The following is a 52,663-nucleotide window of genomic DNA, read 5'->3' as shown; positions in this document are numbered from 1 at the left end:
CATGCATATCGGTATGGTCAAGCTTTTCGAAAGTATTACATGTTTGTCACCTACGACGATAACAGGAACAGACGAACTTAGGTGAAAAAGTAATTAAACAGACAAGACTTGTGTTGAAAAAAGTGAAAAGAAACATCTTTGTAAAGGTAAAGATTAGCCAAATTTATAAATAAAGTATCACTATAGTTACAAAGTGCTTACTACAAAATAATAGTAATAGCAGAAAATATTTTAAATCATACACCGGTTCATTTTACATTATACTGCACACCCGAAAGCCTTTTTTAATGACATAAATGTTTTACACTTGTAAAAAAAAATGAATTAGAACCTTAACTTCATACTCTTTTGAAAGGAAAAACGATAGCTTTTTAAGGAAATAAATTAAATGCATGAATGAATTAGTTCATGACAATAATCCAGTAAATTAAAAAAATATCCAATGTATTGTTTAGTCATCATCATTTTCAGTTTCCTTTCCCCAGAAATCAAAACAAAATTAAAAGAAATATACAAATTTAAATTAAAACTTTATGAATTTATTGTCAGTTACCATCACAATATTGAGAAATGTTTGCAATGATGTTTTTATTCTATATTGATTTAGCTTATTCTATATAGATTAAAAAAACATTTTATACATTATATGCGAATCTACATCAATAATTGATTCATAAAATATATTTGGCCAAACCCTAGGCCTTCTGAATCGCATAAAATGTATTTTCACTTCTTTTCCACAAGGCAAATTCCATATTAGAGTATTTAGTCATCCTTTTTTAAAGACAAACCGTGCATCAAGTGTGTGTAAAATTCTGTGTTACCAAATGATAAAACAGCAGTATAACTTTCTGATAAACTTCTTATAACTTCTCAGTTCTCATTCAAAACTGTAACCTAGAGGAAGTAATCTTACATGAAAACAAACCAAGCTAAAATGATGGTGTCCATATTAAATATTTACAATTATTCCATTGGTGTCAATCTTCAAGAAACACATTGCTCTTCTAACAAATTCAGAAAAGGCTGAAGGGTATTAATATTGCCATATCTAAATACATTGCGTTGTCCTTGTAATTAAGATTTGTTCAGTACCTCTGGCAACACCGAGCCACCGAAGTCCATTCGGATGGAAAAGCCAATTGATTTGTTTCATAGTGATATTAGTCATTGGTGCAACACAAAAGGTATCCTTGAAAGGAATGTATAATTTTGTGGCAATTTTTAATCACCGGAACATCACTAAACCACTACAAGATGATGCTGCAGATGGGTCATGTCGAGCTTGAAATTGAATAAATATGTTTTTGTGCCTGTAAAAGCTTTTTGTTACGTCTACCCGAACTTGACTTTTCATGACCAACTCGTAAGGTGTTTTCTAGAAAAACGTACGAACGAAGCTTGTACCTTAAAGGTGCATGCTCTCAGATTTCAGTTGGATCCAAATTTCTCATTATTTGTGTTTCTTGACACTTGTCATTTTAATTATTTTATGTTCTTTCTTTTGCGTGTCTGTTTTCAATGTCTAGTCGTCATTAACCCAAACAAAACTAATTAATGATTTCTGCTAGATTATTGGTTCCCTTGATTACATTTTACAACTTATTATATACTTGTACATGTATATGAAATGCTTTGTACAACTCTTCAGGGCAAATGTAGTTTGGACATTTTACAGGTTTGGATTTTGTACATCTCATTATCATTATCCCAAACATACTTCTGTCGATTTTGCAGTCTATAAGTTCGAGGACGTTCTGGGTCCTAGTAGATTTTTGGGACTTGAGAGCCATGTTGTTTCCGTACAATAGAATATTTAACGGAGTCGTTAATGTGGTATAGAAGTTGCCTATATGACTAAAATCATGAACTTCAACAAGTCTGTGTTACAGTTGCTTTTTTTTCCTTTCGGCTACACTAAGCACAAAAAACGAAAAAAATGTGGCACAGGATGTAACTCCCTTTAATACTGAAAACAGGCTCTCAGTACTCGTAATAACAAAGGTATAATTCCTACTGTTAACCAGTATAAACATTCATCCCTTATCTACTTATCTACAATTTAATGGATGCCGGTTTTTATTATTAAAGGTCTCTATAGCCTCCTTGTTACCAACCAAACTCACGAACATTTATAAAAATGCATTTATGGAAAGAACATTTCGATAACATCCCATGGCTTGAATTTCTCTGCATTACCATTCAAGTCAAATAAAAACGTATTCCGACTATGATGTTATAACGATTATTATTACTGATCTATATAAAAAGGTAGTAATCGAAGAACTACAATCTTGAAATTGCAACTTAGGGTAACATGGTAACCATGATATTATTTCAGAACATGTAAGAGTTTGTCAAAAGAGTATTTCATTTATATTCTGCATTTTGTCTGGTAAGCAGTTTAAAAAAAGTAACTAAGACGCTAAGGAACATATAAATATACAAATATGAAACGATTAGAGACAGAAAAATACCTATATGAAGCTGTGATAGATTTCCTCTTCTAAACAACGGGTTGAGAACATCTGCGATTTTTCGTAAATAAACAATTTGCACAATACAAATTTAGAGCTAAAAAATCGACCATATCTTATCGATATGCGTAGGACAATATTTTCTAAAATAATAATTTTAACAAAAATAACTGGAGATTTGATTAATTGATTGATTGGTGGATTGTTGGGGTTTTACGCCTGAGCAGCAATATTTCAGCTATATTCAGGCGATGAACATTAAGAAGATGATAAAATGAACATGAAATGATTTTTTATTGCCACAAGATAAAAGGGAGGGATAAGTAGGGTTGGGTTATTTAGCCCCCTGCGGCGGAGCGCAAAGGCTCCTACTCCTATCGAATACCACGGCATGGTTCTTTATCGTGCAAGGAACGTGGCATCTTTCCCAACACTGTGCACCACTATGGTTTTCCGTATTATAGCCTGACAACCCCAGCATGTAACACACCAGGGTTACCACATTCCACCGCCTAGTTACTCTGTGGGCAGAGCGTCCTAGCCCCCGGCTAGGGTTCTGAGCACTATTAAGTCGCCTTTTACGACAAGCTTAGCGCTGCTGTAGGCCTATTCTTTTGATACCCGGACCTGCACGGGGCCAGAGATTTGATTAATTTGATTAGATCTGATTAATGATTTGATCAATTATTTCATGCAATTTGTTTAATTTTGCTTTGAAGCGACCTTTATTTTACACCTTGGATGACGCATATCTAGCCACATTGATACATATACGTCATGATAACTAATAAATGTATACCATATCTTTTCTGAAAACAAACACAAACACCAGATGAGAAAGACTAAATAAACAGCCTTTTGCATGAATAATTGCAAACACCAGACACCGTTGGAAAATTGCGGAATGACTGTTATATATTTTTCCATTTATTTGCCAATTACATACTTCATCAATGAATAGTATCGAAAAAAAAAAAGAATCAGAGATTTCCCGCTTTCATTAATAATCAATATCGTGTATACCGAAAAAGAACTGAAAGTATCATAAGCCAATGAAACACAGTTCAGATTGTAACGTCACAGACTAAAAACACAAATTTTATCAAATATTCGGGAAGTATGGCCACCACAAAATCTACTATCAACATGATCCCAAGGGTGATGCAATTATGATGTAATTGTTTTGTCCTGCGTACATTGTATGAAAACGTGTATGTAGTAAAGAAAACAATAACACATGCATTCAATTATACTTTAGTTTACATATAACGCTCCTTAATCAAATCCTCTCTTCTTTTGGCAAGTCCTGTACAAAGTTCAACTAAAGCTGCCAATTCTCATCTCGGATGTCTGCAGTGCCTCTATTACTCTAAATGTTTTTAGTTCTTGTACAGGGTGTTCAACAAAAACCCTTTTTCTTCGGTGAGATAGGTTGAACTTTTTTTGCCTTCGCATATCTCGGTTTTGCCTCACCCCGTTTCGAGTCTTGTAGGGAGTAATACTTTCCTATCATTGTGACATATACTGTCCCGCTAACAGATAACAATTTGCTGAAAGGTCAAATTCTAAGCCCGGTCCAATTGCCTTCATTTGCCTGGCCAAGGAATCAAGAATGGACATAGCAGATGTTCTCCTGGTTGTCAATGATTATCTAATATACAATAAAGATATTAAACAGATAGAAGTATATGAAGTATATGATAGCGATTGGAACAAGTAAATCGAGTACTCACTGGGAAAGAAGAATACTACCTAGGGTACAATTTAAGTACTTGGGTAATCGATTGCATTTTTAACATCAGTCCCCTTCAATTAAGTTCATTCCCTTTGCAATGGATATCTTTGTTGATATAATAATCATATCTTACAAAAGTTCCGGACGGACATTTTTACTCACCACTTTATAATTATTTGTTGTGACTTAATGATTAGGTCTAATGAACTATTTATCACTTGTTAAATATTAATTTTTTTTATCGTCGAAATCCATTGATGGATATAAATATAATAACTGTTTGATAAGAAAACATTGAACAAGTCTTACTACTCTCAAAATTGACTCTCAAGTTCGGTTATTTTGGATTAGATAATTACCGCTCATTTAAATTGTTCAATCGGAAACATTTAATCAGCCATTATTGCTACTCTAATAACCTCGGATGCATAAAGGAAAATTTCTTCTTAAAATAATTGCCGCGACTCAAAATACCTAACAGATGATGTTATTAAACATTTGGTTAGATATCACTAGAAATAAAAAGCAATAACTCTGTCAAAAATTGCGGCGCGAAGCAAGAAATAAAAAAAATAATGGTAAAATGTTTACCAGTAAAACTGTAATTTTATAATCGGATCGGTAAAAATCCGGACAGATTCCCTCGCCTTGTTCTTCCGTGCTTTTTCCTTTGTGTAAATAGAATGGTTGAGGAGTTCCGTCGTATGAGGCTACTAACTTAGAATTATTTTTCTTAATTTTACAATATTTTTTTTTATCGTCAAAAATAAAATTTTAGTATTTCTTTGCTACTTTTTTTTCATTAATTAAATATACATACGTCTGTATTATTTTGCTAGATGACATAACAAATACTCTGTGTCTTTAGTAAACGATCTACCTTTAAGTTAACGGCTAACTAATAATAGATCAGAATACAGTTATAACTGTCTTAGAATAATGTAAGGATAAGAAACGTTCGCCAAAAGAGGATGTGGGAAATGAATAACGCAAGAGCCACCCTGACCGATAAGAGAGAGAGAGAGAAAAGGGAGACCGAGAGAGAAGAAATGCACTTTGATGAAGAAAAAAAACTTCAATTATGTTTCCAAACGTGTTTTTTTTTTTTTATTCCAAAAGAAATATTTTCAATAATTGTCTTCATATATTTATTGTATTTTCTTTTCAGTAAGCTAAAGTACTCTTTTCTCATCATGTTTTTTCCTATAGACATATCACACGTGGTCTATTGATAATTACCATGGGGTCTATCTTCTTGGGAACACTTGATTGAAATTGACAAGCATGGATATTAAGGATAGAGGCAGGTAGAGGCATCAATTGAAGAACAGTTACTTATTTTAAGAATATATGTGAATAATCGCAGCAATTGGCCACTAATTTTACAACATATGAAACAAAACCTAGATAAACTGTCAGCTGCAGCTGCTAACCTGTACAGAAGAGAAGGACTTACAAAGTTGAAAAGGCGGATGAGCGGGCAGGTTAAACAAGTCACGAAAAAGGGGTATATCACAACCAACAAAGAAATGAAACAGTTCATAGCGGAAATATACATCATGGAGATGAGGAATTGTCCAGCCCCGGGGACTCATCCGGTGAGGAGGAAAGAGTTGTCAGCTCAGGTACGTTATCAATTCACTTAAGGTAAATACAGAGGTTATTTTTTTAAAATTGACTTTTCATTATGCTCATCTCATTTGATGCACAGAATTTTACATATTCACATTAAGTCTAACAATGCGATGACACAAGCAAAATTACACAATAAAACAGGAAAATTGATTAATAATATTATAAGTAAAATACAAATAAAACAAAAAATGTCAAAATGAAAATCACAGAAATACGACTAAGAACTTGTTCATCCAAGAAAGTTGATCGCCGGCACTTAAATTAGGGGATTAAAGAAGGGGAACAAATCAGTTATAACTTATTGTAAGTTAAACTGAATTAAATACCACGACCACTTTCTTTATGCTATAAAAAAAGCCTCTTCCGGTTTCTGTATATGAGTCTGTATTCAGACTATACGTTAAAAAAACTAAATTTTTTTTGGACACAGAATGCTCTAATCGATCATTGCATCCATTTGTTGATAATTTGTGATTCATGACATGTTTTTATTTTTTTTTCTGTTTTTCGATCTCTATCCGCTTTTTTAAAGTAACCGATAATTTTCTCGGTGATTTAAAATGCTCTATCGCCTTCTTAGCGATGTGTTTGATGCTAAATTCTGATAGGTAGTTGCAAAAAGTGACACAGGAGTCCGTCTCCTTATGCTCGAAAAGAATATTAAAAACAGATTTAGAAATTACTGGACCCCAACCATAAGCAACTAAATTACCGATCCTTTCCGGATCAATATAATAGAACCACTGCCGATTTTCTGCATGGGACGAGGAGTAAACTATTAGTCTGAGAATAGTATGCAGTTAAAAACAGACTAAATCTGTGTTAACGTTATTGATAGAATTATTTCTTTTTTCTTTAGAGAATTTGTTAAAACTGTATTATATTAAAACAAAAACATTTTACTTTGAAAAGTTCAACACCGGCTCAACGTCTATATACCATCGGTTTCAAGGGATGAAGCAAAAATCAAGTGCTTAAAAATGTAACCGGTCCGGTCTCGGCTACGCCTCGTCGGTACATTTTTTTTTCGAAAACATGTATTCCTATTATTTCTCCATTACATATAACTGACTGTATAACTTGAAATAATATATGCCAAAATATGTCATCCAAAAGTTGAGACATATTCATAGATGGAAGGGACAACCTAAACAAAGACTTCACCTCCGGAAAATAACGCAAAACGCAAAAATAACTTTTCTCCAAATCCCCAAATACACCATTCACCACATTTCATCAATATATCATCTAGGGAAATACAGACGAAAATATGATGAGTCATTGAATTTTAAACCAAAATGTTGATTATATTCACGAAAAGCGTTTTTGACAAATGTTGCCAAAATGCCGGAAGGTTGAGTTTAAATAGATTTTAAACCATCAATCATGAAAGAATTGAGCCTGTTTTTTTCTGACAAACTTGTCATTAATTTTAGACCCTCATGAAAATCAAAGTGCTCGCACTCATACATCATGCAAAAATATGTATATTTTAAGAATTTTGACTGAAATTAATGTGTCTTATGATACTTACATTTACAAATTGTACATTTCTTACAGTACTTTTTGACTCATTTGGAAATTAAAAGTGCTTACAATCATACATTTTACAAGAATATGACATTTTAAAGAATTTTACTCAGATTAATGTGTCTCAGCCACCTACATGATAGTTATATTGAAAAATTTAGTATTTAAGTCCATTATGAAAAATAAAATTGCTTGCACTCATACATTTTGCAGAAATTTACTTTATTACAGGTGTCACAGTCACCAATATGAAACTAATATTTATAATTTCTACTTTTTTTCTACAAATAAGACCATAAAGGTAAACTGAAAGTGCTCACACTTATATTAGTTGCTTAAAATGTCATTTTGAAGAATTATTTAGGTATCAGTCACTCATCTAATGCTACAATTGTTAATTTTAACAAATTATAGAATGATTTGTGACCCCTGTGTTATTTAAATTTAGCTTTCATCAAGAATTTATACATTTTTAACTCCTTGATGTAAATAATGATATTTTGTCAACGATGAGAGACTTGGCCGTGATCGACGAAAATTGGAACATGAACAACGATCGAGTGATTGTGGGATGATGATAACACCGAGCTCTACATAATTGGAAATTCAATGTAAATTTTGAAATCAAGATTTTTTTTCCTAGTCAGATTTACGTTAGTTACACCAACGATTTATATATAGCAATATATATTAAGGCTGCATTTGCTGCCAAATTTGTTCAGTTCTGATTCTTCTGCATTTTGCTGATTGAATGCAATAAGTTTATAAGAATGCAGTTGAAGCAATAAATGTCGATAAAACCTATAGAATATTGTAAAAACAACGTTCTTGTAATCAAAGGAGATCGATAGCTCTGATCTAATAATTTTCCGCCTTTACTTCCGAAGACTTCCGACAGAACATCCACTAGGGTTGAAAATACTTTAAACTTGGGGTGCACTATACAGTTACATTAAGGCGCACTATTTAGTACACCAAGTTACCCCCAGTCAAATTTTGTAAAACTTAAATTTAAAAGTTGAACTTTGGTGGATATATTGTTTAAATGTAGATAAACATATATACATAGACAGATGTAATATATGTTATGGTAAACAGGTGTAATTCAAATGAAAAATATTATCCGGAACGTTTCAGTCCCCTGTCGTATTGGGTTCTCTCCTCAGCGTCAGATGGCTGATTTTCAAAATACCTTATTTTGTACGAACTTTTGGGATTAAAATTGTCAGAGAGTGAATTGGAAAGGGTCTTATTATTTTTACTTTTTCCTCCGCCTACTCCATGCATGCTTTCATCATGTGGTAGTGTCTAAGTGTCTGATATTTTATAAAACATAGTATTTGGCTGTTAGTTTTGGAAAGGTACCACTGATTTGTACTAAAACTCAGTAATATTTTTTCAGAATGTTACCATGGCTACTGGCTTTAATACGAATACTCACTTAATTAGTTTTGAATTACTTGAACCTCCACACACCAAGAATTTAGAAAATATGCACTTTTTTATGACAAAACACTAGAAATTTCTGTTCGGACTGCCTCAAAACAGCTTTATGTCAACAAAATGAGACAAAATTTTCAGAAATGACCTAACTGTATTGTATTACATTAGAAAAAAATAACAATAACGGATACCCAGGTACGCACCTGTCTTGTTTATATTTCATTTCATCTATTTCTTGATTAGTTTTCAAATAAGTAATGACAACTACTGACCATATGTGTGCCACATTATAACACAATACGTAACTTTCAAAAGGATTTTTGTGTTATATTTTTTTAATCTTTTTTTCTTTTACGGCTTGAGTCCGTCGGTCTTCCTTGCCGTTGATTAACTACTTTCGCTTTGCAATCAGTTTTAGTTTTAAAGAAACGATCCTTACAGCACATGCGCGGATTAAGGTTACGTGCATACGAATTTATCTGGGTCGAGTTTTTGTCTTCCAAGACAATAAATATATAGACACCTATTTCATGTATTTAATGCATTTTATTTGTGGAGACCAAATGAAATTATGCATGTTAAGTACAATTTGATAGACATAGTTCAAAGTTAAGGCCTATTTCAACAGAAACAAAAAATTTACGAAAATGACAGCTAATGCAGCTTTAACTATACTTAACTCCTTGGTCACACAGTTTCCATTATTAATCGCTTCCTAGAACTTCCTGTTTTAATTTACGTCACACAGAACAAAAACAGATTTAGTGTCAGGAACTGTCCAGGGGTATGACAGTTTAGAACAGCTTTTCGCTTTTTTTCGACACGATCCAAGACAATTTCTGTCAGAATATATCAGGGAATATTGTAAATTGTGTCCTGACCCAGTAACAATCTCTGTCAGACCCTACCAGGATCTATCAGGATTTCTGTTCTAACAACTGTCGTAGAACAGTTTTCCTCGCAGATTCTGGCAGAATTTAAGAGAGGTTAGAAGTGATCACAACTTTATTTTTGCAAGGCAGTGACAATACGGAGTTGCTACATATTAATAAAATTAATATTAAAAATAGTAAGCGATTCGAGCACACAGGTTATATGATAACTTTTCACGTTATCTATTTTTAGAAACCACATTCCCCTTGTATGTTATGATATCGTATACAGATATATTTACAAGTACGTTAATGGCAGTAATTTCTAACGCAAACAGTCACCAAACATCAATTTAACTTAAGCACGCCTCCGAAAGTAATTTGGACATATGCATTATTGTTATGACTGCATTAATTTTCTAAAAAATAATTTTGACACAAAAAATAACAATAAATTTGGTTTTGAATTCAGTGATTCATGAATTAAATTTCTTTTTTTCAACAGTCTTTTCAAAAGAGGAAATATTAAAAAAGCCTTTGATGTTTTAGGGCTGGTTATTTTTGTCATATTTTAAAGGGTTTTTCCCTCAATTGTGTTATTGGTTTACTATTCATATGTTTACTAATGTATCAATAACCACAGGGTGTATTGTAATCCCGCTTATGTAAGAAAATAGAATAATTGTAAAACTACGCAGACACCCTCCCCCGACACTACCACTGTCTTTTTAATTCAGTATATTCACTTCTTCTGTTTAAAAATGACGTTTGACAGCTTATAAAATATACCATATATCTATAAACTCATTTTCAAATACCTTAATGCATATACACATTCATGTATCACAGCGTATCCAAACGAAGATTCCGGGTTTTGTGATTCAAAGCGTTTGTTTAAAATTTTGTTAAATATTGTGCTATATTTGGACATAAATTAGCAGATTATAGCCTTGTCTCTCTTTACTCTTTATGGACCAGACCCTCTTTTATATCCGCCCTTCAATTTCTACAATAGGGGTTTTCAGTTTTGTATACCCTCTCTTCATGAGTTAAATTTGATTTGTTAGAATAATGGTAGTGTGTAAACTTGCCATCTAATATAACCGCACACTATCTACTGGGCATGCTACCGAAAGTGTTTGAAAAGAATCTAACAAAAGCTTGCGCTATCACATTGAACTATTTCAGGTTGCTTAACGTGGTATTGTTATCAATTTTGAGATTTTGAACACGGAAATGACGTAACAATTGTTGCTTGGGGAGTAAATTAAGCACATCAATGCCGTATGATCTGTCATATTGAAGAGTTCTAAGAAACTGCATCTCTGATTTGCATTTTGCTGTTGTAAAACATTTTTCATGAAATATATACTAAAACGTTTCAATGTCATTGTCATTTTTACCACTTTTATGGTCAAATACCAAAAAAAAAAGAAACATCAATCCACAGAACATGACGCTCTAATTATCCATCTAACTTGCAATATGGCTTGGGTCGTTGTCAAGTCAGGAAATGCTTACCATTTCGGGGAATACATGTGTGCTGTTATTTTCATTAAAATGTTTCTGTTTTTTTTTCTTATTTTAGGTTTCTAGATGTACATGTAATAAACAACATAACAGATGATTTCTTTATTATGTCGTTTACTCCACTATAAAACTATATTTGTATCTTCATCATGTTTAATTAGTACTTGCCAATGTAATTACCAAACGTTTTAATGAATTCCGTACTTATTATTTCGTCCGTTGCGTGCTTGTTTCTTGTGCATTTTACATTTTGTATGTACCTATCATACACACTGTCGTATAACTCATTAACTCTCAAATTGGGCTCCTAGTTCGGCATCTTGGATTAAAGTGATCATTGTTTTCAATTTTTACGAGGCTTTAACATTTCTAAGTATAGGTCCTTGGTTCTGACAGTTACCTCCATGAAACACAAGTCATTATAAACACTGGTAATACTTATCAATTCGTTTAGTTGTAATTTATCATCGTTTGTAGATCGATTATATGGTATATCCTGGTTCCCTTAATTATATGGTATATCCTGGTTCCCTTGATTATATGGTATATCCTGGTTCCCTTGATTATATGGTATATCCTGGTTCCCTTGGATACGCTTGATAACATAAACTAGATGTGAAAGATCTTGTGTACAATCTGTTCGGAAAAAGAATTTACCAGATTTTAATAAAGTATATTAATCCAAATATATATCATATTTATTTAGGTTGAAACAGGTTCTATAACTTCATTTGCAGTGAAATGGAACCAGAAAGTACCCGGGATACCACAATTTGAATCCGTTTTAATGGAAGTTATAAGTGGCCCACTTGAATCTGGATGTACGTAATATGTCTCTGCGTTATTACCATGTATGCCGTCAACACGAACCTGTAAAACAGCAAAACAAAGTATCAACGCATAGGTTCCATGTATAATTCAAATCCAAAAGAAAAGAAAGTAAATGTATATGATTTAAGGGCCTACCTCCCTTGAATCTCTACTGACATTTAACAAACATAGTTTTAGAACAAAATAATTTTATTTAGATTAAAACGGAAATGATAAAGTACGAAATTATTGTGTTTTTAAAAAGCTACCGAATGAACACTTCATTTCAATATAACTAACATTCACTATCGCATGCTTATAGTTCAAAATGTATATTACTAGGATTAATTGTTGTATTCAACCGATCGAATCCTTTTACAACAGTCACATGCAGTCTGTCATATTTCTTTAATATGATATAACATATTATAATGCAATCCCATTCATTAACAAAAATATGTTTTTCAGGTAAATTTATACACACCATTACTGAATCGCTTAATCACCAAAGAATTTTTTTTCCTAGGAAGGAGTGGCAATTTTTTTACCTTATTAAACTTGAACAAGTTGAAATATTTATTACTTGGCCTTATTTGAAAGCTAAGATACCATATGATAGGAATTTATTATGTACATATACTGCTATCTTCCATTATTTTTCCTTCATAAATGCTATCTTTATTTCATACAAATGGTCTGAGGTGACGGAAATAACGTTATAACGTTAATATTACCGCTGAGTACACGCCATTATGTGTCCATTGTGTTAGTGGTTATCAGACAGTACATTAATTGTACTAACGTTTATGATGAAAATACTATAAAACAGTTATGGTAAGTTTGCAAATAGATATGATTTCGAATAAGGTGGGAACTCGATATTATACTTTATTTACATCTATAGGATGCTGTGTACGAAACATCAATGTTGAAATCATCGATAATGTGGCTTTGTTTCATAAATAAAAATAAATAGTTTCATAAATGATTCGTTCAGATTAAATAGGAGAAAGTTAACTAACTACAATGTCAAGACCGACATTCTTATTCAGACATTTGGATGTTTATGATTCAAATGTAAAGGAAGCACGCAAAACAAACCTCAAATGTTAATAGATAAAACAAGCACTCACTCTTGCGTTTGGAGTAAATGTATCCAAGTAAGTGTTTTTTACATAAGTAGTTGTTCCGTCTGTAATGATTGTGCATACATAATCATCAATCCACTACAAATAAATGATACAAAATGTTTCAGCTGATTAACAACACTGAATCGTAAAATAAGATATTCAAGGTAATTTTATATTTCGTATATAAATTTCACTTGAACTTTCTTAAATAAATCGCTTTCGAAGAAATTAGACTATTAAACCCCTAGATAAATCCTCGAGCAAGAACAGTTTTTCTTTCACTGGAGCTATTTATATTCAAATTAAATTTCATTCTATGTACTATTGTTGTTTCGATGATGTATCGACCAATGGGAATATCCGTCACTTCCTATTACACCCGTTGGGGTTAAAAGTTCAAACAATTACATCCTAATTACAAACGTCATTACCATAATACGTCACTTTCAATTGAAAGATGTTGAGTTAGTCATGTTTCGACGTGAATATGCATATGTACCATTCACGAAAAATATATAAATACATTAACATTACCGCTGAATATTGTGGTTTAACTCTTAATGAAGCCATCCAAGTACCAGTAAAGTTGATTGCAAACACACTTTCTACTTCTTCCGATAACGGAGTAAGGTATAAGAAACTATTGCTTGCATAAAAAACATAATGTGTATAATTTGGAAATATTTGGTCATTTGTATATATACGTTGACGTATCATTGAATCATTAGATATGAAGAATAATAGTCCATTTGCAGTGGCCTAAAAGAAAAAAAACATATAATGCTTTCAGACATTTATTTCTTTTTTTCTCTTCTTTGGTTAAGTACTTTTATTTTCTGTTTAGTATTGACATCATAGACTATCATTTTTTCTGTTAAAATGTATGAGATCAGTCGTAGTTGTCATATTCAACATTTTCGGTAATATTCCGTGTTGACTTTTGTAGTATCTTTGAGTGGTCAAGTGTGTTTTGACAAAGTTTATATAAGAATATATAAAACCTAAGGAGAATCAAAATAGATATAAACATTCTAACGTATGTACAATGAATTTCGAATGTGTCCTGCAGCACAAAGCGTACATCATTGGTGTCAGCTGAGCTTTTTTGTGGTTTGTAAAAGCAATAGAGAGTGTATTTCAATTGATATATTGAAATGATTACGTGGTCGATATAAGTTGAAACTTGTCTAGGAAAGATATGTTGATTTTATCTGTTCAAAGAAATAAGGTAACTACTCTGTTTTTTTTTTTTTTGTTTTTTTTTTGTTTTGTGTTTGTTTTTTTTTTTTGTTTTTTCTAAATAATCCCAAATATAGATTCAGTACTGAATCAGCTTATCCTTAAAAAAGTAACATGATGAACTCGTCGACAAAAAAAAAAAACATAATGAAAGACTTATCAAAAAGAAATAACAAGAATATAACGGAACAATAAAACATTGTTTATACTTAACTCACCATAAATGTCTCTAAACTAACCTTAGATGTGTTACAAAAACTTTATTATAGCTCACCTGAAAGCGATCATAGGTTACATTTAAAACGGGTAATCCTTTATTATGTGTTACTGTAAGAATCTGGTTAGGTTCATATGTACCTGAAATTGATTATAAAATTAAAAAACATTACAACATAAAGTGTCTTCTTAAACAAATTGATACACCATTCAGAATCGCGTATGTATTGACTCTCCTTTTACCATAATAGTCTTAATTGTGACTTGTATATAAGTACTGACTGTCACATTGTAACAAAACACGCATGTTTATGTTGTTGTTTAAACGCATGGTTTTAAAGAGTTGACAGTGTCAATCTTTTCTTGTATATACATTTTCGATGTAAAACGATAGAGATATGAAAAACACTTTTCTACATGTACTGTTTTATCACATTCCCCCTTTAGTTACTTTAAAGTAACACATATAAATGCATATCATTTTAGTACAAATTGTATTTTCAAAATGATTTCAATAGTTTTGTTTTTCCAAGGGTGCTTGAAATCACTCTAGTCACTTGTTTGAATTGATGTAATATTCATAAGGTGCACTCAAGCTTACCACTACCTGAAATTGTATAAAGCATCGATTATATATTACACAATTTATGTCTTATCTTAATTTATAAATGATCAAAAAAAAAACCTCTTAAGGATGGTTTCTTTGGGTAAGGGTACAATAAGTTACAGTAAATGAAAATTAAATATTATGTATATCAACATTTCGAACAGGAACGATATATAACAAGCGATACTGTGTTTGCAAGCAAGACACACAGGTCGGATTCGGTCAAATTCTGAAGCCGCCATTGAATTTTGAAAAAAACAATGATTACCCTAGATATCAATTTTAGTTGAACCTTACAATGTTGATTTTTTCCAAATTTGGCAGCCATTTTAAAAAAAACTTTTTTTGACAAAATCTAAAGCCGACATTGAATGAAGGATACCATGTTAACTTAAGAAACCAACTTTCATTTAAATTTTGAACTTTTGCCTTTTTGGCAGCCATTTCGACACAATTGTAGGTTTATGAAATGAAATTTGCATGCATGTTATGTCAGCAGCCCAAGAAAAGTCATATATGAGTACTTTTCATAGTTCCACAAATTTTATAGATTTTTTTTCATTTTGTTCTTGTTTTGTTTTTGCAGCCATTTTATAATTGGAAGCTATTTTGAAATTCCTTATATTAATTGTATTGTATTGGTATGAATCGGATAAATGGTCTCTGAGAAATTGCGGGGACGTCTTTACGTTCAGAATGAAAAGTATAAAAATAATAATAACAATAATTAAAATTTGCGTTGCCGGATCAATTAAATGAGAAGCATATCATCAATTGGTCTGCATATTATTAATTGGGGCATCGTAAGGAACTTGAATATCCAAATTTCAATGTAATCGAATAACTTTTAATTTATGATCGGCGTGGCTGCCAATTATCGATTGGGCTGTAGTTTCTTATTCGGAACTGCTCTAAGAACCTAGATATCAATTTTCTTCAAAATCGAACAACAATTTTTTCCGCGGTTATGGCCATTTTGAAAATGAAACTTCTGACATGATCACATTATAACCCCCGCATTAATTACCGAGAGAACGGATTACATGTAGTTCTCCTGTAAAAATAATAATAGCAAGACGTGATTATGATAATGTAGGACTTCCGGAACCTGCCTCATCATTTCCAAATTTGGACTCGGCATGTCATTTTTACAATAAAAAACAAAACTCCGTCCAAAGCAGAACGTTTTGAAAATTTTGCGGAAAGTCGGTTTCGATCGCAACCCGCAATATTTTCGGAATGTTGAAGAATAAACAGAAAAGTAATACGAAACAAAGCAAACTCAGCAGCGCTTCAAAACTTTTTAGGAGCATTAAAATAATACAGAAGAAGTCGTACAAAAACAATAAGTCCCCGACACTTCATGTTTGGGGACGTAATAAGAAACCGACTAAAACAATATGTTCCCCCACTACTTTTTATAGCATAAAAAGAGGAATGCAAAGACAGGCACCGTATACCGTCTTTTTTAGCTTTGAAATATGGGTTTATTATCGAACAAAAATCTACTCTTAAGATTCCATTGTCCTCTTCATGAACTCGTGGATTCTTTCGGTGTATTTATCTGCAGCATTATTACCGATTATTTTAACCTGTATTAGTTTTCCTTTCCTCTTTCATCTTTCCCGACATTTTTATGAACAACTCAGCGGATGTATATAGAAAAAAAATAGAGGACGCTCACCCCACCGGTACCCCTGGTCGATGCTTCCAGTTTTTAGTGGAATCCGAGTTGATTATTTACTTTGGTGGGTTTTACTTTGTTAATTTTGGTTATTTTATGTTCTTATTTTGTGGGTGTATATGTTTTCCCTGACTGGTCTTTATCACTGTGGTACATTCATTTAATTTCTGATAGAATCGTGATTCCCTTGATTAATCTTGAATACCTTCTACATTGTCAATTCACCTTCTCCATATAAACTAGTCTGATTATGGTATAAATACAGATACAAAGCATATTTTTGTAGGTGCACGCTGTTTCAAGTTGTAAAATGCTCACGTTGACATGCTGTCCCACAGGTACCAATCTGATATGGTAGTCCAATACAATTCCGACCACCATTACTTGGAATTATACAAGTTCTTCGTCTTTGTCTTGTCCCCACATAACAAGTGCCAGCGTAACAAATCCAGTTGGTCCATTCTGTCCATCTCCCATCTACACCTGCAGACAAGTTTATCATAAAGTAAATAGTATTTGAACCAAACCCGTCAAAATCGTCATGGAGATCAGTTCAAGCCTCTCACGGTGACTTGAGGTCATATTTTAGATCCAGTAGCAAGTATTGTTTTAACGATTTTCTTGCATGTTTAACCCCTCGCTTTATGCCTCATTGGCACAATAATGATACCTGATTTGTTCACAGTTACTGCCTCGGGCTTCATCATAGAAGTATTTCACAGTTTTCGCACAAAGGTAAAGTGTTCAAAATTTCCGCTGAAAGAACCGTTACTCACAAAATTTATGCATCGAGCGTGAGATGGATTCGTTTGCTTTAAAATTAGGTATGTAGCGAGATGTCAGTTTTTAGCTTTTTGTTCAAAGAGGAGTAGGTAGTGAAATCCAATATGGCTGTTTCCCTCCTGTTTTTGTAGTACATTGCCATAATAAGTGAAATTCAAAAATACTTAAAACCGCATTTCAGTACAACTTACGTCTATTCAATGGATCTTTTTTTAGACCGCAAATTCATTAGCTCTTAACGATTCTAATCCAGTGTCGTGAACGATATTCGGCAATTCTACCGTAAATTATATATCCCGGGAATCACTTAAATTCAAAGTACAGAACTGATGCTATAGATTACTATATCATAACAATTCACATGTTATGGGTGAGAAAGCGTATTAAATTATATCTTAAGACTTAAACTGTTTGTATCTTAGAAAAGAGATATATATATATAGAAAGGTCTGAAAAATTCCCAACGATGTTAGGACTGGAACTCGTACCGCTGTGACATCTATGGCAACACCGCCTGCACTTAATCCAGCGCCCTAGACCACTCGGCCAGCTAGGCTATATAAAAATATAGCTTTCGCTGGCCGGGTCATTCCTCCTCGTAGGATTAATCTAGGGCTGTAACTTAGTACACGATGTATGGTAGTACGGGACAGTTCATTTCGATGTTATTATGTAGGATAGAGGATCACATTAATGATGCATGTCACAACAAATCAATATTATACAACGTCTCAGAATGTGACGACTCTATTCGCTACACTGCTCCATCGGATCAAATTGATACGGGGAAGATTTGTAAACGTATAGAAAGGTCTAAAAAATTCCCAACGATGTTAGGACTGTCAAATTTGATCCGGTGGAGCAAAAATATATATATACATACCGTAACTAATGTACAGCGAAATAAAAAAAAACATTGAAAAGCAATCTATCGAAACAAGCAATAACCAATTTGTTTTGATATTTATTATTTCTGTAATTATTTTTCTGGGTACAAGTTCGAGTACATTTGTCAGCACATTTGTTTTTAGCCACGCTTTTTTAACACTGACATTTGTTTGTCTGTGGATTCGTATGTCTCATTGTAGTACGTATGAATATTTTTTTTCTCAATATTACAGTACATTTACATGAAATGTTAAAGCTATCTTAGAACTATTTCGGCCATCTTTCCTAGAGCAATTGCTATCGTAAAACGACTCAAACCAATGCTACCCTAGAACTATTACTGACGTTTTAACTCTAGAACGTTCCAGGTAATTAATAACTATCAACTGATGTTTGTGCGATTGGAAGTATCATTAACTGACACAAAAGTGCATAGGTCAGAAACACTAGCTTTGAACTGATCCACGCAACAATTTGACGAAACGATTACCGTTGACTGATTGATCGCTGAGCGATCGATGACCGGCGACCGATCTGACCGCAGTTTTTAAATGTAAAATGACGTAAGATCTGCTTTATTGAAAAAATGTAAAATAAAAGTATAAATTGATGTTTAAATCTATCTCATTATATAAATATGTGTAAATTGACAAAGAAAACAATAAAAACCGTAAAATACATTGACCGCTCTGTGGTCACGTGATGCGATCATCAGTTCAATGGATCGGTTTGACGGATCGATGACTGACCAGAAACTGATCGGTGATCGATGATCGCATTTTTTGTTGCATGGATCGGTTCAGGTACTGTATATTGTAGAGGTTATGCATGCTTTCAAACTGTCACCAAAGGCATCAGTTGACAGCTGCTTTATAGGCAGGTTTGGTTTTCTTCAGAGTTTGCTTTATTAAACCTTTCCACTGATTAAAATAAAGTAACAAAATGGAAAGACAATTTTGATATAAAGATAAATAACTTTTTTAATTATGTTTAAGTGAAACCTTATTGGTTGCACATTAACCACCATTCCTATATTGCTTTAATCCTTTCCTCAATAAAGGCACCTTCTGGCGTCTCTTTTATTTTACAGAATCCCTTTTCTTAACTATGGATTAATTTGCACTCTATTTTGCGAAAAAAAAAAATAACAATTTACTTGGGGCAGTTGGGAACCCCAAAAAATGCTGGATGAGGAACCCAAGGAGGATTTGGCTCCTCTCTTACTTAGATGTTCGAGGGGGCGCGATCCCTTCGCTGAAAAGAAAATCTGGATTGCTTAAAGCTTTCCCAAAGAGCTTACAAGTATACATTTTATGATGAAATGGTAATTTCGTTGAGATAACATAAATAAACAAAACATAAAACTACATGAATTTACCCGGACAAATCTATAGACATTCAGTTTATTTTCTGAAATGTACACGTCTTATTTGTCTTAACAACAGTGAAGTATACGTACGGTTGCAATGCAGACCAGAGAAGCCGGGCAAACAGTTACAAGTGTATTGCGTGTCACTAGTAGGTGTACAGGTACCACCATTATCACATGACACTGTGTCACATATAGAATCTACAATACAAAAAATTGTTTTTCGCTATAGTTCAGATTAAAGAATATCAATAACCAAAATGAAGAAATTGAATAAAAATCAGGGTAAAAAAAACAATAAAAAAATCGTTTATAATTTTGCAGGAAAAAAAATTGACAAAAATTAATAGATATATTTCCTTCTATCATATAACAACAAAAAAAACCAAAAAAAACGATGATACATGTGTTAACGCCATTCGAAGTCATTTGAACTTACTTTTGCACTGCAGATCAGAAAAACCGGGCAGACAGTCACAGGAGAATTGTGTGTCACTAGTAGGTTTACAAGTACCGCCATTTCTGCAAGGCGCTGTATCACAAATGGATTCTACAGTCAGAAATAAAAACTATAACAGGCATGATTTTAGCTTCGAGATAAGGAATCTTGAAACAAATCAAGTACAATATGTTTCATAAAAATAATCATCAATAATTTCACGATTGTATTCTCTACATACTGCATGAATGTGTGAAACAAATACATTCTCTATACTGCAGTGTTAATTGCATTTAGATCTAAATCAATTGAGATTGGAGCAAGGCACCCCAAACAACAGAAAGAGGAATTATTCATGACATCAAACTACATCAAATCATCCGGAGAGACCGTCAGGTATCGAGTTCTTTTTCTGCAATACAAGCGTCCGTGTCTTCACGACAGTGAGATATATGTACGGTTGCATTGCAGACCAGAGAAACCGGGCAAGCAGTTAAATGTGTATTGTGTGTCACTGGAAGGTGAACATGTACCGCCATTATTGCAAGGTGATGCGTCACATGTAGAATCGAAATACAATAAAACAATACCGCTAAATTTCAGTCAAATTTTATGCCCAAAATGAAGATGTTGTCAGGATAAAAAAGTGGAAAGACTATCATTGAAAACAAATCATAATAACTGTAGAAAGACATATTGATAAACAATGGGTAGTCTTCCTTGTATCGGAAAACAAACATATATGATAATATAAATTATAAATGGTAGTGTCAACGCCGTTCAAAGTCATGTTGTTAACTTACTGTTGCACAGTAGACCAAAGAAGCCGGGAAGACATTCACAAGTAAATTGTGTGTCACTAGTAGGTTTACAGGTACTACCATTACTGCACGGTGCTGTATCACATATCGATTCTAAAGTAGAATACAAATGATATTAGTCATGAATGTAGCTGCGGTATATGGAATATTAGAACAAATCAAGTATGATAATGTTACAAATCAATGATAATGTTACAAATCAATGATAATGTTACATTGTTATGACCATTAAATAGTTGTATACTGATTTGTTCTACGTACACATTGTCAACATGCAATTGGACTGAGATTGTGTCAATAATTGGTTTACAAGTACTATAATTACAGCATGATTTACAGCAACATCCTCTAAACTGCAATGTCAGTTTGTTACAATTCTAACAGCATCATTACTTTCAGATGTAAATTTAGTGAGAGTGGGGCAAGGCATGCAAAACAATAGAAAGTGCAATAATTCATGACATATCTCATTGAAAAATCAAACTTCTGAAGACGATTAAAGAGGAACATAAACAAAAACAAACGACATTTAAAAAATGAAAAAAAAAATACATCAAATTATCCGGACAAACCGTCAGGTACGTAGTTCTTTTTCTGTAATGTAAACATTCTACTTGTCTTTACGAGAGTTAGATATACCTACGGTTGCACTGCAGACCAGAGAAACCGGGCAAGCAGTTACAAGTATATTGTGTGTCACTGGTAGGTGTACAAGTACCGTCATTATCGCATGGTGATGGGTCACATATAGAATCTAAAATACATCAAGATAATATCGCTTTAGTTCAGTCAAAAGGATTTTCATGTCCTAAATATAGATTTTGCCAGGATAAAAAAAGAAAAGAATATATATGAAAAAAATATGTGTACGTAAAAAAACATTACAATAAATGGATTGTCTTCCTTGCATCAGAAGACAAACAAATATGATAATATTACTTATCAAGTGTAGTGTAAACACCAAACAAAGTCATTTTGTTAGCTTACTGTTGCACTGTAGACCAAAGAAGCCAGGGAGACATTCACAAATGTATTCTGTGTCACTAGTAGGTGTACAAGTAGCGCCATTATCACATGGCGCTGTGTCACATATAGATTCTTTAATAAAATAAAAAACAATATTGCTAGAGTTCAAAGTAAGGAATATCAATAACAAAAATCAAGAGTTTGACAGAAAACAATTAAGGGAGTCAATGATAGTGTGCAAATTAATAATGAAAAAATTTAGATCGTACTTGTATAAACAAAAATATCGGCACGAAATTGAAAGCTTTCATTGTATCAGAATACGATATGGTAGTTTTAATGTCAGCTCAAGTCATTTCTTGAATTTACTGTTGCATTGTAGACCAGAGAAGCTGGACAGTCAATTACAAATTTATTGAATGTCACTAGTAGGTTTATAAGTAGCACCACTGCTGCATGTTTTACATATAGAATATACATTCAGAAATAAAAATGATAACAGACATGATTTTAACTTCAAAAGAAAGAATAATACAAAACAACTCAAGACTAAGACCGAGGCATATTTACGGTTGCACAGTAGACCAGAGAAACCGGGCAGACAGTTACAAGTGTATTGTGTGTCACCAGTAGGTGTACAAGTTCCGCCATTACTGCACGGCGATGTATCACATATAGATTCTAGAATCAGAAATAAAAATAAGATCAGTCATGGATTTAGCTTCGAAATAAGGATTATAACGAATCAAGAATAACAATATAAATATGACCATTAACAAATTCATGATTGTTTAATCTACATTTATTGACATTGTCAACATGTAGATAGGCTATAATAGCGTTCACAAGTACAATCATAACGCACGATTGTATGATACAAATACACCCTGGATATTGTTGTGTCAATTTGCTACAGTTATGTTAACATCAATAAGTTAAGATATAAATTTTGTGAAAGTGGAGCCAGGCATTTGAAACAATAGAAAGTTTTATATCGTATTTACCAATCAAACTGCTGATGACGAATTGAAATGAACATAAACAAAAACAAACGATATTGAAAAAAAAAAATACTACATCAAGTCATCCGGAAAAACCGTCATGTATTTAGTTCTTTTTCTGTAAACAGTCTACTTGTCTTTACAACAGTTTGATATACGTACGGTTGCACAGAAGACCAGAGAAACCAGGCAAGCAGTTACAAGTTACAAGTGTATTGTGTGTCACTGGTAGGTGTACAAATACCGCCATTATTGCATGGTGATGCGTCACATATAGAATCTACAATACATTAAGATAGTATTTCTTTAGTTCAATCAAAGGATTTTGATGTCCTAAATGTAGATTTTATCGTATCTGAATAAAATACATATGGAATATGCATTCAGAAATAAAAAATGATAACAGTCATGATTTTAATTTCGAAATAAGGAATAATAATAATAAAAAAAACACTGAGGCATACTTACTGTTGCAATGTAGACCAGAGAAACCGGGCAGACAGTTACAAGAGTATTCTGTGTCACCAGTAGGTGTACAAGTTCCGCCATTACTACACGGAGCTGTATCACATATAGATTCTACAATCAGAAATAAAAATAAGAGCAGTCATGGATTTAGTTCTGAAATAAAGAATATTATAACAAAACAAGTATTATAGTGAAGTATACTTACGGTTGCACTGTAGACCAGAGAAGCCAGGGAGACAGTTACAAGTGTACTGTGTGTCACTTGTAGGCGTACATGTACCGGCATTATCACATGGCGCTGTGTCACATATAGAATCTAAAATTAAAATAAAAACAGTACATTATAGTTCAGATTAAGGAATAATCTAATAATAACCAAAGTGACGGATACGATAGAAAACAAATCAGGGAAGACTGCAGACCATAGACAGTCGACATAAGCAGTCACAAGTGTATTGTGTGTCACTGGCAGATAAACAAATACTATCATTTGTACATGGCATCATGTCACAATTCGAACCTGAGTTAAACAGAAATGGTAGCTAGGGTGAAACACTATATTTAAAAATGACAGAAACATCTAACGACATTAAAACACATACTGAATATTGAAATATGGAAGTGTGAAAACTATATTACTATAGTAATTTTGGATTGATTGTAACGAAACAAATTCAGGAAGTTACTTCTATTTGTCAATAATGTATATTGAACATTTAACATTTAAGGAGGTAAACCTAGGGTAGGGTAAGGAATACAACTCCTACAAATCATAGGAACGTTTCTATTCAGCATTTTTTATCAATGTCGCGTAAGCATCAAAGTAACTAGGACTTATTTCCACCATTAAATATGGCTTTTTGATCAATGCTCGTAAATTTAACTTGGGAATTGTAAAATAACTTAAATTCTCCTAAGCTAATTCTAAAATATAGTATTTTTTACATCATTTGAAATACAAAGTTAATTGAAAACACACAAGGTACATGTATGCATGAATTTGCGAGTTCAGAGAAAACAAAAAAGAATACTGCTCACAGTGGATATGATGTACCTTAAAGGGTTCGTTATTGTACCGGTCATTGTACTTACCTGGTTTAGGTGTTGTCGATCGAGGTGTCAAACAATGCAATATATTCCCTGGGTTAAATTGGTTTTGGGCTGATTCAATGATAGACACATTCAATATAAGAAGCAATAAAATATCCAATTGAACTTTTGTTGCCATTATATTGAATACCTGCTAGTTTGTCTACAATGTAAATGTAAAAGAGTGTAGAATATCAACACGAATATTGTTTACAAAAGTGATTTTCATACAAATCACCCAAAAGGTCATACAATATTACAAATGTAAATAGTACAATACTGTTATATTTTGAAAGTGACAGACACATGGTTTAATTGAAAAAAAGTACTTTAATGTTTTATTCTTTATAGCCATATTATCAACAACGTTTAATTGTACAACAAAATAAGAATTTCTAATTTTCGTTAAATCATTCAATTGAAATGACTATTTTATCTCCAACCTGTTCAACTTTTTTTTTCATTTTGCCTGAATAAGGTTTAATGAATGATTGATAATAACCATTTTAATTGTTTTTTTTTATTGTATTCATTGGTATCAATAACATTACTGATATTAAAAAAGGCCACAAAATTGCATAATGTTCACTTACCAACTTTACAAATATTAGTTGAAGATGCGAACGAAGGTATTTCCAGCTACAGGATACCAGTTACAAACATTATATATAGGTATGCAAGTGTTAAGAGGGCGTATTTTTTTCTACCACGTTTCATCAATTTTAAAAGGTATGTATTAATCCGAATCATTGGGGTGAAATCAAAGTAACGAAATATCAATACTGTAGTCATGCAGAATAATTAGACCAATAAAAGACAAATTTATCTGAAGAATGTGCTTGTTACAAGTTCACATTGTCTACAAACAAGAGTGTTTGTTACAAGTTCACGTCGTCTACAAACAGAATGTGCTTGTTACAAGTTCACGTCGTCTACAAACAGAATGTGCTTGTTACAAGTTCACGTCGTCTACAAACACTTTTTTCTTCTGTATAAGACTATATATTGTTGTTTTAAATTTTTTGTAGATACTTTTAATTGGCGCATCTCTTACAGATGATATGTCTTCAAAACATATTTGCCGTAGCGTGCATTATACATATGAAGAAAATCGCCCAATCGAAGTGATATTTTTTTGTCTGACTGTGCCTCAGATTTTGTGTGTTAAAATATACATATATATAAAAGATAATCATTTAGCTCGTGCTATCTGATGATTAACCGTTCTTTATTAATATAAATTGATAGTACAATTGAACTTTAACCTTTGCACGATTCTCTGAGTATTAATTGCGAACAAACAACTGATATTTTCTTCATTTACATTTGCGAACTGTATTGATTTAAACAAAATATCATGGGGTGTTTAAAAATGGGTTTAGGCGAATATATATATATATAAACAGAAATCCGAACGGAAATGATTAGAAAGATCTCCATTTTCAGTTGATTATATTATTGTCGGGAAGGTGGTAAATATAATTGAAGAGTGATATATCAGAATATTTAAGTTTTGGTAAACAAATAAAAAAAATAGAATTTCATTCATGTATGAAATATGATATACTCAAGTTGCAAGTTAGCAGTAGTTCACTGCTGTCCTTGACAAAATTCGTAAAGATCACATGAATAAAAAAATGACAAAAGCAAATTAAGTTTTGTAGGTAGGACATATGCAATATTTAATCATCTTTAGATTTGTTTTTTTATTTTATACTGTATGTGTCAATTTACGAACCTGGCAGTATTTGAGTCATGGTGAAAAACACACATCAGTCTGGTCAAAATGTTATCTTAAATGTCGAAATGACATTTATTTTCCCCTTTTTTAAAGTATCAGTTATTCGAGGTTTCAATTATATGAAATGATTAACAGTTTAATTATCAAAGGCATACAACTCATTTTCACATTTATTATATTTTATCTTGTTCGGGGTCGCTTTTTCTGCATCTTTCTGACACTTTTAAGACAAACGACCTGTCCATTTGCTGAAATAGACAAACTATACATGCTATACGCATGTGTATATGTGCCAATACTGTCAAATTCATGTGTTTAATTAGCATGTTCAATAATTTATTTTCAGAAATAGCACGCTTTCTGATTGGATCAACAATGATATTCATTATGACATAGACCATTGTTATGACCGTGACGTTATCAACCTTTGATTGATCTTCTACTCGATATATTTTAATATTTCAAATATATTATAACGAATTGCAGTCATGTTTATATAACTTTAATGCTCATGGCGCGTACTTGCTGGTTCTTAGCAATATGCATACGACTTTGAAATCATCTTTGACATTTGTTCAGCTCGTTTAGCAATATAAGTGCATTTGTTTGTTTGTTATGTCAATATTCCTTTTTTGCAAGTCTTATATATGTAAATGACCAAATCAATATCTTTAGATATAAAAATGTCAAATACCACAACGCGGAAGCGAATAATCAAAACATATATTCGTCTATTAAAATACATTTATATATTCCCACTTTATGAGAAATCTAAATTATCGCAACAGCTTTTTTTCAGTATGATTTTGTAAAATGTAAAGCTTGTTTGTAGACTTGTTGTCGAATGCTTTGATAACAAAATAATGTTGATATCATGTAAGTATAAAGTAATATATGATTTAACTTCACACCTTGATTTATTTATAATGTTTATGAAATAGTTATTTGTCTTTAAGAACAGTCAGTTGGTACACTCAGGGCCATCGACCTAATGTTACTTGCTAAAAAAACTTAAAAGTAATTCATCCTAAGACCTAAGGAAAATAAATGATAGTTTTTGAATTTACGACTACGAGCAGAGGTTAATTGACTATGTTAAAAAGTGGGGATTTCAGACAGTGTTACCAGATTTGTAAACACTTTATGTTAGCACATTATGTACTAAACTCTGATGATTTAATGTTGATGAAATATTTATATTACATAGTTGAAAAGGCTGAATCAAGGGGTGGGCTTTAATCTAACTGAACCGGTCACCTCTTATGTTATCCAATGCGTCTTCCAATTACAAATGTCTGGGTCTGCTTCTGTTCATCGTTATTTATAATTATATACTTTGGTCGATATAATTTCTCAATTATGATGATGTAAGAAAAACTTTTTTGCTGAAAGGAAAGCATTTGATACAAATTATTGCAAAATATATTATAATAGCTATATTTCATACACACCTGCGTATGGAAGTTTCATATCACTCATACGTTTAGCCAGAGCTTGCTGTAACTAGGCAGGCTTTCTGTATTGCGTTAGATTTCTAACAATTAAACATCTGGAACAGGGTAATGTTGCTGCAAGATTGACTTCATCATGAACTCGTGGATCGTTATGGTGTATCCATCTGCACCATGAAAACTTGTTTGTTCAGCATGTCATAGGTTTCCTTTCGTCTGTTGTCTACCCTGGACTTGACTTGTATAAGCAACTCGGCGGGTGTTTCTAGAAATGCAGAGGGTGCTTACCCTATCGGTAAACCTGGTGCATGCTCCCAGTTTTTAGTGAAGTCTGAGTTGCTTATTTACTTTTGTTTCTTTGTATGTATTATTTTATTTATTTTATGTTCTTTGTTGTGTTTGTCTGTTTTCCATGTCTGGTCTTTGTCCCTGGATTACATTCGTTTGATTTCCGCTGAAATATTGGTTCCCTCGATTAATGTTGAAATTGCAGATATTTATTCAAACTGCTATATGCTGAACGATAAAGCTAATGACTTTTCTTATGCTGTTCTTGCTTACCTCCCCTATATGTAACTTTTAACAATTATGTCTCCATCATGATGTCCATGCTTACTGTAAACCGGGAATTTTTCGGTCTTTTTGTCATGGTTTCTATATATGCTCAATCTACTTTTACGCAGTTTTAAATTCGCGGCCTTTTCCAACATGTTAGTTTAATGTTCTTCGAAAAAAATATTCACGACAGTTTTACTTCTTGAAAAAAGCAAATAAAAAATTACTGCGAAAATATCACGGTTTACAGTACGCCTTTCATCAGTTTATACCATTAAGACTTAATCGATAGGTATTGGTATCAATGCGTACAATTGTCACCTTTAGGCAGTAATTTTGTCGGATTTATGTTTTAACTTTCAAGAATATTTGTCGTGTGATATGACGTATTATGTAGATGTGATTCGAAATACAGACATCAAACATGCCATAAGGTTCTGCTAAAGTCATAATATTGGACATTAATTGTCTAGATAACATTAGTCATAATGTTAATAATGCATTTATTATGTATATATACCTGAAACACTTTGTTGAATGTTTCTTTTTAAATGTTTCTAGATATATATTTGATTTAAACAATATTTTATTCAGTATAATGCTGAATAGGATCGGGCAGCAGATAATGCCTATATGAGACCTCTCTAAAAATACAAGGTACAATATTTCCATTCGATAAACAATACAATTTAAATTGTTATGTAGTTGGTATATAAATGCATATAATTAGAATGGCTACTGTTGAAAAATGTGTAAAGCACATTAGTTAACATGTTTTTAGTTTTGACATGTATTTATATTATTATATTGGTTAAGAGAGGATTATTAAACATTTGACTGTATGTTATGACTTGGCTTAAACCAAGTACTGAATATAACACTAGTTTACAAACTATTACAGTGTTTAATTATACTTCAGTGTTTAATGATTGTATTCCACTACAAACTTAATCTAAAATATAACTGACAATTTTCTGTCAGTATTTAAATTTTTGGTCAACCATGTTTATGCTGATTTTCTTTCACTTTGCAAATGTGTACACAAAACAAAAAGTCAAATGCACCCAGAAGTAAAATAAGAGTCTAAACCATATAGCACTTACATTATATATTAATTAGTATCATAAGTAAGCATGAAATAAACACATTTTACAAGGGAAAAATACCAAAGAAAAAACCTATATATATATAAAAAAGGGTCTGAAAAATACCCAACGAAGATAGAACTGTCAAATTTGCTATTCAAATTTTTGGTCGTTCCCTCTACCTCGTACCGCTGTGACATCAATGGCAGCACCGCCTGGACAAAACCCTGCGCCCTGGAACACTCGGGCAGCTAGGATATACAGTCGCTGAGATAGCAACCAAATTTGCATCGCAAATTTGCAACCTAGCATCGATTCTAGAGTTGGGGTGTAGTTTTGACTTGATTATATATATGTATGCATCCTTGTATTAACATACTATGTTGATCCTCGTCGTGCATGCTATGTATCTACATAGTAATGTACTAGCAAGTAAGATGGCAGAGTTGCCTCACCCCTTTAGACTTCTTATATGTATTATATATTTGGTATGGCTGTATTTGTATACTGTTACAGATCCCCTATTGTCTTACTCGATACCATCTGAGGTTGTCCTGTTCAGTTACATCGTGTGCTGATATTCGCGCTCTAGATGTACTTACGAGGAAGTATCACTCGGTAAACATAAGCTATATTTTTATATAGCCAAGTTGGCCGAGTGGTCTAGAGCGTTGGACTTAGTGCAGGCGGTGTTGCCATAGATGTCAGAGAAGAGAAGAAGGGATTCAAATCCCGCTGAGGGAGCGACCAAATTGGCTTCGCAAATTTGCAACCTAGCATCGATTCTAGAGTTCGGGTGTAGTTTAGACTTGATTATATATATATAAGATTATATACATTCTGAGACGCTTGTATATATATATATATATATATATATATATATATATATATAAAGTCTAAAGGAATCTGCCAACCAGCAAACTTAATGGGTATCGGATCGTCCAGTCATGACGATGCAGCACTAACAAAAATAATTATATAAGTCTAAAGGATTGTACAACGATACCGATAAAGATGTTAACACACAATAATAAAGTATATAATGGGCAAAATGTTCAGTCAACAAATAACCTTCTTCAGTGCCTTAAATAAACTGATTGTGTATGAAAGTAAATGGTCTGTGAACACAACTCACTACCTAATCAGGTGAAGACCTGTGACGTATAAAGTTTTTTTTTTTACCGACAGTAACAAAGACCTTGAACATTGTGCTGTAGACACACGTTGTGTGTTGATCTTGAATACTGAACTATAAAAATAAAAAATATTTACAAATACTGTTATAAGAAACTATACAAAATAGGAAGAACTTAATGTTTTTTGTTAATTCCGTCTGGGTGTAAAACACGGAGAGTTCTTTTATCCAAAATCCCTCCCACTTCACTCTCTGTAGATCGCTCCAGATCGTGTTTTGTTCCACGATGAAGATTTTCATTTTGTTGAAATCATCGAGGCAGTGGTTAGGTAATCTAAAGTGTTGACTCACTGGGAGTAAAGGCTTTTTGGTTAGGTCGCTCCTGTGTCCGTTCAAGCGCTTGTGAAAAGGCTGTTTAGATTCACCAACATATTGAAGGCCACAAATGGGACAGTGGAGCAAATATATTACATTAGCACTCTTGCAGTGCACGTTGCAAAATATTTTGTAGCGTTTCCCCGTGACTTTGCTGGTAAATGATGACGAGTGGTGCATTTGGTTGCAACATTTACACCTTTTGTCACCACAGGAGCGACTCTCGCATGGAGTCAAGTTGGGCTTAGATATTTCAGCCCTCACAAGTAGTCTACGCAAACTGTCTGGCTGTCTGAAAGCAATCATAGGTGGTTCGGGAAAGACTTTGGATAATGTTGAGTTTCTCTCGACAGAGGCCCAGTGCTCACGAAAGGTGTTGTGGCTGTTTTTAAGGCAGGGGTGGTATGTTAGAACACAAGGGGTTCTTTTACATTTTTTCTTTGCCTTGTATTGTAGCAGACTACTTCTTGGGATATTGTGAATTTTTTGGAACCCTTCTTTGATGGTCTTGTATCTATATACCCTTCTTCTTAAATTGTTCTTCAGTTGACCTAGACGTTTCTTTAAGGATTCGTCATTTGAACAAATGCGTCTTAGCCTAAGAGCTTGACTGAATGGTATACTCTTAGTCAGGTGAGATGGATGACAGCTCTTAGGCATAAGATATTGATGTGTGTCAGTTGGTTTTGAGTATAGGTCCGTGGAGAGCTCTCCTCCGATAATGTGCTGGAGGTATCGAGGAACGAGATGCTAGTAGCAGATGTTTCGTAAGTGAACTTAATTGAAAGATGTTGACTGTTGGCACGAGCGATAAAATTGTTTAGTTCTTCTTCGTCATGTGTCCACTTCATACTCATCGTCCTGGTATAGGTTTATTGACGACGTGGATATGAAGTGGACACATGACGAAGAAGAACTCTCCCTTTTCCTCCAGCACTTAGCTGTTTTATATGATTTTAAGTTATATTTTGGTTCTTAGTCGTAGCAAAATATAACTTATTTTCCGTTTATACATTTTTGGCGTTTTTATTTTCTTTTTCATTGCCTGTACATCTTTATTTCAGAGTTGCTCTCCCCTTTCCGTCCGTTGCACTTTTATATGATTTTAACTTATGTTTTGGTTATTAGTTGTACCCATTGCGGAATTTTCCAGAATTGTTTTCCGTTTAGACATTTTTGGCGTTTTCATGTTCGTTCCCATGGACTGCACATCTTTATTTCAGCGTTACTCTCTTCTTATTTTCCGGAAATACCCGTCATTGTTGTAATTTAGTCATCTCCATTACATTACGTCATATACGTTGTAGTGCCTGAAAAGCGGCGGTATCTAGTATTACCGAAACCGCCGCTGTTAAAATTGAGTCACTTTTGAGGCACTATGCCTGTGCAACAACGTTTACGTGGTAATTGCATATATTGCAATAAAGAAATGAGCAGAAATAATCTTCAACGTCATTATAGGACTTGTCGAGCTGTTCCTGAGCGAGCTGTCCGTGATTTAGCTTATGTAGACCGTGTAAGGGGTAGGAATAATGCTCAAAATCAGAATAAGAAGAAGAAACGTAAACGTGAAGGTAAAGGAACATTATTTTTCTTAACTTTTCAAGTTTTTACCAAATACTGGTTTGCAAAAGTATTTCATTTGAAATTATCTCCTTGGATTTCTGGTGTTTGTGTTGGAAATGAATTTGGAATTGGAAATAAGAAACATTCTCATGCTGTTGTTGTTACTAAGAAGAACATGTCTTTTGAAGAGTTTAAAGAACGTTTTCCCCGCTGCATAGCTGATATACAACTTTGTAAGAAGTTGAAGGACTCTGTTAGATGTATTTCTAAAGAGGATTATAGATGTATATGCCATGTTATTGATAAGGACTATCTGTCTGTTATTTGTAAAGCATATCTCCATTCTCAACGTACATCTCGTTTGATACCTACTACATATCCATATTGCTCCTTCATTCCAAATCAAAAACGTCAATTTAGGGAATTTTTCAGACCCTTATATATATCTTCAACGTCATTATAGGACTTGTCGAGCTTATTTGTATTTTTATTATTTTTGGCGTTTTTATTTTCGTTTCCAAGGGCTGTACATCTTTATTTCAGAGTTGCTCTCCCCTTTCCTCAAGTACTTTGCTGTTTCATATGATTTTAAGTTATAGTTTGGTTCTTAGTCGTAGCAATTCCGGAATTTTCCGGAATTGATTTCCGTTTATTCATTTTTGGCGTTTTCATTTTCTTTTCCATGGGCTGTATATCTTTATTTCAAAGTTGCTCTCCCCTTTCCGTCCGTTGCACTTTTATATGATTTTAACTTATTTTTTGGTTATTAGTTGTACCAATTCCGGAACATTCCGGAATTGTTTTCCGTTTAGACATTTTTGGCTTTTTTACTCTCGTTTCCGTGGGCTGTACATCTTTATTTCAGAGTTCCTCTCCCCTTATTTTCCGGAAATACCCGTCATTGTTGTAATTTAGTCATCCTCATTACATTAGGTCATATACGTTGTAGTGCCTGAAAAGCGGCGGTATCTAGTATTACCGAAACCGCCGCTGTTAAAATTGAGTCACTTTTGAGGCACTATGCCTGCGCAACAACATTAATGTGGTAATTGCATATATTGCAATAAAGAAATGAGGAGAGATAATCTTCAACGTCATTATAGGACTTGTCGAGCTGTTCCTGAGCGAGCTGTCCGTGATTTAGCTTATGTAGACCGTGTAAGGGGTAGGAATAATGCTCAAAATCAGAATAAGAAGAAGAAACGTAAACGTGAAGGTAAAGGAACATTATTTTTCTTAACTTTTCAAGTTTTTACCAAATACTGGTTTGCAAAAGTATTTCATTTGAAATTATCTCCTTGGATTTCTGGTGTTGGTGTTGGAAATGAATTTGGAATTGGAAATAAGAAACATTCTCATGCTGTTGTTGTTACTAAGAATAAAATGTCTTTTAAAGAGTTTAAAGAACGTTTTCCCCGTCGTATAGCTGATATACAACGTTGTAAGAAGTTGAAGGACTCTGTTAGATGTATTTCTAAAGAGGACTATAGATGTATATGCCATGGTATTGATAAGGACTATCTGTCTGTTATTTGCAAAGCAAATCTTCATTCTCAACGTTCATCTCGTTTGATACCTACTTCATATCAATATTGTTCCTTCATTCCTACTCAACAACGTCAATTTAAGGAATTGACCGTAACCGTCGCTGTTAAAATTGAGTCACTTTTGAGGCACTATGCCTGCGCAACAACATTTATTTTCATTTGAAATTATCTCCTTGGATTTCTGGTGTTGGTGTTGGAAATGAATTTGGAATTGGAAATAAGAAACATTCTCATGCTGTTGTTGTTACTAAGAAGAAAATGCCTTTTAAAGAGTTTAAAGAACGTTTTTCCCGCCGCATAGCTGATATACAACGTTGTAAGAAGTTGTTGGACTCTGTTAACGCAAAATGAGAATCAACCAAATCAGACTCACGCAAGGATAAACAGTGGAAGCAGCCAAAACCTGTTGGAAACGGTTGCTGCTAGGTCGGTATTTGGGATGGGTTACTCCAATGATCACGTTCTACAGGCTATTGAAAAGCTAAAAACATTGAAAAAGGGTATGTTGACACAACGTAAAAATAATATCTTAAATATACATTTGGTAAACCGATGTCCGCTTGTCCGGCATGAAAACCGAGTAAACCTCATAAATATCAAAGCATATGTCCTTTCCCATGATTTAATGATGGCTTCATTTTGTCGTTTGAGGTTGTTCTTTTTAGCTAACCTGGCTAAAGGCCATGTAAGCTTTTGCCATCACTTGGTGTCCGTGGTCGTTAACAATTTTTCAAAACTTTTCCTTTGACCAATTGGAACTAAACTCAGTATGAATGTTCCTTGGGGTATCCTGCATTGAACTGATTTGAGGATTTTTGATCTGTTTCTAAAACATGGTCGCCGTTACTAAAAATAGAGCAGCGGTCAGATAGTAGTTTTTTGCGTATATATCCAAAACCGTTCGGTTTAGCCATATTCTTTCAATAGCTGAAATGATTCTTATTATTTGGACTACAAAAGTCTTCAGGGATAAAAACCCGTTAGAAACAGTTGTTTCTAGGTCGGTACTTGAGTTGGGACACTCCAACGAAAAAGTCCTACAAGCACTGAAAATACTTATTGTTTGGAGACATTTTGGAAAATTATTATATCAAATTACTTATGAATTATAGGTAATATACATGAATGTATTAAGCAACTTATAATCATAGACGAATAGCAAATGTTGTGCATAAACAGTATGTCCAGCGGAAGATCACATATGTAAACTTCTTGTCCTTGCCTCGGGTCACACCAACTTTCCTTGGTCTTTATTAAGGGACGACAATTAGATTCTTAGGAGGGCTGGCCGATTGTGAAAATAAATCATCTTTCTCTGATTCTGTAGGAAATAAATAATCTGGTCCAACATATCAAAAAATTAATAATCTGACTTAGCAAGTTGATAGAAAATACATATTCTGACCTTGGCTTGTGAATAAAAAATAAATATTCTGACCTGCGCAAAACCTACCCTCGCGAAAGTTTCATAAATTAAAAAAATATACATGTTTAAATACTCCACAAGTTTTAAACAACACCCTTATAATCCCCAGTGGCAATATCATTAAATACAGATCATTCCTTTTAATCGCATACCCAATTTGTCAGAAGAAAATATGCAATAAACATGAGTATGTCTTTATTTACTCAAACAGCGTATTTCTGTGGTAAAGACAACAAATTCAGTACAATTTACATATATTCATAAGAAGTTGATTAGTGTACAAACATTGGATGGAATAATATTGAGTCACATTCATGATGAGTTTCTATATACATAAATTTAGAGAACTACCTTGGAGACAACCTCTTGTTATTCATCACATAAGTTTACATTTAATGTTAAGAACAGGAGGTAACAAGCTATTCATCAAAGCTTTCAATTGAATAATATTTGGTCTTTTAACAATTTTTTTCTTCTGCGAGAATGGTTTTTGGGTCATAATCAAATGATGTGCATTTAAACAAATAATGGTACTCATCCCCAATATTTCTCGCATTACAGAAATGGCATTTTCTATTTTCTCTACTTGTATTTTGACAACGCCTACTTTCAATGGGAAGGTTATTATTCAAGGTTCTAAAACTACAAAGACTAAATTTTTTTTTCATTTAAAATTCTGACCCCTTGCAGGTCCGGGTGTTAAAAGAATAGGCCTGCAGCAGCGCAAACCTTGTCGTAAAAGGCGACTAAATAGTGCTCCGAAACCTAGCCGGGGGCTAGGCAAGCTGCCAACAGAGCAACTGGAATGTGTGCCCCAGGTGGTGGAATGGGGTACCCCTGGCGTGTTGGGAAAGATGCTACATTCCTCGAACGTTAAAAAACCAACCCTACTATGGTATTCTCCCGGAGTAGGAACCATAAGGCTCTGCTACAGGAGGCTACATTGCCCAACCCTACCCACCTCTCCCTATTTCCAGTTTTCCAATTTATTTTCCAATCAAAATTTGTCGACCCCATTATCCTTGTGTCCCATCCCTTTTTTCATTTCATTTTCATTTTATCATCCATATCATGTTCATCGTCTGAATGTCACTGAAATATTGCTGCTCAGACGTTAAACCCCAACAAACAAACAAAACACAATTAAATGGAATCCTCTGTATATAAATGACTTTACTATGGTTATGAGTAGTTGAATATTGCCAATTGTCGATTTCATTCATATACATAGATATGCTAGTTCGCCCACTAAAAAGTTCCTCGCAACATCTCCTGCTAAATTTGGTACATATTTCAAGTCCAGGAATGCAACCTGTCTGATATAGTAGAGATTATAGATTTATAGAAAAAATGAACTTTGCATTTTTTCCTTAATTACTCTTTAATAAACATAAAAAAATGAACACATGCTTTGATAAAGAACCAAAACCTCATAGTTTGGTAACCCAGATATGCACATTAAATTTTCATATACTCTATTATGAGTTTGGGATAAACTTCCTACTTGTCCTATCCCCCATTTCCCATTTTCCCATACCCAGTACCCCATGCCCCATTCGACATAGCCCCATCCCATATTGCCCCATCCCCAATTGCCCCTTACCCCATTGCCCCATTCCCCAAATGCGTCAACTTATTTCATGTTATCCAATACCCATTCACCATTCAGAAAAGAAAAAGTAAAGTAAATGTTTTATCAAACACATATAATGCATAAGGATGCAAAAAGTCTTATGCAATCAATATTGATTTTAGAATCTCGTCGCAGAATTACCGAAATCACACGATATTTGCATTGTTTACATGTATTATCGCCACTCCGAGCTGCATGAGAAATAATCATGCAAAATATTCTTAAAAGCAGTGTAGAGAATAGAGTCGTCACATTCTGAGACGTTGTATATATATATATATCAGAATGTGGCGACTCTATTCGCTACACTGCTCCATCGGATCAAATTGATACAGGGAGGATAACGTAAACTTATAGAAGTGTCTGACAAAACGCTGATCAACAGTACTATCACCTAGATGAGGTCCAGACTGATATTTTGGTAATAGGTTATTCACCTATACATAATTAAAAAAGGTGTTTAAATAAATTGTTCTCCATGATTTTGAAACACAATACTAGTAAGAGTAATAAGGCGGTAGTTAAGACTATCATGTGGACTACCTTTACCGTTATAAATAGGTGTCACATGTGAAATGTTAAATGTATTAGGAACCTTTTTGAAGTGTAAAGAGAGTAATTAAAAAGTAGTGCAAAAGGCCTGATCAAACCTATTTTCACACCTGGGAGATATTCCATTAGAACCTCCTGGTTTGTTTTGGTCTAAAATATTACAGTGACTTTCCTACAACCATGACACTCTTTTGTTATCAATCTGCTGAACAATACAAAGGATTGACAAAGCTATTTGGACATTTAAACTGACTAGTTGCTTTTGAAAGAGTTGATGACTACTCAACTCTAAATCTTTTCATAGTCAGCTTCTGGTTATTTAAATCTGAAGCAGCTACCTGGTTTTATTCTATTTTTTATTGGTGTGGGGAGTTCAAATTAAGCAAATTAGATTTTATTTTGTATTTTGTTGACCAGATTGAAAACTTTGATTTAAAATTGTATTTTAAAATATTTATTTCTATCTTAACATCACTGCATAGAAGTATTATATATCATTATAAAAATGAGACCTCAATTAATGTTTATACCCTCCGTCATAAAACTGGAAGTCCTACTAAGGTCCCCTTTTAATTAAAACTATATTTAAGGAAAAAGTGTTATACAAAGTGCAAACAGTTTGAGGATCATGTGAATTACAATTTTTGAAATGGTACTGAGTTTATTAAGTAAATTAAGTACTTTATAAAATATGAAGGATTTCCACTAGAATTATATTGTTCTGGATTAACTGCACTGGTATTGTATTGTTCTGGATTAACTGCACTGTTATTGTATTGTTCTGGATTACCTGCACTGTTATTCATAATTAAGGATTACGTGTCATGTTACATTGGAATTATATTGTTCTGGATTAACTGCACTGGTATTTATAGTTTTTAGGATTAAGTGTCATGTTACATGTAATAATAATTTTCATTTGTGTTATAGTTCGGAATTCAGTGCATTGAGTTTGATTGAAATTATTATTTGGGATTATAAGTGCAATGATTTACAATTATTTTTTTAAGTGTTATTTACATTGAAACTTTTTTGGATTAAGTGCAATTCATATGTAGTATGGGGTTTACGTGTAGTGAAATATTTGCGATTAATTTTGGATTTAAATACTTTTTCCCAAAGACTTTTGTGGAGTATTAAAAAGCAATGATTTTGATTAATAAATATGTAATTTGAGATGTAGAGCAATGGTAATATTTAAATTAAAAATTTGGATTAAGTGCTGTGTTCATTGGGATTACAGCTTAGGATTAAGTGCAATGAAATAACTGGAATCATATGAACATTATTTTTAGTTTATCATACATTGTAATTGTTGTTCTGGATTAAGTGCTTTGATTTGCAGCTCTGATTTGAGTGTTTCATGTGAAAAAAAAAATCTTATTGGATTTATACTTATGGATTAAGTGCATTAAAGTTCATCAGAACTATATATACATGTACATGTACATCTTAAATAATACAGAACAAAATGTGCAAGCAATTTTTGGGAATTTGAAACATAGTTTTAGTAGATATTTTAAAGGAGTATATATCAATGCATATATTTTAAATGAATAAAGGCAATATTCAAAGGATTCAGATTTGAGATGGGACAAATGAAATAAATAGCAGCATAACATTGTAACTTAAGTACATTGATTTTCTTTAACTTGCTATTTCATATTTGCTATCAACTTGGTGGCCCGTGAGTTTATAGAATTTGTTCTAGGAAAAATATATAAAATATTCACCATTAATTTTCCACATTAATATTCTCCCGATGTTAGCAAATACAAAGGATGTATTTAACATGTTTCTGTCAACTGCTAAATGCAATAACTAAACAACAGAAAACTATAGATTAAAAAACCGCAGAGTTCCTCCAAAACACATTGTGGGTACTATTCATAAGCTAAGAAAATTCCATATGATGTGAAACATGGAGGGTATTTGCTGTCTTACACCAGTCCAGGTAAATTTTCATGTTTGAGTGGCTACATATCCATCAACTATTACAATAGCAACTGGTCAGTTTAAATGCTCCAATACCTTCAATCATTTGTATTGTTCAGCACATTGGTAACAAAAGAGTTTCATGGATGTCGCTGTAAAATGATCGAGTACTTCATTTTCTGAAATGGTAAATTTGTTCATGGTTAATCGGGGGTTTGGTATATTACCCGGTAGATCATGCTCAATATCAATTTTGGAGATATTACAATACGAATTGCGAACCTCGGGTTTATCAATCGGATAGTATTTGACCATTTGATTTCAAGTGAAGTGTAGGTTCATAACTCTTAGACATTTTTGAAACATACTAAAATTCTCCATCATTGCCCTGGAGGGACAGTTTGTCTACAAGTTGCGATGTTAGTTTTAAACGGTATTGTTCCTTGGAATTACTATAAAATAAGTAAAACATGTGAATGTTGGTTAGACACCTTAACCCATAACAGTTGCAAATTTAGATAATATAGATCTAACATGACTTCAAAATGGATATTATTATTTACATAAACAGCCACCCACCACCTGACCTATTACGGTCTAATCAAACAGAATTTTGAACGCCATCAATTTATATATCTTCATCTGAAATGATTTCATCTAAATGAGTCTCAGTGATAGCTAGGGTATCATGATCTCCAAGTTCACAATCAATCAAATCAATCTTTTGTGGAAGGGTACAAACATAATTATTTGCAATTTATATATTTTTGAACTGGGCTGCTGATAATGGTCCAGGATTTGTATTAATTTTATGCATAATAAATATTATGTTAACTATGAACAATAAAAATTACTGTTATCAAAAGCAAAAAATTGGTTTGATGACAGCTATATTTATCATTGATATATCTAGACATATGACATATGAAGAGCAAGCACTCACCATAATCTATACTGTTGTGTGACCAGAAACTAGTCATAGGTATCAGATACTAAACATGAATGCATGAAGTGCCGCAACCCGAAAGATAATTAATGTTGCAATATACGACCTACATCCTGCATTCTGATACAAAAAAGTAGTTTACAATTTCAACATAAATGCTATCATACATTACAAAAAAAAAAGATAATCATATCTACATTAAGTAATAAACGCAAAAAAGACTTATTTTTAATATTTAGTGGTTTTATCGTTTACAAGTTTGATTGTCCACTATGTGCAATATTTAAATATGGTAGTATTTAGTTATTGGTAAGACCATTAAAAAATAAACTAAATTAACTGTTATTATTAATAGAAAAGCACATGGCTAGTATTTACAACTAAAGTAAACAGGGTTAGTCTATCATTTAGCATAATACATGTAATTCAAAATAGAACGACTTATATTTGCTTTTAGCCTATTCATTGTCAAATAGGTTTGGATCTTTAATTGTCTCAGGTGTTTCACTTGAAATCGTCACAGTACCAGTAGGTGTTGTTGACTGGTTTGTAATGACTTCAGGTTCACTTAAGACCCTGTCAAAGGACATTGGCTTGTCAATATTTTTTCTCTGTCCTGATCTTTTTTATTGTTCACCGGAAGTTTGGCTTAGAATGGTAATTCAGATGGACGAGTACACGTGACGATTTGGTCGTTAGTATGTTTAACAAAGGTTTTGCCATCAAATGTCCAGGTGTCCTTAATATGGTCTTTTGCGTTATAAGCTAGATCAGAACGCTTTTTCGTTAGATCTTCATAAGCGAGATAGTATGTGCCATTTTGCTTGTTGTTTTTATGTGTGTGTTTTTTTTGCTTTAAGTAATTTTGAGACAAAACGTACTATCATTTGCCGTTCCTTAGATTTCAATAACCCTGTTCTTGGTAGAGAAGATCTACTTTCAGTACTTATGATGCAGAATTTACAATTTCATTATCGTAGTTTTCAGAAGACTTTTTAACAAAACCAGCAATGCGTATTGATTGATTAAGGTAATTATTTTTCCAATCAAGTCCTTGACATCTTAATTCAGATTCACACAACTTATCATACATCAGTTCAACGTTTAACGTAACGGTGTTAATATAGATGTCACTTGTTGCTCTAACGCTAGAATAAAGTACTCAACAAGTTTTTGACTAATTTGTTCATTACACCCTGCTCACTAAGCCTCCCAAGTAGAGGGCCTAAAGATATTGCAGAAATTTTTACTTGTTATCGCTGCTTACAGATCTAAATCATTTGCTTGCGTGGGGATGAGAATATGGTCCTCTGTTATATGACGAGTCGTGAAATTCTGGCGTCTAACACCTCTATCTCTACCTCTACGCCCATTTATAATTTAATTTCTGAGTGATTCTATTTGAGCAATATCAGAAATTAAAAATATGAACAACTAGGAACAACTAAATCGGCAATACACATACCCATTCAGAGGTGAGTAGTTGATCAGCAAAACATCGATTGTACCCACAGTTTGAACTGAATTAATAAGACAAGTCAGAATGATTATCGATGCATTATTGTAGCTACGTTTACTACTAGTATTCACTTTTAATCACATTTCAGCACATTTAAAGGCTTTTTTTCCGCGAGCTTTTTTTCAAAACATTGCATACATTTTCTTCCCACAATTTCTATATATATATGCATGTTTCCGTCCTTTAGAAGACATGTTACTACAACCATTTTTTCCTAAAAAATAGAAGTATAAATATCACATTTTAAAATAAATGTATACCAGAACAGATTTTTGTTCGAAAATGCAAACATGATGTAACCTAGATATGTAACCTTAAATGATTTGTTAAAAATTGCTAGCGGTTTTTAGTGGAGTCTGAATTGCTCATTTACTTTTGTTACTTTGTATGTATTATTTTATTAACTTTATGTTCTGTGTTGATTGTGTACATTTTCTATTTCTGGTCTTTGTATATGGATTACATTCGTTTGATTTCAACTAGAATCTTGGTTACCTTGATTCCTCTTTTAAACAATGTTTGTGTTGCTTTTTTATCACTAGAACTTATATAGGCGCCGTTACTAAAAAAAGACCATTGGGGCCAATTTGCTGAAATTGTCTATTTACTCAGAACAAATGGCTTTGGCTAAAATCTTGAAGATTAACATGATAGGATCGACCTATGCCGAAATTTCCAATAAGATTCGTTGATGAATGTTTAAGTAATGGGTCCACAAATAGATTTTTTTTCGAGTTTTACATTGCCAGCTTATAGTTCCTAAAATATTCTCCTCTGAAACTATTGGACGATTGACGTCTTACTTAAATTAACATTTGCTAGATATTACTCACATAATTTTGATGCTAGCGGAGCTGAATGCTTACCTTTCCGCAACGCAAGATGTTACTCCAGATTTGTTTTTGTTGTTGCTTTGATTGTTTAATTGTGGTAATAAGTATTGCTTACACGTTCATTATTTTCTATTTTGTTTATGTGTGATTTATTTTTAACATTACAATTTGACACATTTCATCAATAGACAGTGCTAAAAATTATCATGAAACATGTCATAGGTTTTAGATAATGATAGTTTATGCATGTCAAGATGCGTTATTAAAAACATACCTAAGATTTTTAGACAATCTATAAACAGTTGATTGGAGGTGATGTTTTATTAAAATTGTTTTATATCAATGATGTTACTTTCGTAACAAATGTTTAGCACACTGTAAATACCATCCGGATTGCTATCCGCACCATTTGAATTTGTTGCTATACTGTATCTAGAATCATCTTTACTTTTCAAACCAGGCATCGTGTCATACAAATTCGTGTTGGTTTGTTGCTGTTGTTTATTCAATAGGTAATCGAGTCTGTCGTATTCGTCTACCTTCGTTCTTTGATCAAATAATTCCTTGTTTCCATTATGTTAAACTATTATTTTGGTTTCATAACGATGGTATATTGTTGGCCAAAAACATGCACATAAAGCGGTTCTTTTTTTAATTTCATTACTGTTACAAGTAATTTGAGGCATTCCATAATTTCCGTTGCATTGACGGTCGTTCGACTGTTTCACACTACACACATGGACATCTCTCTGGGACTCTTCAAAGTTGTTGACGTCTTAGTTGTCATCCTTGTAACGTAAACGTCATGTGAAGGGCAATTATTTAAAGAAACTTTTTTGTATATATAAAAACGATAAATCAAAACTAGATCAAATAAACAGTAGAACACATGTCAATCAAAACATTTTTCAAGTTTTGTTAACATACACTACTTTCATAAAGCTGATTATTCACCATCACGACAACAATAATACGCATTTTGTATAGCAGTAAATAGACTTTTTTCAAAAACAAACATAGTCACATGCGCACATTAATTCTTAAACAGGTAAAAAACAATACAGAGATTAAAAAGGATTTTTTTAGAGTGTCAAGACGTTAATAAGTTTATTTAGAAATTTCGATATTTGTGGCATATATGTTTTACTCCCCGTTTTAACATATCCCTGAATGACTTCAAATTCAACCTCGCGTAAATGCTTGATTCAGCAAACCCAAACTTATTTTTCAGGCTCCTACTGCTTTTTTTTGGGGGGGGGGTAACATTCTTGAGAATGTGGCTAGTTATGCGTGTTTTTAGGGACATTCAACGTGAATGCAGTGCACTGGTTGAAGGGGAGTCTAATTTAATTTTATTTACGTTGTCCCCAGGTCAGACACCTGTGCCTTAAGAAGATTAACAAAAAATGATGAAAAAATGTGAATGAAGATTTTTAAAGGTTTTCACTAGTCATTTCCGGGGTATTGATTAAAAAAATTATACCTCATCTTTGTGTCTTCCTGTAATTATTGCAAGGCTTTTTCTCCTTAAGAAACATACATTTCACTTTTTCATATAATAAATAGTGTATAAATAAATAAGTATATAATAAATTCATATACTTGTATGGCTTAACTTTAAACAAAGAAATAAACAGAATCAGAAGTGCTAAATTATATTCAACTGTGCCCTGCTAAGCTCTTCACATATCTAAAAAATTAAAGACTTGGTTTGTCAGATGAATGATCAATGACATATCACAGTTTTAGTTCTGTGAATTGGTTCGGGTACTGTATGCTATTTTTTTTAAGTGTTAACAATTATTTTAATGTTATGATAGTTAATACTAGGCAATTGCTGAAGATATGATAAGAAGCATGACCATTTTGTATCTACAGGTTACTGTTTAATCCCTTCTAAGGTTGGAAGAATACAAGAAATCACCCTTCAGTCGATATTTCCTGTAATCCTTATTTTTCTTAAACTACAATAGAAGGAGATAGGGTATCATTTGCAAATGTACAAAAAGAAATATCAATCAACTAACAAGTTTTACATTTTCAAGCTCAATTACTCCTTAAACAATATGTGCTTGACAGAAGATCATCATTATTGTTGGAGGACTCCAGAGAAACAATTATTCAATTAATGTCACAAAATAAGTTAGAATTTCTTTGGGACAAATAAAACATTTTTATGATGTACACCTGAACAACAAAAAATGTTAACTGCCACTGAAAGCATATAACTACAAATAAATTTAACATAATATTACTACATGCATTTTATAAACCGCCTTCTTGGTCTGAGGTAAGTGTGTTCTTCATGAGAAATGAAGGTCTTGAGTTTGATCCCTAACGCAATCACACCAAAGATTTTAAAATGGGCTGTCACTGCCTCTCCGTCAAGCAAGCAGTATTAATTGTCAAATCTTTCTTTCTGTTATACATTACTAAACTATTTATATTCGACAACAGCTTTATAATTGATATAAGCGTATTGTACTGGTACTTATGTATCTATTTTGGCCGGCTAGAGCATCGCCAGTTAACTTCATTTGCCACCATAAAATCCACGATCGACGCCTTTTTTTTAACTTTCCAGAAATATCGGTACTGAACATTATGACCATAACCTTCCAAAATCCTTATCACTTGCAGTATATATTCACATCTCGTTGCACTATTGATTAAGAACACTATGGTAGTAGTAAAAGAACTGACATCTATCAATTTTAAGCCGCCATGCATATAATCCATATATAAAACTTTCATCTTAATTCTATGAACTGGAGAATTCTATATAAAAACAAAAATTATCTCATTTATTTTCCTAACAATATCTAATGTAGGATTAGGCAATGTCAAAAACAAATAATTCATAAAATGAAGCATACGAGTTTCGACTACAGATATTTTTCCTATAACTGTCAAGTTTCTTTTGGCAAGTTTTTTTTTATTTGAAGTTGTCTATCATCATTATTGTTCATAGTTTATGGGTAATATTTTATTTAGATTTACGTCAAAATAATACCCAAAGGTCTAAAGAATAATCAAGGGAACCAAGGTTATAGCGGTAATCAAACGAATGTAATCCAGGGACGAAGACCAGACATGGAAAACAGACATACACAACAAAGAACATAAAGTAACTACTATCATACATAAGTAAAAAAAATAAATGAGCAACTCGGACTCCACTAAAAACTGGGAGCATGGACCAGGTGCACCGGTAGGGTAAGCGTCCTCTGCTTTTCTAGAAACACCCGCCGAGTTGCTCATAAAAAGTCATGTCCGTGGTAGACAAACGAGGAAAGGAAAACTATGACCCGTTGAATAAATCAGTTGTCATGGTGCTGATGGATACACCATAACGATCCACGAGTTCATGATGACGACCATAAAACTTCTGCAGTGATGACATCAATCTTGTAGCAACATAACCCTGTTCCAGAAGCCTATGTGTTAAATATCTGCCTAAAAATATTTGATCCCCACCACAAATGTCTGTGCATTGCAATTATATCTAGAAGGAGAGGAAAACACAAATTGGAATTAATTATTATCTACACCAATATGGATGGATAAGAATATTCTTTTTGAAAATAAACCTATATTTTATAGAGAATTGTCTACAAAAGGAATTATTTTTTGTTAATGATATTGTGAATGAGGATGGAAGTTTTCACCCAAGAATTGCATAATGGATTCAATATTGTTCCATCATGTATATATGTACAAATATTATAAAAAGGACAAAGGGTGCAGGAGATATGTATCAGGTATTCATGCAAAATATTATTCAAAATGGATAGAAACGATTGTGAGACCTGTTGGATTTTAGTGATGACGAATGGAGAGAGATTTTAAAACTTTCATTTTTAGCTACAAAAAATACAACATTACAGTGGTTACAGCTTAGAATTAACCATATAATTATAGCAACATATATAGTTTTTATGCAAGTGTAAAATTTTAAACACCCCAGCTTATACATTGTGTGGTGATGACCCAAAAACGATAGAACGTTAATTTTGAAATTGTGAAGTTGTACAAAGCAAAGTTTTATTGAAGGTATATAATACTGATTTTTAAGCCTATTTTTAATAAGAAAGTTTTTATTATTTCTTGTGAAGTAAAAAAACATTCATTAGGGAGAAGCCACAAACTTATTTTTTCTAAGCCTGAAACACTATATCTATAATATGAGATATTACCTGTACTTTGAAAAAAAGTACTGAAAGATTAATATTGTCTAGAAAAAAAAACATATTTATGTCTGCCTTTTCAGGCTAGGACAAAACATATATACAGCTTCTTTGTTTTTGCAGGCTATAATAAAAAGAATAGTCCGAATCAAAATGTCTTCTATTAAAAACATTACATACATCAGGAACTAACTCACAAAAGCCTTTTTTTTTAATATCCTAAAAAACTTCCAGCCTAAAAAAATGAGGAGTACCAAAAAAATCGGACACATACTAAGCAGTTGTAGCAGCACCAATAGCCTGTTGAAAAAGGGGGCTTTTCGTGTGCGTTAATACAGTTGTATATGTGTAAAGTATGTGTGTAGGGCAATTCTGAGCATCAGAAGAGCCACTAGCAATAACAATTTTCATTGGTTTGTTTGTTTTATGTTTGAAAAACCTATGTGTTACCTCTACACCTTGTAAAACATCATTATCCCATACAAACAATACATCAGTTCATTGAAGAACCGTGTTTACTTTATGCTTGGAGCGACATGCTAGATCTCCTAATAAAAAAAAAAAACAATGAAATACATCTAAGAAAGTGGACTTTATAAGCAGCTGCTCAAAATATTTTAATAACTGAAGTTACATTAACTTTGGGTTTGCCCAAGAGATCTTTAGTTATTGGTAATCTACAGTCTGAGAGTGAGTTTGATTGTTTTGCACAACCTATAAGCAGATTTTTTTAAATAGTGAACATGTTAGTTAGACCCTCTATGTTCTGTACATAGTTTATAGCTGAAATGTGGGATTATATTGGTGAAGGCGTCAGACTTGTGCTAAATAGGTGACAAAGGTAATTTGCAACTTTCTGTAGTTGAATCGGCAAACATATATTCAGTGGCCCAATGTATATTATCAATCGTTCCCAAACGTTTTTTTTATAAAAAAAAAACTTAGAGCAAGTGGTGACGTTAAGAAGCTTCTTGCTTGATCTGTTAAATTGTTAATAAGTGAAGTGAAATTTGGGGTCACTGTGAAAGCCTTCTGAAATTGTAAACGTGAGAGGTTGTCTGCAATACTGTTTTGGGATGTGATTTGCTTTAAACCATATCTAATGTTTTAAGGCAACAGAAACCAAACGCCGTACTAATGACATCAAAACATTTTTACATGTTTGTTTGTTTATAGTATGAACCACAGCCATATTGTCAGATAGAAACAAAACTTTTTTATCGGAAAAGTAACTCTCCCAAATTATCTTAAGTTAAAAGGATAGGGAGCATCTCCTTTATGACAATTTGATGGATTTTCAAGTGAGTAGACCAAAGTATTGCCAATTAACAATTTTCTTTTAAAAACACCTGCATGATATTTATTTTGCCTATTGTTTTGCATGATTCATCCAAAGCTGTTCTAAGTAATTCAAATATTTGACACGATCTACTTGCCCCGATAGGCAAGCATGTATCATAATAATAAAACTCATTCCAAGAAAAACCCAACAAGTGATAAGCAGAAGGGTTTATAAGTACAATACGAAAGGCATTTTCAATGTCTGTTTTTGCCACTTTTGCATTATGTCCATAACTTTTAAGTAATTTAATTACTAATCCGTACTATCATAGATAATACCCAAATTTTCAGCAGGAGTATGGGATTTGACAGAATTTAGGGAAAGATAAATCGTGAATTAGGCGAAACTTCCCATCAGACTTTGGAACTAATCCAAAGGTGAACATGTACATTATTAGGGGTGGAGAAGAAAAAGGTCCAGCAATCCTATCCTGCAAAGATTCCTTGGGCAATTTTTTAAATACTGCTGCCTTATTTTCTAAAGCAGAGTTGTGATTTTTACAAACTGATCTGGTTATATTGTTTTGACATCCAAGGAAAAAAAGATACTTGAAACTATTAATCAGTGGTTTGTGCAATTGATTGTTGTATCCTTGCAAAACAAAATCTAATGTATTGGCTTTATCGGTGTTGGTAATGGGTTTTGAACTTGGGTCGGGGAAGGTTTTTTTTGTGGTGGGTTTCAGCATTTTTGTCAGTAGAAAAAATATATGTGTTGTAATTTTTTGGAGAGGTTGTGATTTTGAGATTGTTTGTAATTTGTCTTGTTAGAATTGGTGTTTTGATTGAAATCCTAAGAGTGAGTGAAATTGCAAAGAATTGGCTGGGGATGAAAATTTGAGAAGCCTGTGTTGTTGCATAACTTAGCTGCTTTAGTGTATAATTTTAAAATTTTTAACAATAAGCCTAAATGTACCACCAAAAATCTTACACCCAGTTGAAACTCAACACGCAAACTAATTTATATTCATAGCGTACATGAATTAATTTAGGCCCCTAAATTTGTGTTCGCTGTCAAAAACAAACAAATTACAAAGTTCAATGAAGAGGGTGGAACAAATTCGATTTCATAAAACATATAAGATTTGATTGTCAAATGATAGAAATTTTTTTTTAATTTAGAAGTATATAACATGAAATATACACATCTAATTAAACACAAACCATTATTCATATTGTGTTGCTAACATGAAACACCATCAGACAAATTTATACTGGATTATATTAAGTTATCCTTTTGGGGGATAGTAAATCAATATCTCTTTTTATTCAATACAAATCGAAAACATTGTTTGTAAATCTGCTCTTTTGTCTTAAAAGTTTAAATTGCTATTGACAAAACATTTATTTGTCAAAAACTGTCTTTTGAAATTTTAGCATGTTATTTATTGATTGAAAGACATACATTAAGATTTATATAGATTATTTTGTGAATAAACTGTACTAACAAAAACTAACAACTATATTTATTACGATAATTTTAGTATGATATTAATGTTATTGAGGCCAGGATAAGGCACCGGTACTTATTGTTTTTGACTGACAAATATACAGATTGCAAGATACTTATATTGCATCTATCAGTTTCATTAAAAGTAAGTTCGTCAGTCATAGGTATATCTTAATTATCGTTGGCTTTAAAGACGTTTGTGAATATTGATATTTATCATTGTATCATAATCATTCGCAATTTGTTGCATACTGTCTGATCTCCTGTGATGTTGTAAATGGTTATAAACATCACCATTAGTTTCTTGGATGTTGACTGAACTTGTCATTACTTCGTATTCATCTAAGTCGATCTCCTGTGCATGATGCGTGTCCACAATATCCGTATAAAGAGGATCTGCCGGAAAATCAGGAATGTCAGTTCCACATACAGCAGGATTTTGCAAATCGGATTGGTGTTGATTCGTGTTTAAAGAAAAATCTCTCATCGGTAACCCACAATTCGAACTTTCGGTGTCTGCACTACTTGAATGTGAATTAATATCTGCCTTCCCGGGAACATATCTTTTTGTCCGCCTGAAACAAACAATTTTCAGATCAAGTCAAGATGAAAAGATCGAGAAGGGTAATGTTAATTAGGAACAAGACAATAAACAATCAAACGAACCAGACATGTATTATTAGAAAAAACACGAGAAACAACAAACCAACTATCAGCTTTCATGAGTTATAAAACCTTTTTCTTCCCTACAATATTCGGTTGCTTGACACGCGGCATCTGCCATGGCAAATCTACTAGTAATAGGGCGTCTTAGACATCAGCAATGTTACGGGAGAGAAACATAAGAATTGTTATTGCAAAACAATGCGACACATTCACACAACAACCTATCGATTTGTTTTGTAACTTCAACCATAGTGCGATATCGAAAATAACTAGAATGACAAAATCATAGAGAATAAATGTTCGTGTATGCTTTTATTACTTGCTACGCTGTAATTTATAAAATGTTTTGAATTACCTTAAAATGTATAATGTAACAATCACTAATAAAACTGCAACAGAAACGACAGCTACTACAACACCAATGGTTGTACCTAAAACAATAAATTCACCATTTAGACTTGTCTGTTATCACATAAAATTATGTTCATACTACACATATGCATCTTTTTCTCCCTTTTAATAGTATTTTAAATGTGACCAGTAAAATTGTTATACATGTTTTTGGTTGAAGTAAAAGATCACTTTACCAGTCATTATAAAACCTAGACTGGAGGTGATTCATACATGTCACAAATCCAACGAATTCACATTTATGTTTTCTTTAGAAACAACTACTGATTATATACATGTGTAACAAATATTAGTTTTCTTTTTGGTTCTTGGGATAACAAATACATTGCTTGTGTATAAAATTGACAATTTTGATTTGGCTGATTTAAGTGGGAAGTTCAAGTGTAGCTTTAATTTCTGAAAGTACAGATCTAAATATACAAAAAAACTACTCTCAAATAAAAAAATATAGCATATGTTGACCGAACATGCATTGCATGTTACATGAGTTGTCAATTTACTTATTGTCCTAGGTTGGTTGATTGAATTGATGAGTGCAAAAATAAGTATCAAAAAGAGATTCCAAAATTATTTCACAAAATTTATTAAATGTGATAATGAAAAAGTGACTTGTAAAACGTATTATTTATTTTACCAATAAATAAAATTGTTGGTTTTAAAATGTTGGGCAGGTTATAAACACTGAGATATACTCGTAATATGCCTATATAATTCATCAATCGTAGAATGTCTTATTGTTTGTTTAATACAAAAATTGAGTCCTTAAGTTATGTACTTACAAGCCGAATTCTAACGCTTATATATAACAGTTTTACCTAAATTAATTTTTATGTCTTTCTTTGTTCCTTCTGGTACGTTTGCTATTGTTGTAAATAGGGTGTTATGGTTGACTGGAAGTAGAAAATATATGAAAACCGAAAGTCCATTTATAGCGAGAAATCAGAATGTATTTTACACCGCATAAAGTGCAGGGACAGAGAAATGAATGACACTCAAAGGAAACATTATAAGTTCTCTAATGAGGCTCTGTAGAGTTAAAGAACGTCAGAATATTTCACAATGGTGTCTTAGATTTCCAAAGTTTGCTTTTATAACGGTTTTTGTTATCAATTTAATTCTGTAACTAATTCAACTATGACTTATACGCTCATTAAGTATATCCTGATTGTAGGAATTCTTTGTTATAATCATACGTAAACGAGTTTTACTGTGCGTCACAAACGTCTCTTTTTTTTATCTCGTCCATGGATGAGAAAAAGATATCTCACATGGCTAAAAACAGAAATCAGCTGTGCTTTTTACGAAAAAAGAATGTTATATCGGTCGTTTTTTTAAACTGTTAATTGAGATAATTAGATTATCTCAACAAAATTTAATTCAATTTTGAAATTTCTGTCAATACAATTTAAACCCATTTTAAAACGGAAAGATTTGATATAAAAACGTAGATTTGCACAAGAATAATGAAAAAATCAGCAAGCGTTGCAATGAAAAATTTGTCGTCTTCAGAAGATTATTTATACTTGAAAACTAAATACGAAGGCCATAATCATTTTCACAAGACTCTATTCAATTTA

General features: G+C 32.8%; 2 protein-coding genes across 2 annotated transcripts; both read right to left on the bottom strand.

The window, feature by feature from the left end:
• Positions 1-11,924: 11,924 nt before the first annotated feature.
• LOC148598938 (uncharacterized) lies at positions 11,925-23,374 on the bottom strand (the record flags this gene model as incomplete). The annotated part of the gene is made up of 12 exons (XM_088560269.1): positions 11,925-12,092; positions 13,166-13,258; positions 13,697-13,921; positions 14,676-14,758; positions 17,227-17,391; positions 20,039-20,149; positions 20,388-20,498; positions 21,191-21,301; positions 21,852-21,962; positions 22,196-22,306; positions 22,745-22,855; positions 23,338-23,374. Coding segments are annotated over 12 exons (1,437 nt in total), but the record flags the coding sequence as incomplete, so codon positions are not given.
• LOC148598937 (uncharacterized) lies at positions 23,373-25,579 on the bottom strand. Its single transcript, XM_088560268.1, has 4 exons — positions 24,736-25,579; positions 23,849-23,959; positions 23,644-23,754; positions 23,373-23,455 (listed from the first exon to the last, which is right to left on the bottom strand). The coding sequence occupies exons 1-4, from the start codon at positions 24,869-24,871 to the stop codon at positions 23,373-23,375; spliced, it is 441 nt and encodes a 146-aa protein (XP_088416394.1). The 5' UTR covers positions 24,872-25,579.
• Between the last annotated feature and the right edge of the window lie 27,084 nt (positions 25,580-52,663).

Source organism: Perna viridis, chromosome 14 (assembly GCF_037379345.1).
Source record: "Perna viridis isolate PV_CMFRI_1.1 ecotype Kerala chromosome 14, ASM3737934v1, whole genome shotgun sequence".
NCBI lineage: Eukaryota > Metazoa > Mollusca > Bivalvia > Mytilida > Mytilidae > Perna > Perna viridis.
This window is presented reverse-complemented; position numbering and strand designations above follow the sequence as displayed.

What these genes read in the sequence shown, in the direction of transcription:
- LOC148598937 (XM_088560268.1), bottom strand. Translation starts at nt 24,871, where the DNA reads ATGGCAACAAAAGTTCAATTGGATATTTTATTGCTTCTTATATTGAAT. An exon ending in ATCGACAACACCTAAACCAG is followed by an intron (nt 23,960 to 24,735) that starts GTAAGTACAATG and finishes TTTTAATTTTAG; the next exon opens with ATTCTATATGTGACACAGCG. An exon ending in CTCTGGTCTACATTGCAACA is followed by an intron (nt 23,456 to 23,643) that starts GTAAGTATGCCT and finishes AATGTATTGTAG; the next exon opens with ATTCTATATGTGACGCATCA.